At 37.1% G+C, this 72,089-nt stretch overlaps 1 pseudogene; it reads right to left on the reverse strand.

Annotated features, from left to right (window-relative positions):
- Positions 1–27,426: 27,426 nt before the first annotated feature.
- On the reverse strand, positions 27,427–54,082 carry LOC140502367 (perilipin-3-like; annotated as a pseudogene).
- Positions 54,083–72,089: the final 18,007 nt, after the last annotated feature.

A 72,089-nucleotide genomic window follows, 5' to 3' on the forward strand; every position in this document is an offset into this window, starting at 1 on the left:
AAAGATGGGAGAACAGTGAAGAGCTAAACCTGAGGGAAAAAAAAATGAGAAAGAAAGAGGGAACCAAAGCTGAAAGTCAGATCTTTTCAGAAATTCATTTCCCTGGACAACAGTTAAAGACAGTTACTTGGCACATCAGGATGTTGCCTGGCAATAACTAACTGAAGATCAAAGGTAAGTGGAAAAGGTGAAAAGCCAGAAGACATAAGAAAACGAAAAGTGTAAAAAGTAGATAGGTGGTATAGTGGACAGATAAAGCTTTGAACTTGGAGCCAGGAAGACCTCAGTTCAAATCCATCCTCAGACACTTACTAGCAAGGTGACCCTAGGCAAGTCACTTTAACCTGGTTGCCTCAATTGCCACATCTGTAAAATCAGGCAAAGAAGGAAATGGCAAACTACTCCAGTATCTTTGCCGGAAAACCCCAAATGAGGTCAGACAGAGTTGGACACAACTGAACAACAAAATGAGCTAGAGGATTGCTACCCTAGTCTGTAGATTTTTAATATGAATGAAGTGTTTCTTGAATGAGTGAAAGAAATGCTTCAAGAAGAAAACAAGCAATCAAAGAATCCAAAGAAGTAGAGAGGAGTCCAAGTCTGCACTAGGAGGTTGGTGAGTAAAAGATAAGGAAAGGAAGACACAGGATAACAGGGATATTGGAGCTAAGGAAGGGGTTCAGGGTTCTTTCCATAGAAGGTGAAACTGAACTTCAGAAGAAGAAATATGATCCATATTCCATGGGATTATTATGAACATCCATAGATAATCCAAGAAGAGGAAACAACCGTTTACGGGCACAGGAAAAAAGAGTCAAGTCTCGGTAGTTATCAATTTCTTCCTTATTTGGTACAGAGGCAGCCATGGAGATTTGGTCTGTTTCTAGTATATGATCTTAATTGTGTTTTTAGACTATTTCTGCATACTAAGGCAAATGGCACTTAACATGATTAGAAGAAATTCCCCCCCAAAAAGGCTTTGAAAATACAAAATGCCGCATAAGTCTCAGAAATCAGATCCTCTAAAATGTTTTTTTGTTTGTTTGAAACTATTTTGTTTGTTTTTAACTATTGTTATGAACTATTTTAGAAGCAATTTTAAAAGGCAAACAAAATAAAGGAAGACAAGCTGACACAAAGAACTCTGATAATAAACAGGGAAAAGGGTAGTAAAGTATGCACAGATAGATAGAGAGAGAGATAGATATGCATAGATACATTTACATATATATGTTGCATACATATTACTCCTTGGTGTTTTTAGAATTGCTCCTGGTTTCAATTTCAAATGAAAGTGTTTAGGAATAAACTAATGATGGACAACAGAATTTGTTGCCTCCTTGGAACTTGGCTTCCAGAGGGTTAACCTTTCTTTACTCAAATGACAGAAAGGGAAAAACTACCAGCCAGGACATGTAATGGTAAGAGAATGGGAGAAGGTGAGGAGACAAGGTTGGAGGCCAGGGGAAAGAAGGCATCTCTTCTAGCTATATAAACAATTTATGAACGAAACCCTTAATACACCGTGTGGTTAGTCGGTGCACTAATGCTCACTTGATTGAATTCTGTTTAAAATGCTAAGTTAAAGGGTGCAGGTGTCTTGAGCAGGTGTGCAGCATTTTGCTAATAAAGAGAAGACATAAAATCAGAGGCAGGGTTAATTTAGCTATGTTATAGAAATTGCACAGACCTGTAGTGAGCCGATGAAATATTGCTTTAGGAAGGTCTCCTCTTCAAGGCCAGTCCTTCTGCATACCCACCCCCAACCCAAAGCTCCAATGTACTGCGATGAGTTGTGGCAGGTGACTTTTCCCCTTAAAGACTGCAAATGAAAGATGATAACAATCTTCACTCCCCTATTAGAATGTGACAGTGCTTATACAGCCAGATCTGAAAGGGCTGTGTTATAAAACCTTACAAAAGGCATGTGAAATCTAAAGGATGCCATACTGTAGTCTTTGAAACACTTGAGGGCACACAGTTGGAGTCTCTTTGTTGTCATGAACAATTGCTGTTAATTTTTTAGTTTGTTAAAGGAAAAGAGGCCACAAGGAGCTTGACAAGAGGTTAAGCTCTGCTGTGCAAGTTCAGACCAATGAACCTTTTACCATTCCATTGTCAAGGACAGTTGAGTCAGTTGTCTTTGATAGGGGACACTGGCATGCTGCAAAGAAATGTGAAGAAATCAGATGTATTTTCCACTCTAGAGCCAACACAGGTTTGAATAGGATGTCACTCTTACTTTTTTACACTAAATATTTTAGTTTAGCTGACTACCCGTATGGTGTTTATTCACATATCATCACAAGAGCAACAGCAAGGTACATTTATATGCCATCCATCATCTAGAGGAGTCATTTCTGTGTGCTATGTAAAAAGAACGTAAGAAAAGATAGCCTTTTTATCACACTCACCATGTTCTTAGTAGAGATGCAAATAAATGTTACATTTACTCAACAAATACTGAGCATGTATTCTATAAAAAACATGGGCATATCTATTCTCAAGAGTCAAGAGAGGGCTGCCCCCAGTGCAAAGCTCTTCTCTGCACTTGGGCCTGCCAGTGTGCAAAGGAGCAGGAAGCAGTCAGTTTTATCGAAAACTAAGGCTAACTAGCTTGTTTTTTGCCTGCTTTTGTGGCATAAAGAGGCAGTAGTAGAAATACTGTTGGACCTGGAGTCAGAGGAACCAAATCCCAATACAGTCACTTGTTATTTATATGACCTTAGACAAGTCAGTCAATTTCTCTGATATTCATTTTTCTAATTTGTAAAATGAGAGGGTTGGACTAGACTACCTCTTAGGTTTCTTTCAGCTCTAGATCTGTGATCAGTTGTCAGTTTGAAATAAGTAGCCCTATATGGACTATGGTAAAAGATGGAAAAATCTCCCACTTTTCCAGGTGCTACAGTATTAGAGAGCTAGAGCTACAGGAGACCTTAGAGGTCAGGTAAGTCAAACTTTCATTATTCATATGAAGAAATTAAAGCCTAGCAAGATTATTTTTGACCAAGGTCAACCAGGTAGAAAATGGCAGGGCTGAGGTTAGAGGTCAGTCCTGTGATGCCAAGTTAAATATGCTTTCCACTATTACTATGCTGTCCCACATCTAAGAAGGAAAAGAAGGAAGATAAAAAAATCAGTTTGCCAGACAAACACCAGAGCTCACAGACTCCCCTATCACTGATTTCCCAATCAATAACATAGCAAATATTTAAATATCAAAATCATGATGAAAATTCAGAAATCTCAGTGGTAACAAAAACAGAAATACTTGCATCTTAAAATGGACATGACAAAAAACTTGCATGTGTGTCCCTGAGCCTTATGTTAACTTTGCTGTGCCCTCACCAGTTCCCTAGAATTTCTCTGCTAATTTATAGGTGAGTTGCCATCTGTCTTGAACGACAGTTCTTTCAGGTGCCTGCCAATGAGAAAAAACAATTTTAGGTAGGCAATGGGAACTAGTCTTCTTTGTCTATTTGCAAATAGCCACGTTAAATTAAAATAAGAGGCATTTTCATGTTTGGGAAGGGGATTGTCTCTCTATTTTCAGATAGGCATGTTTCCACAAACTGGTCCTCCTACATATGGAGAGTCGAATTTGAATTTTGCTCATTAGAACTTTCGTCTGGCATCTAGGAATGTATTTTTGGATTTTCTTTTTAGGAAGTTTTAAAATGTACATACTGAACCATATGTTTTTCATGTACAGGCTGCTCCTTACATGCTACTTGTAAGACAATTGCAGTCCACTTTGAAACTCTTACAAGACTATGACAACTAGAACTTATTTTCTCTAAGAATCTATAAGTTCATCAATGTGATTACTCCTTCCAAGGATGCAGATTACAACCCTCTTTTTATACTTTATACCACGTACCTTAATATAGATTTATGAGTTACTATTGCAAATAATAACAATAAAATAGAACCTAAAGCAAATTTTCTGGTAATAACCCTCCATGAATTTAGCTAGACTGGTCTTCATGAGAATAACATACAACTCATATGGTTCAAAGTAAAGACTTTTCCAACTTTCTGGCATCTGTCAAAGCCTACACTTTGCTACCATATTCTTTGAAAACTAGGGTTACTTTTGGTCAATTAATATAAAATTGGAGATACTTTTTTAAATCAATTCTCAGAACCTCTTAAACTTCTCAAAAATAGGAATTATGATACAAGTGTACAAGATACAAAGTAACTTCAGCTGTTTTCATGGTCAAAGACACAAAGGATCCTACTAAGGAAACAGTGTGATGGTGTAACAGAAGAGAAGGCTAATCCCTACTCCTTAATGTGTTCGCTCAGCATCTCCTTCCCCACCAACAACCATGATCTGGTTAGATAACACAAGCCAACTTACAAGTTTGCAATAGAACTCAACAATGTACCCTTTCCCCTGTCCCAGGAAAAACACAAAAGACAGAAGCTTTCTTTCAGACAACAGCATCACATATTCTGCCCTGAATAGAATTCATCTAGATGACTGAGGAATGGAGGGCTCTGTGGAAGATTACCAGAGTGTGTGGCATTCTACTGAGGAAAGAGTCCAAAATCCAGTGGCATATAGTACTGTTACACCAGAAGTTGTCTGAGGCAGATATTGAAGTCAGTGAAAAGTGAATTTACCACCATGGATAGAGATTGAAACATCTTTGAATTGTAACCCCAGGGGAAACTTAACTTTAAAAGGGAAGGAGTCAGAAAGTGAGCAATAAAGAAATGAAAGGAAAAAAGTCTGATGTTACCCAAGATTATCAGGAAGAAAAAATAAAAACTCAGGTAAAGGCCTTGAACATAAGTAGGTAAACAAGTAGGGAAGATTATTATTAATAGAATGAATCCAGATATCTGTGAATGTGAATCAATACTTCATGATGCAGAGGACCTGTAGATTCATAAGAGAGCATGTAATTTAAAAAATAATATTGTTTTTAAATAGTTTAAAAGTGAAATAAGAGTTGTGAAAACAGAATTCATGACAAACACAGAAGAAATAATTCAAAGCATAGAAAAATTTGAATACACAAAGACAAATATTTTTAGAGGGGGAAAAGTCAACATAATTGATTGATACAGTGAGAAAGTCTAAAAATACGTTCAGTGTAAAGCACTTGTAGATCTTTTACCTCCATGAAGGGGTAGGGTGAATGTGTTTTCTTATATCATTTGAATCCCACCTGATCTTCATAATTAAGTTATATTTACTTTTATCTTGGTGTGTCATTCTTTTCCATTTAAAATATGAAAGTTATTGGGTATAATGTTTTCTGGTTTCTGCTTACTTTCCTTTGCATCACTTGATATAGACTTTTCCATGCTTCTCAGTATTCATCAAACATTTCTTACAGTAGTATTCCTTTGCTTTCATGGACCACAATTTGTTCAGTCATTTCCCAATAATGGGCATCATCTTTGTTTCCAGCTCTTAGCTATAACAAAAAAAGTGTATTGAAATAAATATTTTTGAGTATATATAAAAAATATTTTCTTACCAATAGCTCCTTTTGCTTCAAAATGTATAGATATTTTACTCGTTTTACATATTTTCAAAATCATTCTGCCATTTTGTAGCTCCATCAACAATGTATTAGTGCTATATTAGTTCCTACAATCCTTCCAACATTGACTGCTGCCATTTTTTGTCATTTTTGCCAATTTGCATAGTGCAAAGTGAAATCTCAGAATTATTTTGATTTGCATATCTCTCATTAATGGTTTGGAGCACTTTTTCATGTGGTTGCAAACATTTTGCAGGTTTTCTTTTGAGAATTGTTTGCTCATGTCCTTTGACCATTGTCTACTGGGGAATGACCATAAGAGACAGACATAGATATAGACATTCTATATTTATAAATAGATATTATTGTTTATATATCTCAGATACTAAACTTTTTTTAGAGAAATTTGATAGTTTTTGCAACAACTACTTCTCTTCTTATCCTAGATGCATTAATACTGTCTCTACAGAAGTATTTAAGTTTTCAATAATCAATATTATTTATTTTATCTTTTGTAATTGTATCTCTCTTGTTTGATTAAGATTACATCTCTTCCCCATAACTATGGGAGGTACATGGTCTATTTCTTTTCTAATTTTTAATAGTATTATACTATTTTATAGTATAGTATATACTACATAGTTTAGTATTATGGACTTTTTATATTAAGGTCACATAACCATTTAGAAGGTATTGTGGAATTTGATGTAAGGTATTGGTCTAAGCCTAATTTTTTCCTTCCTTGCTGCTTTCCAGTTTTCCTAGATCATTTTTTTAATCAAGTAGGGAGTCTTTCACTAAATAACTCCTGTTTTCCACTTTATCAAACATGGAGGTATTGAATTCTATTGTTGTTTTAATTTCTTTAGTTTGTTCCATTGATCTGTGTGTGTGCGTGTATGTATATACGTATATATGTACATATATATATATATCAATACTGATGGTTTTGATGACTACTGTTTTGTAATATAATTTTGAGGTTTAGAAATATTATTCCCCTTTTGTCCTACTTCTTTTCATTATTTTCCTTGCTATTCTAGATCTATTATTTTTCCAAATGTATTTTGTTATTATTTTATCAAGCTCTGTAAAGTATCCTCTTGGTAATTTGATTGATATAACATTAATTTTGGCAGTTTTATTATATTGGCAGAACATAACCATGAGCACTGAATATGCCCCTAGCTATTTAGATTGTTCTTTAACTCTTTAAGGAGCATTTCATAATTAAATCTATACAAGTCTTCAGTTTACTTTGAGAGGTGGATCTGTAGATATTTTATGAATTTTGTAGTAATTTGTAATAAGATTCCCTTTCTATTATTGCTTTGATTTTTGTAGGATTTATTTTGTAGATTGTAACTTTGTTGAAACTATTGATTGTCTCAATTAATATCTTAACTGATTCCCTGGGGTTTTCCAAGTAAGCCATCATATCACCAGCAAACAGGGATAGTTTTATCTCCTCATAACCTATTTTTATTTCTTTAGTTCCTTTCTCTTATCTTATTATTATTACCTCACCAAGGACAAGTGAACATTTCCGGCACTAAATACCCTAGACCTCATCCAGTGTATGTTCTTCATCTCCCTTACTCTTTAGAAGCATGAATCTGATAATGTTTTTCTTGGGGGCTGGATCTCAAAAGAGTCAACATCTTCCCATACTGTGCAATTCATAGCTCATTAGCCTAGATCTCTGCCTCAACTGACTTTTGGATGATCAGGACTGACCCCAGCAGGATATACTCTTTTCCTCAGGCTTGGTGGTATACTGCATAGCTCTCCACATGTACAATGTCCTGTCATGGTGCCCTGTCCCATTCTCTCTGCTCCTTAGTTCTTTGGCTTGGCACCAACAGTTCGGAGCTTGCCTTTCCTGAGACTGGCAGAGGCTGCTTTCCCAGGCACTGGTATTGGTGCTTCTGGGTTTCATTCCCCCAACAGATATTTGTTCTTGCATGGCCATGAACAAACTATCTGTTGGGGTCCAAGGAAAATTCTACATCTTGGAGCTAGGGCTGCTATGCCAGTGGAAAGAGAAAGAGGGACAGGTCATATTTACCTATTCCTGAACATTCTCTCCTCCCAAATACAGCATAAGCTCCTTAAAGGCAGAAACTAACTTTTTTATTTGTATTCTCAACATCTAATACTTCCACTGGCACATAATGGGAACATAATAATGATGATTGATGGACTGATTAATTAACAACAAGCAAAATCATAGAGGAAACCCTCCATATTCATAACAAATGAACTGGTATATTTAGTTCTGTGTGTATATTATGGGCAAAGAAAAATTAAAACTTTCTGAAGATTCAGTCACTAGGAAACCACCAAGTAAATTGTTGCTGTAGGAAGCCCAAGAAAATAGTGTTGTACGATAGAACAGGTAATGATTTTAGAGATAGAGGACCTAAATTCAAATTCTACCTCTCGTACTTCTGGAGAGATCTTGGACAAGTCACTTAAAATGCATAGTTTTCTCATTTGTCAAATGAAAAGGTTGGATTAGATGACCTGTAAGGTTCCTTCTAGTTCTGAATTAATGATCCTCTGAACCTCAGGCAGTCAAGTGGTCATAGCTCACATGCTGGGAGAAGCTGGTCCCTTGATCTTATAGATCATCGAGTGTTTATATGTTGTCATAAATCACGCCTACTATGAATATTTCTAATCGAACCATGTTGGATCTTTATAGATAACACCTTTTTCTTTGTAAAAAAACAAAAAGAACTAGACTGGTTTCAATAATAATGACTTTGTCTTTGCCTTGATGTGGTACTCAGAATAGAAATTAATTTTGCCCATACTATCCACATCCAGAGAAAGAACTATGGAATCTGAATGAAGATCAAAGCATACTATTTTCTGTATTTTTTTCCTTCCCATGATTTTTCCCTTTTGTTCTGATTCTTCCTTTACAACATGACTAATATAGAAATATGTCTTATAGGATTGTACATGTATAGCCCATATCAGATTACTTGCCATTTTGGCGAGGGGTAAGGAAAGAAAGGGAGAAAAAAAAATTGGAACTGAAAATCTTGTCAAAGTGAAGGTTGTAAACTATCTTTACATGTAACTGGAAAAAATAAAATACTATTAAATGGGAGAAAATTTTTGCCTGGACATCCTGACATTCCTGTCACTCACCCTATTTACATATTGGTAAATAATTTGCATTCTGGTAGGGCCAGAAGGGGCCATAATTCCCCTTCTTTCACAAGGGCTGCCTATGCTACCTTCAACATAATACAGTTTCATACTTATCGTGCAATAGAAGGTCAAATAAATCTGTCTTGTTTTTCAGGAAACATTTGTCTTTTTAAAAGTAGACCTTTCAATCTGTTAAACTCAAGGTGCATTCTTTAAAAAAAAATACACATATGTACATGTGCACACCCTAATCTCTAACTCTAGAATAGCTACAGACTATCTCAAAAGGCTATTTTTCTTTTTTTATTTTTAATATCCTGACAACACACCTGAAAATGAAACCTCCCTTTAGGGCTTCATGGTATAAAGTATTTATCAACTTTAATTCAACCTATTCTAAGACAAAATATAATTAAAGTGACAGCCTGAAATTGTGGATGGAGTCAGGATTCAAGTGCTCCCTCTTGGTAATCATTGACTGTGAGATCCTTGGTAAATGATTAACTTCTGTGGGCCTCAGTTTCTTCATCTATTCACCGGCTATTATGCCTATCTCAGTTTATAGTGAAGGTCAAATGAGATGTTATGTAAAAAGCACTTTGAAAAGATAACATTAAAGGTAGCTGGATGGTGCAGTAGATAGTGCACTGGGCCTGGAGCATGGAAGACGAGTTCAAATCTAATCTCAGATATTTACCAGATGAATAATTTCGAGTAAGTCATTTAAGCTCTATATACCTCAGTTTCCTCAACTGTAAAATGGAGATAATAATAGTATCTGCCTTTCAGGGTTGTTATGAGGATCAAATGAGATGCTTGTAAAACCCTTAGCATAGCAGCTGGCATGTTGTAGGGGCTCTATCAATGTTAGCTATTACTGTTGCTATTAATAAAGTTATGATAATCTTGGTGAAAAAAGGAAAGGAGCTTTAATTTCCTCACCATGAAGAATTCTCTCTACTAATGAAGACTGCAACCTCATTTATGACTTAGATAAGTCCAAGGGAACTTTCTGAGATGCATGGAGGTTAAGTGACCTGCCCAGGGTCACATAGCTATTAAGTATCAGAAGTTGCATTTGAATTCAGGCCTTCCAGACTTCCATCATTTTGCCCACTATAATACACTGCCTTTACTTTTATCACATAAAAGAAAATATTAATTTCCCTCTTCCAAGCTGGGTAACATGTTTACCTTCAAAATCCTAAAGGATGGATTTTTGTTTTTTACATTCTAGTGGATCCCGACAGAACGCATCGCTGGCAGCTATATTAACAAATATTACAGACTAATTGGGAATGCTTTGAGTATGAACTGAGTAATAATACTGAAATAGAAATCAGGATTTGTGAGTATTTTTAGATACAAAGGATATTAAGTGCTCCAGACCAGTATTCCGATTAGAGCTTTAACAAAGAAACACTGACAATGAGAGCTGCTCTCACTCTGTTAACTGTATTCTCATTAATGGTGCATCGGTAGGATACCTGTTCAAAAGACCCGGCAGGCACCATACAGGCATCCCCATAGGGGAAGTGAACAAGAAACCAGGAGTCCCTAATCAGGCAAGTTTCCTCTGACTGAGCCAGAGAGAAGCAGCTGCACTGAGCTCCTCTCAGCTGGATATCAGCCTCCGCCACATCACTGAAAACCTACAGTAGGCTTTTCAGATCCAAAGCTGTAATAAATAAAATAGAGGGGCCCAGTGATTATTTAGAAATGCCAATTCTTACAATTCCAAAAGCTGCAGCCAGTGATCAGGAAAGTGCCAAGAGATGCAGAAAAAAGAAGGGGCAAAAGTTTAGTGCTCTCTTACAAGCTGACATATCTTGTGAGAGAACATAAGGGAGTAGATGGAGAGTGTATGTCAGCAGTGCTGCTTTTCATGAGCAAGTGCTGGGAAAGTTTCTGTCGCTGATGAGCGAAAAGTCAATGAAAAGGGAGAGTTAGAGCAGGCCTGCCACATTCCCACTAACTACTGGACCCATTGAGACCAGAGGATGCTCAGCACAGGTGTAGGTCTTTCTTTGAAGGACTGGCAACATATTTTTGTTTCAAAATCTAGTAGGGTCACCCAGAACAGTCATTCCTGGATTCATCATGGTTTTCCTCCTCAAGGAAGAAAAATTCAATAATTTTTGATGAAAGCATCAAAGGTCAGAAAGCAGCTTTGTTGATATGTTGGATGTGTTTATCCAAAGAACAGTAAAGTAAGAGTCTGAGATGATCCTGTTGAGGGGTTTCTGTTCCCTATATATTTTTTTTCATCTTACCACCTGTTTACTTGGACTTCCCATTTGTTCAAGTCAATTCACTCTTTGGCAAAGCTGTATTTCCATACTTCTAACATAACTGTTTACTCACATTAGCAAATAGAATTAGAGACATAGGCCTTTTCTACAGGGCACACAGAATCATAGAGCTAGAATTGGAAAGAGGCTAAAAGGTCATCTAGTCCAACTTTTTCATTTTACAGATAAGGAAACTGAGGCAGGGGAGGTTCTGTGACTTGCCCGGGTTCGCAGATGATAATGAGGGTCAGAGGAGAAATTTGAACCAGGGCTCTTTCCACTGTACCATATAGTCTAGGAATGCTTACTTTAACTCAGTTATAAAAGCACAACCCTACTGGACTTCTGATGCTTTTATAGCTCTGCAGTCCCCAGCATGTTGATTTTACTCTTCTATATATTTAATTTTCTTTTCTTTTAAATGTATCATGTTTCTCTGAGCAGTCATTTGCTTTTCAAATTATGGTTGCCTAGCTCAGGCTTGTGTACCAGGTGCCATGTAAAAGCATGTTAAAAGTAGATAAAAGCAATTTATCCTGCCCTCTAATTAGAGATGTCTCGTCTTTACCACTGACAATAGCAGTATGCAGCTGTGGCAGCGGAAAGATAATAGTCCTGGAGCATGGAGAAATTAAAGATAGGTTATCATATGCTGGCTGCTGCAGACTGTCACCTCTCCATTGGCTTAGCTCAGAAAGAACAGAAACTTTTTTTCACTTACCCTCAGTTGAGTATATTTCTTTTGTTTTTAAAGATAATGGGTGAGTTTTATCTTAAACCAAAAGAAATAACCAGGAAAAAAAAAACATAATGTGTCCCTAAAGGAGTCATCCCCAGAGATGGATTTTTGCCAAGCCTATTGTGCTAACTCTTAGGGACCTCTTGCTGGGCACACAGCATGGCATGGCATTAGGTAGTAGAAGGTCTGCCAGAAAAGAAGGCATACTCTTTGTCTTTGAGGGGTTTATCATCTAACAGGGAAACCAGAGAGAAACCAGAGATAACTAGAAAAAAATTGAGCAGTGGATTACGAAGGGATACAGTAGAAAGACTTCATAAGACTGGGAATCAGATAACCTGGGTTTAAGTTCTAGTTTTGTCTAAAACTAGTTATATAACCATGCTTTCAGTCATTTCAGTCGTGCCTGACTCTCCATGACCCCATTTTGGGTTTTCTTGTCAAAGATACTGGAATGGTCTTCCATTTCCTTCTCCAGCTCATGTTATAGATGAAGAAACTGAGGCAAACAGGGTTAAGTGACTTGCCCAGGATCACATAGCTAGTGTCTGAGGTGGGATTTACACTCAGGACAAAGTTTCTCTGACTCCAGACCCTACACTCTGTGCACTACGGCACCACCTAGCTCTTCCTATGTGTGACTATAAGCAAGTTGATTAACATCTCCGGATGCCTAGTTCCCTCATCTGGAAAATAAGAGAGACAACATCAGACAGTAAAAAGGGTCTGAGCGCAAATCTTGGGTCGAACACTTAATCATGTTCTTTCAGGTCTATCCCTCATGTAGTTCTCCATTTCCTTGGCTATAAATTGAGGTGGGGGAAGAGGAGGGGAGAATGAAGGGGTAGATAAATTAAATCTGTTCTCTTGTGAGGGTATTACCTTAAATGTCCTTTAAGGTCTTCATTTTCATTATTCCATGAGTAATATGCATATATATTTACATATACATATATATACATATGGATATGAAAAGCAGTGTAAGGGAATCATGGCCCTTGGTGGCTATTAGTAGAAAAGGCTTGTGGGAAATATATTTTAAGACTCTCAAAGAAGTGATAGAATAGAAAGGAAGATATAAAATAATATTCTCAATCAAGACAAAAAACATGGACAAAGGCAAGTGAGAATGGGCAAGATAATATGGAAGAATGTCAACTCTTTATAGAGGTTCTATGATCTTCCAAGCAATTCCATCATCTATTAATAGCTCTGCTTGGCTTCAGCTTCATAGAACACCATGCTAATCCCGCCCCCCCCCCCCCCCCCCTCCACACACACACACTCTGGAACCACTTGGTGTCCACTGTCAAACGCTTTCAACCTCCTTTTATGGACTTTCTTTCCTCATCAGGGCAGCTGGATGGTACAGTGAATAGAGAGCCAGGCCTGGAGTCAGGAAGACTCTTGTCCATGAGTTTAAAGCTGGCCTTAGTCCCTTCCTAGCTGCATGGCCCTGGGCAAGTCACTTAATCATTTTTGTCTCAGTTTCTTCATCTGTAAAATGCACTGGAGAAGGAAATGACAAACTGCTGTAAGAAAACTTTGCCAAGAAAACCCCAAATGGGGTCACAAATAGTCTGACATGACTGAAAATGAGTGAATAACAATTCCTCATTAGAGCTCCTTGAGGGCGGGGACTGCCTCTGTTTCTTATTTGTATCCCTGGCATAACATCTGGCACATAGTAGGCACTAATAAATATTTATTGAATTGAAAATGAAAATGGGGACCTCTAAACCATACATAAGGATCTCAGTGGGCAGTATATTAACTGAGAAAACCACACATATTTGTGTATTTTTTGCTAATATATCAACACATTAAAAACAAATAAAACTGCTTTTTAATCTGTTTGGGCCTCACCTGCAAGTCAACCCACAAGCCCCCTGTTTGACACCTGTGGTGTAGAAACTGATGGCTAGTTTGACTGGAATGAAGAAGTTAATCTATGGAGGTTCTTGACAGCTGGTCTGAAGAGGTCAGCAGTTGGGAGCCACTGAAGATTCTTTAGCTGCAAAAACTCAACAACAAAAATGACATCTAAGAAAAAGTTTCCAGGCACCTGCATTCAATATGGGCTGTAGTAGAGACAAAACAAAGGCAGGTAAGCTATAGGAGAGGTCCAAGAAAAGACTGTAAAATGATCATGGGCTTTCTTATCAGATGCCAAATCAGATTAATACTGATCTTGTCACTGAGGCTAAACTACACTTATTTTTATGAAAAGCCAAAGTGGAGTTCATAGGACACGGTAAAGAAAGCATCCATAGGATTTATAATCTGCAGGGTAATAATCATTAGAATTTATCTGATACTTACTATGTACCAGACACTGTGGTAAGTGCTTTACAAATGTTATCTTATGCAATCCTCACAGAAATCTTTGTAGCTAGATACTCAATATCCTCATATTTTTAATAGTTAAGGAAACTGAGGCAAAGTTAAGTGACTTGTCCAGAGTCACACAACTGGTAAGCATGTAAAGTAGAATGTGAATTCAGATCTTCTGGATTCCAGGTCTAGGAGTCTATCTGTTGCTCCACTTAGCCACTTAACAATAACTTTAATATTAAGGTTGTAGGCCTCAGGGACTGAAAAATTACAATGACTGATAATTAAGTAAGGAATGTTGAATTTTTTAGGGTGACAAATTACTTTTGATATATTATAGCTAGACCATTAAGTAGGTAGGTAAACCAAGTGAGGAGGTAAGGTTAGATTTAGGAATCATTTGAATATGGATCTTATTGGCTTCAATAATTCATCTCATTAGGAGTCCCAAAGAACCATATCTAATGAGTAGTGATTTAGTTCTATTTGAGTTTGAGACTAGACATCATATGGTCCTTAATAAGAGACCCTTGTTCCATGTAACCTCTTCCAATTTGCAACAATTTTAAAGTTTCTATTTTCCTTAAATAACAAACAACAGAGGGATAAACTTTTCATTTTAGCTATATCATCCTTATTTAAAAGTATAGTAGTGATTATAAAAATGTATTTATTATAAACTAATTTCAGTTAATCATTTTCCTGTATATATACTTAAGTACATAAAAACATATATATAAATGCATATAATACATACTATTACATGCATTGTATGCATAATATTAAATAAATAATATAATGTTAATATATGATACATATATATCACATACATTATATTTGTGATGTTACAAATATATTTATATTACAAGTATTATTTATATTACCTATGTTATATTTAATAATACATGTTTATACCTATATCATATTAAATATGATGTATATGGTTCTTTACACATTTTCTCCCCCATTAGAATATAAGCCCCTTGAGGGCAGTGCCTGCTTTTGCTTCTCTCTGTCTCCCCAGGATTTAGCACAGTTTCTGTCACATAGTAAGTGGTTAATAAATGCTTGTTGATTTCAACTGAATTCTATTGAAATGTATTTTTAAAAGTTCATATTAGCCAACTTCATTATTCACCTTTTCTATTTAAAGTGATACGATTTATTAGTGGATTTAAGATGACACAAGCATGACATTAAATATATATTATCCATACCTATAAAAATAGAATAAAAAAACATAAAATTCATAGACCTTAAAACAGACACACACACATACACACACACACACACACACGTATTTAGATGGTATTTTGAAATAATGAAATTAGATGAACAATAAAAGGACTGAGTGTAGAATCAGATGCAGTGTGACATCTTGGTAAGCCCATATTCTTTGAAGTCAAAGAATGTCAGTTCCAGTTCTGGTTTTGATTTTTATTGCTTGTATCTTACTACCTTTGCACTTTCTACCTGCTTTGTACTTACTACCAGTAAGGGGACCAGCTCTAGTTATTTTGATCTGTATCTGGCCACTGGACCCAGATTGTTATGGAGGAGAAAGTGAGACTGGTAATTTTTCACAGCCCTGCCTCACTTAAATCCAGCTTACTTGCAAGTTGTGGCATCATGCTCCTGATGTCATGGTCGTGTTCAAGAACGAAGCACTAGCAGCAACAATTAATGAATACTGCTTTGACTGGGTCTCAGCCCCCTAGGATTCAAAGCCTGTAAACACAGAGACTATCTATTAACCTTCCCTCCCCTTATTGGATTGGCACAATTAGGGGTTAAGTTCCTTACTTCCCCACCCTTCATTATTCACCCCTTATTGGGCAATTTAGAAAATATCCTCACTTTACTGGTCCTACAGATAACAGAAGAATCTCTCATTAGTATCATACTGGCTGTTCAACAAAAGCATAGAAACCCCATCCTCCATCCACTGTGCTGCCTACAGTGGGTGTAGAGGTCTGATATTAGCAGCTGTTCTCCTCCTCCCCTTCTGGATAGCAATAAAATTTGCTAAAAGCTATGTCTGTGCGGGCTGCCACTCTTCATCTGAACTCCATTGAGTTCTTGAAGTACACTGTCAGACTTTGGGCAAGTTTTTTTGACCACTCTGGACCTCAGTTTCCTCTTCAGTTATATAGGGGATGCATTGGATTATCCCAAGACTCCATTGCTGTTGTTGTGTTTGTCCTTTGTTCTCAAAAAGGACCATGACATCAAGATGATGACATGACTTGCAGCTGACTTTGATTTGAGTGAGAGAGGGCTGTGCAAGGTCACCAACCTCACTTCTCCTGAGCCATCCAAGAGTCCATAATAAATAGACAAAATATTATATGACACATTCATAGTTACAAAATATTTTGCAAATATTTTCCTGTTTGAACCTCACAACAACTTTGTTGGATAGGTGCTGTGGTTATCCATACTTTATAGAAAAGGAAGCAGAAGGTAAGTGACTCACTTAGGCTCTCACACCTAGTGAGCATCAGAAGGAAAATTCTACCACACACCTTTCAGATTCCAAATTCAGCCATCTATCCACGGTGCCACACAGGGGTCTCTTCTAACTCAAAAGCCTGTGCTCCTAGCAGATGAGGATCTACAAGCAAACCCTGGAACAATTCTATATTAAGAATGTTAGAAGAGTAGAAACTCGTCAATAAAGGAAGGGCAACTAGGTAACACAGTGGATAGGCTGTTAGACTTGGAGTCAGGAAGATTCATCTTCATGAGTTTAAATCCAGCCTCAGACACTTATTAGCTGTGTGACACTGGGCAAGTCACTTAAATCCTCTCTGCCTCAGTTTCCTCATCTGTAAAATGAGGAAGAAAAGGCAAAGCATTCCAATATCTTTGCCAAGAAACACCCTAAAGGGGTCACAAAGAGTCAGACATGATTGAAAATGATTGAATAACAAGAAAATGAAAAGATGAGAGAGAGAGAAACTATTGTATTGAAAATTCACTGCAGACAGTTCTAGTCATGTTCCAGGCACAAAATGTCTTCTGACAATCATTGGAAACTTGGAGCTATTATTTTGTCAGTCACTGAAGTGACATATTCCATATGATCGAAATAAATTAAAGCCCTAGACTTAGAGTGTATAAGTACATTAGCGTCTCTAGCTAATATTCATATATATGAGGCCTAAAGCAGAAACATATGAATCTAAATCACGGACACTTTTTGCTGCTAGATCCAACACGAGCAGTTCTCTCAGTCAGAAATCTCACTTAAGCTCATACAGCTCTAAAAATATCAGTAGTTATATTATGGCCCATATTCAGAAATCTGCTTACTTGCCAGATAGTCCAGTCTAGGTTCTCATTATGCTAACTCTTCGAGGCCTGTGTAATCAACACTATCCTAGAAAACTATTTTCATTTTCTAATCACATCCATAACCGCAACTACTATTTGAAGCAGGGAAATTATCCTTTGTTCCCTTCTTAAGATGTTTGCAGATGTCTTGTCATTTTTCTATCCCTAAACTGGGATACTTTCTTACTTTTAAGGCTAATTTGAAATGTGTTTGCCTCAAGAAATCTTCTCTAAGACTCAAATAAGTCCATTTACTTGGCTAAATAGCAAAATTATTTCTCCTTGTTTTGTGTATAGATATGTTATATGTTTCATGAAAATTTTACATGTGCACATAGCAAATTCCCATTTATTCAGACTAGTAGGGAAATACGCAAGTTTCTCTCCCCCCAAAAATTGAAACTTCTGTTTAACTAGCTAATGATTATTCAAATATCCCTTACTGATTTTCCACTCCAAATGGTCACATGGATTATTTGTGCTCAACCTATGGTAGAGCCTTCCAAACTTGTATTGGTCTGATCAGCCACCATCAAAACTCTGTGCCTTCATTCCAACATAGTAATATCATTTTGCTTCTCTCTAAAATGAAAGACAGCAACCAAATGATTTTCAAATATTTGAACTATACCAAAATATAATCAATAAAACTACAATGAACTATAAGAATTAATGATAGAGCTCTATCACTTTACAGCTAACATGGACTTGGGAGGCTGTTTGGATCCTTGTGGATAGACATTACTGACTGTGTAGATATAGATAGATAGATAGACAGATAGATAAATAGACAGACACACATATACACACACATGTATGTATATGTATGCTGAACTTCATAGTTTCATAGATTTAGAATTGGAAGGAACCTCAGACATTATATAGAACAATCCTCTTTTTAAAATTTTTTTCAATCTTTTTTTTTTTAACAGGTGGAGAAACTGAGGTCAAGAAAGCATTAGTGATATTCCAAAGCTCACACAAGAAGTGAAATTCTGGAAGCTAGAATCCAAGTCTACTGACCTATGGTACATTCAGGAAATTGACATTTTTATTCTTTCCCAGTATCAACTTGTTTATTTCTCATACACGTGGAAAAATACAGAAGGCAAATTCCCATTACTTATACTTTCTGGTTATTGGCAGGCATACATTTGCTAAACATACACAGATATGTGTTTTTTATCACATAAACGAACAACTCTGTGAGTTATATAGCCTATAATGCTTCTTTCACTTCAGTCTCATCTCAATATAACATCTTAAATGGTATCTGTTTGAATATGTTATAATCTGAAGACAATCAAGTGCTATTCAGATGTGAGATATTAGTATCAGTGAATTCAGTTAAACATTGCTGAAGATTGTTGGCTACAGGACTGTGATCTATGGAACACTACAGTCTCCGAAGAAATGAAAATTAATATTAACCAAAGAGCAATGGAAAAGCTCATGATGGGTGTGAGCAGGCTGCAATGAATTAGAAACAGAGAATAGTAAAGGAAGCATGTAGTCAAGGATGTCTTCAAAGAAACATGTAATTTAAAAGGAGATAAGCTGGTCAGATTGTGAGAATAAAGAACTCTGGTCAGCTTGTGTGCAGCATTGGTATCCCTGCAACATCAAGAAAAAGAAAATGTCCTAGTGGTTGGATGGAACCCCCCTGATGAATTTAAAGTAGGTCAAGGAGAGTTGTCCAGGATGAGGAAGCATGGACCAGCTAAAATCTGCATTGTTGAATATACCCCAGATCACAGATTCATGTTAATATTTTAGTATTTTGAAACTATTTGAAAGTTTTTATTTACTATATGTCTTTTTCATGTTGAACAATAACATATGTCCATAGTCTCCAACATCTGATTCCTCATTCAGGATCACACAGAGTACTTATACTCTCTCTTCCATAAAAAAGACTTTCAAATATTTACAGAAAGTTATAGTATCCAAACACAGTCTCATCATTTTGGCTTTGGGTCTCCTTGGCATCCTGATATCTGTGCTTTGAAATGTTCTAGTTGTTTGTCAATATCCCTTTTCCCTCTACCTCCCTCCCTCCCTCCCTCTCTCTCTCTCTCTCTCTCTCTCTCTCTCTCTCTCTCTTTCATCAATTTCCTACATTATCCTACTTGCCGCCTTCTGAACATTCTCTCCCTTAATAAGATCCTTCTTAAACTGTCACCCACAATTAATTATAAAATTCCAGATGTGGCCTGAGTAAGCCAGAGCATAGATGGACCTCCACCACAATGCCTCTAAAGCCCAGATAATATTTGGATTGATGAGATTAAATTCTCTTTAACTTCCTTCATGTGTTTGACGGTCATCATGAGGGACAAACAGATTTACTTGGAGTTTCACTTAGTAAGACTGGAGGGGACATTTGTTCTAGATTCTGCAGCTGCACCCAAATTGCTGCTCCCCTTATACTTATGTTGTAAATAAGGTGCTTGATCCTGATTCTTAGATTTAAAAGTGGCTGCTTGTATGTTATTTTTATTTCTGAATCTAAGTCGGAGATAATAAGATAATAAAACTTCATCATCTTACTGTACTATTTCATCTTTTTCCCATAGTGTAATCATAATAACCACTTTTAGACACCTGGTTCTCAAATCCTAAAAGTGGTCTGGTTTTATTGCACATAGAAATTTAAGTTTCATGGCTATCCTAATTTTAGAAACATTAATATTAAGTAATATTTGGTAATATCAACTTGTAGTTATTCTCTCTAGAAGCTTACTTTTGAAATCCTATCCATCTTTCAAAAGCCACTTCAAATTCAGCTCTTCTAAGAAACTTTCCCTAATCCTCATAATACAAAATTATTTTTTTCTCTCTCTGGCCTTGTGGAATATGGCCAAGTGACATAACCTCTCAGAGCCTCACTTTTATGAAATATACTTCTATTTATTTCAGTAAATATTTCTGAATTGGATGTAAAAAAATAACATTCATTTTTTAAAATTTTGAGTTTCATATTCTCTTCCTCTTTCTCATGCTTCCTCTACCCCCTGAGAAGGCAAGCAATATGAATTCAATTACACCCATGAAGTCAGGCAGATAATTTTCATATTAGCCATATTGCAAAAGAAAACACAGACCTAAACCCCAAGAAAAATAGACTTTTAAAAATATGCTTTTCTCTGCCCTCAGAGTTTATCAGTTCTCTCCCTAAAGGTAGATTTTTTTTTTTGTTTTATCATGGATTCTTTAGAATTGTCTTGAATCATTGTTTTCATCAGAGTAACTAAGTTTTTCACATTTGATCCTCCTTGCGCTATTGCTGTTACAGTGTGCAATGTTTTTCTCGTTCTGTTCTGTTCACTTTGTATTAGTTTATATACCTCTTCTAAGGTTTTTCTAAAAAAATCCTGCTTATTATTTCTTATACAATAGTATTCATCACAATCATATACTGCAATTTGTTCACCCCTTTCTCAGTTGATTAACATCTCCTTGAGTACCTATTCTTTTCTATCTACCACAAAAAGACCTGCTATGGACAGTTTTATACATATAGGTCCTTTTCCCTTTTCCTTGATGTCTTTGGGATATAGACCTAGTAATAAGGGTGTACACAGTTTACATCCCTTGAGCATAGTTCCAAATTGTTCTCCAGAATGATTGGACTAGTTCACAACTGTACCAATAGTGCAATAGTGACCCAATTTTTTCACATCCCCTCTAGCACTGTCATTTTCCTTTTCTGTCATGTAAGCCAGTGTGATAATAGATGTAAGATGGTACTGCAGAGTTGTTTTAATTTGCATCTCTCTAATCAATAGGGATTTAGAGCATTTTTTCACGTCTGTTGAGAGCTTTGATTTCTTCTTCTGTTCATATCCTTTACCATTTGTTGTTGGAAAAATGGGAGAGTCTTGGTTTTCGGGGTTACAAAGTGGAGATAATAATATTTGTTCTGCTTGCTTCAAAAGTTTATTTTAGAGAAAGGATTTTTAATTCTTAAGTAACTTGCTACAGTGGAAAGAACAGTAGACTTGGAGTCAAGAATCTTGCATTAATCCCACCTCTGACACTTTTCACCTTTTTTTTTGGCAAATATACTGTTCTGGACTCAGTTTTCTCTTCTGTAAAATGAGGAAATTTGTACAAAATTACCCTTAATCTCCCTTTCTCCTCTAAATCTATATTCTTATGGTTTTATTATCCCATTTTTTCTAAAATTCTTATCTCAGGAAAAGATCATGTCATTTCTCTTCTAACAGCTTCTTCAAGTTATGTTCACTGTAACGAAGATGTGACTTGTAGCTTTTTGTAACTAAGATGTGAAATTCCTAAACAAAATCCATCTTGGTGGAGACGTGTGGTCTGTTTTCCATTTCCATGATGAACAGTACATCATTCCCACCTCACCCCTGTCTTTGGCTTTGTCCTGAAATGTTGGTAGGGCCCTGATAGCAGTTGGAGAATGCCACCAATGATGTGACATGCCAGAGCTAACATAGTGGTACAAGCCATAGCATCTTCTGTGCGACATGAAGGCAATGTGCCACACCAAGCTATGGCAGCCCATTTTGGATGAATAACTTGTATTCCATTCTGTTCTCTCACACATGGTGTTGCAAAACATTGGGAAACAATGATCAGCAAGTGACACTAAGTCCAGAAGTTCAGACTTTCTGATGAGTGACAAGTAAATGTTCATGTTTACTTCCAAACTGATTGATTGGTGAAAGCAGCTGTTTCATTTTTTAACATGCCAGGGTGTTGACTTGGAGAGACCTAATTCTATGCTTTATAAATAATACCTTCACATCTCTGCTAGATAGCTTCAGCCTTAGGTGAGGAGCTGGGAGAAATGTCATGAACTTTCTCATCCCCTTTCCTGATACAGATGATTCCTATTGTCTGTTCTTTGTTTCCAATGCCATTTACAAACTTGGGAGGCAAAATACAGGAAAGAACAGATATTCAATGTGTTTTTGAAATCCAGATTATTTAACAAACATTTATTAAGCATCTACTATGGGTGAGACAAAATTACAGAGATAAAACATATTTTCTGCCCTCAAGGGCCTTATATTCTAGTCATCTGAGATAGGTGGTGACAGGTTTGAGGGAGAAGAGAGGTAGGGTAAAACATCGACCTCTATAAAGACAATGGTTTGGGAGTTTGCTTGTTTTTTTATTTAGACGTATGACTTCATTAGTGTATATAATTGGTGAATTCCTGGTATAGAAACTACTTTTGTTCATTCAGATCAGTAACTTACATGTAACATATGGTCTTAGAGTGTCCGAGAGCACAAAGAGGTTAAATAGCAAGAACTATCACTTGTATAGAGTTTTATGGTTTGCAAAGCACTTTACACATATGTTATTTTACTCGATGCTACACTTAAAACAGGATTATCCTTACTTCATGGCGGGGGTGCTATCTACTACCTCCATACTGTTTATCCAACCTAATCTTCCCTGTGCTCTAATATCCCATTCAAAGTATATACTCAATTTCTAAAATGACCTATCAGGTGCCCCAGGTTTTCCCTTCCTTGATACTGAATTAATGTATGAATGTAAATATGCTTAAAGAAAACTTTTATTTTCTTTAATTTCTCTATTCAAAGGATGTCATTATAACATCTACCAAAATAGATCTCAGAAATGTAGGCAATTTGTTGGAATCAAATCATTGGAACTCCTTTGAAGAAAATATAGAAGATATATATTTTGTTTTACTTGGTATACATGTATGTATGTACGCATGCATGAATGTGTGTATGAATGAATGAATGAAAAGGAAGCAGTTGTAATGTTTGGTTATGATTATTGATGGTTTTAATATTGTTGAGCTTACAAAAAATCATTTGGTGTTTTTGGACTTTTGAGGTTTTTTGCTTGATCTAAATGACTGTGATTTCAAGACCTGAAGTCAATTTTTTTTTCTATTTGGTAGCTTTAGTCTTGAGTTAGATGTTAGAAGGGAATCAGAGAAGGGCTAATGAGAGAGAATTGCATTAATATGTGGAGAATTATACAATTTCACTCTGTAATTTTAGATTTACATCCTATGGTTCTAGGCTTTTAAAACTGCTTCCTGACTTTACTAAAATAATTTAACATGAGGCAGAGTGGGATTACAAAGCATATTGCAGGACCACAGCAAGGCTTGAGATTAATGGACTCATGCTGATCTTTGTGGCAGCCACACAATTGTTCCACTTCCCCAGGAGCACGGCATCTTCATTGTTTAAATAATAGAGAGAGGTCACTGATACGGCTATACTTCTAATGTTATGTTGCCTAATAGAGGTATTTGGGGGTTTCATATTTTTCCCTTTTTGTTTGCTGAGTAAATTAATGCTTGTAAAAGGTTAAGGTTCTCCTGACAGTCCTAGAAATACAAGTCCCAGATTTTTATACAGCTCAAGCTTTGGCTATTTCTAGAACCTTTTAATCCTGAAGTTTTAATAGGAATGTCATCTATTTGAAATAGTTTGTTGAAATGGGACTTAAATGCTTGTGTACTTTCCTCCCAACCCTGAATGGGTATATTAATGGAGAAAAAAGCAAGGGAATAAGACATATCAGGTTAGAAATATAGGGTGTATAGTATTGGAAAGGGTTGGTGCTGATGTACTCAAGGTTTCTAAGTGCTGAAGGACGAAAGACTTGGAATTTGGCAACCTAGAGGATAAGTCTGGGAATTAGTGGTATCTTAAATTTGGGGCTTCCAAGTACAAATTTTAGAAAGAAACTAGTCTGCCCATGTTGATTGCAGAATGAGTAATTTTCAAGCATTGGGGAAATCACAGAAATTGATCATTTCATTGGGAAGAAACACAAAGGCCATATAGTCCAATCATTGAAGTCAGTTCTCCACCCAACATAACTGATGTGTAGTCATTCAGTCTCTGCCAGAGTACTTCCAATAAGGGACAACTTAATACTTACCAAGGCAGCCAATTCTACTCTCAAATAGCTCTAATGACTAGTGAGCTTTTCCTGCTCTCAAGCCTCAAATTGTTTTTTGAAGCTTTTAGCCATTGCTCTGTGTTTTGTCCCAACTAATCCTTTTAATAAATTATGACTCTTCAGATACTTGAGGAGAACCATCATGATAACTCCGAATCTTCTCTTTCTCTGTCTAACCATCCCCAGTTCCCTCTACTGACTCTTGGTTAAGTTGGAGAGCCTTGTGAGAAGGGTGATAGTCATCTACGCAAGGAAAATGTAACCTTTATACTGTTATCCAATATCATGTATTACCACTCAACCTACCAGGTCATAAAATATATTTTATTGATCACTTCGTCATAGCAGTGCAAGATCTGGTCACTGGCTATTTTTGTAATAGATTATGTGTTAGTTATAAACTGACTGAAATATAATGAGGTTAAATTTAATAAAGAAAGAATATAGTAGAGAGTGGTTGTTGAGTGTTTGAGGAGAGAGAGAGACTAGAAAAGAGACAGAGAGAGAATAAGATATTAGGAGAAAAAAGCATAGTGAGGAAGGATAACATAGTGAAAATCCTAAGAGCAGATTCCATGTTTAGAGTGAGTGGGAAAAAATGATTTCTACATATGAACCCAAAATGAGTAGGTAAGCTGACTTATGAGTTCAGGGAAGAATGATTTATAGGGTAAGGCAAAGAAAAACATCCCTAGACTGTGTAGTTGGCCAGAGAACTCTGTTTCTAAGACTGAAACTCTCACGGTGACAAAAGCACTTTGGTTATGACCAAGCCCTGGCAGAGTCATATAGCTGATTGGCAAGGTTCTGAGCTTCAAGCACCCATTGTAAAGGAGAAGTCACTAGATAGAATCTGGATGAGGATGAGCAACAAGCAGTTCAAGGATTCACTATCTCTAATGGAAGTCATTTTTCCTTCTACCAATCATTTTTTTAAGGTTGGAGAAAACCTGAGGAAATAGGTTGTAAGGGTCTCTATGTCTTATAAATCTTCTATGTCGGTACTTCAAGAGAAGTAAAAATCAATAGTCAAATTTCAGTACAGGCTCCACTCTTCACATCCCATGTGGTTAGTGACTAGTTAGCATAAGCAGAAATTCTAGTGTTGGTCCTTGAGAGGACAGAATGGAATCTGGACCATCTTGTAGCTTATGTGTGGTTTGGAGCTGACTGGAGGGGAAAAGGTCTCAGCAGGGCCTAAGCTAAGGTCTCCAATCCTCTGGGTACTGTTTATTTAAGGGTGAGAGGAAAGGCATCTGAATAAGGATGTTCAGAGCTTGTTCTCAATTCTGATTGCGTGGGCTCAGAGTCACAGGGTGAGGTTTCAGGGTGAGCCAGAAGCAGGTGCATCCTACCTTGGTAACTTGCTGGAAAGGTTATAGGCCTGGGCCCCACAGCTAATTCTCAAGGAGCAATAGCAGCACTTGGGAGACTTCCGTAAGTAAGTCATGGCAATTAATGCATCTATTTGATTAGTATAGTTCTGAACCTTCAGTGGTTTTCATACAGGGAAAGTTCTCAAAGAGAAGTCAATAATAAAAATGGCTGGGTTTCGTATTATGCTTTAAGGTTTGCAAAGCATTTTATATTTTTAGTCATTTCCAGTCATGCCTGACTCTTTATGACTCCATTTGGAGTATTTTTGGCAGAGATACTGAGGTGGTTTGCCATTTCCTTCTCCAACTCATTTTATATATGAAGAAACTTGGGCAAATGGGGTTAAGTGACTTGCTCAAGGTCATATAGCTTCGTAAGTGTCTGAGGTCAGATTTGAACTTAGGAAGATTACTCTTGCTGACTTTAGGCCCTGGGCTCTGCACTGTGCTACCTATCTTCCCTAAACTTTTACATGCATTCTTTTCATCTTAAGAGGAACCATGATATAGAGCAGTGATGTTAAGCTCAAATAGAAAGTGGGAAACTAATCCATTCATATGAAGAAGAACAAGAAGGGGGAGAAATTTATACAGGGTATCCCAAAAGTCTTAGTAGAGTTTTAAACTGATAACTAAAAACTGTACTAAGAATTTTGGGACACCCTGCATACAATCAATCAAACATTAAGTGCTTACCATGTGCCAGGCTGGCATATAGAATGTTATAACTATGAAGAGCTTTCCCAAATGACATTTTATTTAATCATATTTAATGATTTAATTTTTATTTAATATTTAATATTTAATCAAAGAACCCTTTGAACTCAGTTGTGGAGATATTAGTACCCTCACTTTACAGATCAGAAAATTAGGTTTCAGGGATGTGATGTTACTTGTCTAAACTCACAAGACAATTGGGTAAAATCAAATCTTCTGAGTCCAATGTCATTGTCTCTTCCCTCCCTTTCTTCATCATTAATAGAATTATGTTTTCACTGGTAACAGAAACTCAGTATATTGACATATGATGAAAATGAAGATGAGTTAGAGAAAAACAGTATGTAAGAAAAGAGGGGTGAATGGTCTAGAAGGTATGTCAGACTCAAATAGGAATTAAACCATACCTAAGAATTCCTGTGGGCTGCATACTGACTTGGAAAACCACATATTAATATTATCTAATCTAATTATATAATCTAATTTATATCATGAAATGCTTCCCTTTTACTTTTTTATCTGGTTTGGGACCACTCAAGAGTGTTGTGGCCAGGTATTTGATCTCTGGTCTAAAAGGCAGCAAGATACAATGACTATAATAACCAAAAACTCCTGTCAGAACTCAGAATGTTATTGAGGTGAGAAAATTCATGCCTGGAAAAGTCATGTGGTTTGCCCCAGGTAACACAACTGCCAGAACCAGATTTTGAACCTAGGTTTCCTGGCTCCTGGTCCAGAGTTCTTTCCCCTAGTAACATCTCTATCTTGCCTCCCCATCGAGTCCAAAATACTGTAAACCTGCTAAAGTTCATTCCAATTTTATATACTTTTATATACTTCCATCTTTTTTAATTCCAGAAAGTCTAAATCAAGCATTATATTGTGGCTCAAAACCCATTTTCATATATTTTCCTTGGGAGGCAGTTCCTTGAGAAAAACAGAGGTTTTTGTTTTTTTAATTTTCAATGCAACTTTATTATCATAATTTCAAAAGCATTCAGAGTATAGTGGTGAACTATAAACTAACACAACACTTCTTTGCCAGCTCCCATATCACAATTCAAGATGTTATTTTCTTTAGGGAGGGTTATTCCCTCTGAGAAGGGATATTCAAAAGGAGAAAGTGGTCCTATAACCCAACCAGAAGGAATACTATTTTCTAAGAAACAGGATAATTTTTCTATACTTCCCTGGGCTTGGGTCAGCTTTAACTGGCTCTGAGTCAGATGGTGCTTATCTAGATCTTGAAAACCACCACTCATGGAAAAGGTAGAATGAAGCTCCTGCATGTCATAACAAGCCTGTTGGAGGTTGTCTTGGAGGCTGCTTGAGAGACCTTAGACTTTAGGCATGAGGTCCATGAAGGCCTACTGTAATTTCAGGGCAATGCTACAGGACATGTCCAGAGTCAGGACTTCAAGGTGCTGTGTATCACCATCCACATTTTCAGACTGGTTCTTACTCCACTTGCTCCACATCTCAAGTAGGGCCTTATGGTAATTCTGCCTTTCTTCAGAATCTTGCTTGCATTGATAAGTCAATTCAATTACTTCATAGAGCTGGTACAAGAGTTTTCTGATGTTGTTCTTGACACCTCTGATATTTTCCACAGTATTCTTATGTGCCTGGAGGTTGCTTGGCAGACAACCTAGTGATGTGCCTTTGTCTCTTGAAGAGTTTTCTTTAAAGCAATCTTCATCTTCCTCTGAAGATTCTTGGATATCAACCATGTCCAGTGAAATTGGGAGGTATTTGTCCATATAAAGTTTTAATTCTTCTAGTGTTTGTTTCTCCTCTTGGATTTCAGACAAGATTTTCTCTTCACGAGACACAAATCTTGTGATAACACTATTGACACTTGTGCTATCTTGCTTGTGTGAGTCACCACTACTGGCATGGATTAATGAATCTGTTTCTTGCGATGGTTGAACCTCCATCTCTTTAGATGAATGTAGTTCCTTTATTCAGTTTTCCCGAGAAGTGGGCAGTCCCCTCACCAGTAAAAGCTGGAGTCAGGAGGACAAGGAATTATTTTCTTCAGTGAGCTCTTGGATCTCCTTTTCCATCTGGCCAATTCTGCTTTTTAGGGCATTCTTTTTCTTCATTGACCTTTTAGATCTCTTTTGTCATTTGGGTTAGTCTATTTTTTACAGTGTTATTTTCTTCTGCATTTTTTTGGATTTCCTTTAGCAAGCAGTTTAGTCATTTTTCATAATTTTCTTGCATCACTCTCATTTTTCTTCCCAGTTTTTGCTCTACTTACTTGATTTTCAAAATCCTTTTTGAGATCTTCCATGGCCTGAGACCATTTTATATTTTGCTTGGAGGCTTTGGATGGAGGAGCTTTGACTTTGTTGTCTTCTGCTTGCATGCTTTGGTCTTCCTTGTCAGCAAAGTAAGATTCTATAGTCTGATTCTTTTTCTGGTTTTTGCTCATTTCCCCAGCCATTTACTTGACTTTTGAGCTCTTTGTCAATATAGATCTCTGCTTGGGGGTGAGGGGATGTACTATCAGCCATTTGATTCCACCACAATCTGTGGGCCTAGAGGTCCAGAAACAGTTTCTGTCTCTACCCCTGCTGCTGCTGTGACTACTGCAGGCTCCTTTACCCCCTTTCCCCTCTGCTGCCCTGGGGCTGGGGCCAGACCCCTCCACTCTCCCACAGGCTTTTTCTACTGACCTTCCAATTTGTTCTTGGTGTTTTGGGGTCCTGAAGTCTGGAAACTGCCACAGGTGTGAGAAATTCAGCCTCCCCAAGGCCTACTGAGGTCCTCTTTATGCCAGCATGGCCCATATTGGAGTACACCCTGCCCCCCACGTGGCATGATAGACACTTCCTTGTGACCTTCCAGGCTGCTTTGGCTGGAGATTTGTTTCACTCTGTCCTTCTGTGGGTTCTGCAGCTCCAGGACTTGTTTAGAGTCATTTTTTACATGTATTTGACTGGACTTGGGGGCAGAGCTCTAGAAAGTGAGGGTTGTTACTTGGCCATCTTGGCTCCACCCCCAAGAAATATTTTTAATACACAAATTGATCCTGTCATTAGCTAAAGGCAACAACAAAAAGCACAACCAACAATAATAACACAATAAAGCCTCCCACAATCTGTCTCCAGTCTACCTCTCCAGTATTATCTCAGTCAGTAAGTTTTAAGTGGCTACTTCATGCTGAGTACTGTGCTATGTCCTGAGGATACAAGTACTTTTTTCTTTCCCTTCAAGGTCCAACTCGGATGCTACTTACTCCATAAAGTCTAGATAATTGCTTGGGTCACTCAGAGATAAAATGAATTAATTGCCCAGTATAAACTGGTCAGTATGTATCCAAGCAAGACTTGAACCAAGTATTCCTGACATTAAACCAGACCTCTATCAACTATACTGTGCTGTCTTTGATATATAGTATGAGCTTAATAAATATTTGTTAAATTGAACGATTAACTTAGTATTGCAGAATATCATTCCAACCACCTTTTGAACCACCAACAAGGGTATTTTATTTGGGAAGTAGGGGAGCTCTCTGCTGACTGGGCAGTTTACCCAGCATTCCTCAATCTTCCCAGATATAATAACCCCAAGGCTGAGGCCAAAAGATAGGTAACATAATAAGTCTAGAATAGAACCAAGGTTTTCTAGCCTTTAGACCTCTTACTATCTTTTTTTAAAAAAACCCCACAATATTCATTTGAAGACTTTGGATTAAATTTAGAATATCTAATAGGATGTAAAAAAAAAAGAAAGATACCACTGTATTCCAAGGCTGGTTGCCAGAAGTACTGACAATATTTCCAGGCAGTTCAGCCTATCTGTATAATAGCTATGGAAATAGGCTAATGGGGATAGTACAAAAACAGACTGCCCAGGCAGATGCAGTCTTTCTAAGCAAAGGCCAGTGGGCGAGATGGTACACAGCTGTTTTCAATTCTCTAAAGCCTATGTGTGGTCTTTATAGGACAAAGAAATATATTTCACTATTATTTATTTTTTGAAATTTTCATATGTGGTTTTGGCAAATCACATCACTAACTTCATTGTGCCCCAGTGTAAGAACAGTGGGTCAGGAAACAATTTTGAGAGCTCTGTAAAATCAGTAATGGGATCTCAGGAAATTTAGGAGAGTTTCCTAACCTGTTGACTTCTAATCACTTGATGCTTCACATGCTGAGGAAGATGTGCCAGAAAAAAAAACAAAAAACCTCTGTTTTTCTCAAGGAACTGCCTCCCAAGGAAAATATATGAAAATGGGTTTTGAGCCACAATATAATGCTTGATTTAGACTTTCTGGAATTAAAAAAGATGGAAGTATATAAAAGTATATAAAATTGGAATGAACTTTAGCAGGTTTACAGTATTTTGGACTCGATGGGGAGGCAAGATAGAGATGTTACTAGGGGAAAGAACTCTGGACCAGGAGCCAGGAAACCTAGGTTCAAAATCTGGTTCTGGCAGTTGTGTTACCTGGGGCAAACCACATGACTTTTCCAGGCATGAATTTTCTCACCTCAATAACATTCTGAGTTCTGACAGGAGTTTTTGGTTATTATAGTCATTGTATCTTGCTGCCTTTTAGACCAGAGATCAAATACCTGGCCACTGGCCACGTTGTCACAACACTCTTGAGTGGTCCCAAACCAGATAAAAAAGTAAAAGGGAAGCATTTCATGATATAAATTAGATTATATAATTAGATTAGATAATATTAATATGTGGTTTTCCAAGTCAGTATGCAGCCCACAGGAATTCTTAGGTATGGTTTAATTCCTATTTGAGTCTGACATACCTTCTAGACCATTCACCCCTCTTTTCTCACATACTGTTTTTCTCTAACTCATCTTCATTTTCATCATATGTCAATATACTGAGTTTCTGTTACCAGTGAAAACATAATTCTATTAATGATGAAGAAAGGGAGGGAAGAGACAATGACATTGGACTCAGAAGATTTGATTTTACCCAATTGTCTTGTGAGTTTAGACAAGTAACATCACATCCCTGAAACCTAATTTTCTGATCTGTAAAGTGAGGGTACTAATATCTCCACAACTGAGTTCAAAGGGTTCTTTGATTAAATATTAAATATTAAATAAAAATTAAATCATTAAATATGATTAAATAAAATGTCATTTGGGAAAGCTCTTGATTTTCAAAATTCTTTTTGAGCTCTTCAATGGCCTGAGCCCATTGGGTGGGCTGGGACACAGAATCCTTGATTTCTCTGTCTTTGTCTGATGGTAAGCATTGTTCTTCCTCATCAGAAAGGAAGGGAGGAAATGTCTGTTCTTCAAGAAAGTAGCCATCAATAGTTTTATTTCTTTTCCCTTTTCTGGGCATTCTCCCCAGCCAGTGACTTGACCTCTGAATATTCTCCTCACACCCACCTCGCCTCCTGGTCCTCCCAGCCAGCGTTTGGGGACTGGGATTCAAATGCTGCTTCCCGCCTTAGGGCTTTTGGCGGGGGCAGGGCTGCTATTCAGTGTGAGAATTAAGTTCAGATGGTCAGGTCGGGGCAGGGCCACCTCTCAGGCTCAGTTCCCTCAGGGGGTTTATGTACAGACCTTCCACAATGGATCCAGGCTCCCGCCCACTTGGGGAGCCCCTGTCTGCAACTGCCTCTCAGCTTCTATCTCGGGGGGGGGGCCCCGAGCCATGGGGGCACCCCACTCCCCTCTCCACCCGCCAAAGAGACTCTCTCACCAACCCCCGTCACCTGTGGGTGGAGGGGCTTGTGCCGCCACTGGAGATCCCATCCCCGTAGCCCGCTTGGATCTTTTCCTCACGGTGTCGTGGCCACTGCAGGGCTTCACTCAGCTCCCAGTCCCAGCGCCCAGTCTGCAGCGCGAAGGACCCCCCGCGAGAGGTTTGCAGGTCTCTCCGGAACAGAAATCTCCCTCGCTCCAATACTCCGTGGCCTCTGGGTGCAGAATTCTCCGTGAGTTGGTCCCCTTTAGCCGTTCTGTGGGTTGTGGGTTAGGAGCTATGTGTATGTGCGTCTTTCTACTCTGCCATCTTGGCTCGGCCTCTGAGGTAAATACTTTTCGGGAGGAATAGGGTCAAAAGAGAGAAAAGAGTAAATGGGGGGGGGCAGAATAGGATGGAGGAAAATACAATTAGTATTCCACAACATGACTTTTATGGAAGTCTTTTGCATAACTACGCATGTGTAACATTTGTCGAATTACTTGCCTTCTCAATGGAGATGGGTGGGATGGAAGAAGGGAGAAAAGTTGGAACTCAAAGTTTTAAAAATGAATGTTAAATATTATTTTTACATGCAACTGGAAAATAAGATATACAGGCGATGAGGTATGGAAATCAATCTTATCTTTCAAGAAAATAGAGGGGATGGGGATAAGAGAAGGGAGGAGTGTGATAGAAGAGAGGGCAGATTGGAGGAAGGGGTAATCAGAATGCACATTGTCTTGGAGTAGGTGGAAGTGAGAAATGGGGAGAAAATTTGGAACTCAAAATCTTATGGAAATGAATGTTGAAAACTAAAAATAAATAAATATATTGGAATTAAAAAAAAAAAAAGAATATTTCTTGACCAGCCATCAGTGGGAAGAATATATAGGAGAGTATCTAGATTCAAAGAAGGAAAACAAGATATAACTCTAAAAATAGTCTAGGGGAGAAATTATGTAGGTCTGGACTTGGGTGGTTGAAATAGGAGTGTGTGGCTATAACAGAGAAAGTCTGTCTATTTCATAATTTTCTAATTTGAAAAGCAGATTTTTTTAACATGTAGATACTCTCTCCACAGGGAAGGGAAATTATCTTTAAACTTTTTGATTTCTTACAAAAAAAAAGGAATATCTATTAAAATAGCATCTAAATTTTTCAGTCTGATTACCCCCTCATATTCCAATTGCTTTTTAACTTCCTGGCTTTTGTTTTGGTAAACCAATGTTTGAATTAGTAACCATTAAATTGAAGAAATCATTTGCAAACTAGATTTTTTATCTTATTAAAAGCTTTTATTTATCATTTTCTTTTCTATCATGCTATGTGAAGTGGTGACCTATGACAGTATGCAGCAAAGCTTATAATGAGATAAAAGTCATATGAAATAGATTCCTAAGACCCTGTTTCTCACATCTGCATTAAATATATCCAGTGAGAGTGAAGTTATAATCTAGAGAATATTCTCAATTACTGGTGTGGAAGTGTGCCTTCCCTAGGATCTTCTGACTTCTTCCATTTTATTCCTCTTAGAGGGATCTGAAAGGATGTAAAAATGTCACTTTAAGAAAATAATACAAAACCTCGTATCCATTCCTTTGTCAAGTCAGAAAGAAAACCAATGAGCAGAAAAATAATTTAGGCCAGCCATGGATATTTCTCTGTGTGAACTTTCCTGAAGATGGAAAGTGGATGGAAAGGTTAAGGAGAAGAGTTGCATCATTACTGTAATTTGTAAACTGATGTGATCACCTCGTGTTTAATATTTTATGGATTAGAAGGTGAATGCTAGAAGGAGAAATGTCACTGGGAGATAAGGGAAATCATATGCTAAGAATGTGTATAAATGTTGCTGAGAATTAACTTGAGTGTTTCTTCATTAATTGATAGAACGGTGTAACATGGAGATGAACTAATGAAGGTATCCTAGCAACCACATTTTCATCCCAACTGTGGCCTGTACTATGGCAATGACTGCCAGCCACATTTTATTAATTCAAGAGGGTGAGTGAAGATAATTTTAATTAATAAAACTGAGCAGAAAATAAATTTCTAATGTAGAATTTTGATCAGCTCTCTCAGAACCAGAATTCCCTTAATTTACGAAAGGTATTGTACATAAATAAATTCATTTTTCTGAGGAGGAGTATGTCCCAGTCCTGGGTATCAGTGGGGAATTTTCTTTTTATTTGTTGAGCATGTCTACAATCTAGAAAAGAACAGTAAAAGTTTGAAAAGGACAGACTATTTTCCTATCTACATTTATCAGGTGGACACCAAAATAATCAAGGGCTTTTATAGCTGAACATCATCCATTTCTACTTTTGAGCCATTTTACTCATTCTAATTCATGGAGATAACAAAAAAAGCTGCCTGTGCATATCTTTGTTGTGATATTCTATAATTAATTTATTTGTTTTAAAATTATCTTTTGTGAGCCTCCTTCCTCCCACACAGTAAATTTTATTCAGGTGCTATTTTTGCTTCAGTGAATTCAGATTGTCAGCAAACATTTATCAAGCACCTACTGTGCGCCAATTAAATAAAAATGTAAAACTGAACTCTTTCTAAAATATCTATCATCCTACATCTTTTTGTCCTCCTTTAAGTCTCTTTTGCTTTAATATTTTAGGTCAAGGTCTTTACCAGGAGTTCTAAGGGAGGTCTGAGAGTAAGACAAATCCAAATTGAAAAGAAAAATAGCAGTAGATATCATGAGCTTGGATTTCCAAAAATTAATATTGTCCTAGGACTCTTTAGCAAATAATAGAGGGATGAAACTATACACATGATGTAAAATATTCTTCATATTGAATTTTTTTGGCTTTATTGGTGTACAAAAGGGGACCAAAATTCACTTCTGGTCTTTAGTGAGGTACACTACGTGAGTAATAAACTGATTAGATTTTGAAATTCTTTAATTATAGTCATGAAACTCCTTATAAGTGGAAGATGCTATAAAAAGAAAGGGATGTTGAAGCTGCATTCCTTGAGAATCTGTACTGTCTCAGGTTATTGGTCCCTCAGGGAAGATTTCAATTACTATCGACTAAGGCTAAGCAGACCCCCCTCCTTTATCTCTTTCTGTGTCCTGAAAATGAATTATTACTTAATTTCATCCTTCCATCAGGAGAAAAGTCTGATATTATTTGTCTTATAATTGTCCCGATTCCTAGATCAGAGAAACAGAAGATCATAGATTTAGAGTTCAAAAAGACCATAGAGAGCTTTTAAATCTGACTCCATTTTACGGATAAGGAAACTGAGTCCCAGAGAAACGAAAGAAATTCCCCAAGATCCCACAATGAGTATTAGTGGCACTCAATGCATAAAAGCCCCCCACCCCTTTCTACTCTCTCTCTCTCTCTCTCTCTCTGTCTCTCTCTCTCTCTCTCCTTACTTTTGAAATTAGAAGAGTAATTCAGAAAAACCCTGTTTTCTTCAGTTATGGGACTTTAGTTTCCATTGACTTATATATCTTCAGAATATGTACAGTGATGAAGAAGGTGACAGGAATGAACACTTTATTAAGCACAAACTAGGTTCCAGGTACTATGCTAAGACTTTACATCTGTTTTCTCATTTAAGCCTCACAACAACCCTGCAAGGTAGGTACTGTTATTATCCAAGTTTTACAATGGAAGAAATCGAAGCAAGTAGTATTTAAGTAACTTGCTCAAGGTCACACAGGTAGTAAGTTTCTTAGAGTGGACTTGAACACAGATCTTCCTGAATCTAGGAATAGTGCTCTTTTCCATTGTATCACTGTAATGGTAATTTACATGGGGAGATCTTTCCCATTCATTTATAGGCCCATGTGACCTGCCTGGGTCACATGGAGCCTGTAGTTGGAGGAGTTTGCTGAAAGGGTGGAGCAAGAAGGGTAGAACAGGAAGAGGCAGAGTTAAAGCAGAGCTGAGAGGAAGTGAGTCAAAGAGCCATCACAGTTAGGAAGGATGCAGACAAGCAGGCAGCTGGCTAGTGTGAATGAAAGAGCTTGTTTGTGATTTTATTTAAGGGAGCTTGCTTGTGATTTGTCTAATGGAGCTGGTTTGTGGGAAGCCCAGCAGTAGGAAGACTTAGGAATGGTGTTGTCCTCTGCATTGTTATTGTATACAGATTTTTGTTACTATGGTGGATTTGGCTTTCTGGTGTCTGAATAAATGTTTTGGTTCTGTCTTCTCTGTGGAGAGTCTGTGGTATTTCACAATTCAGAATTGCACTGGGATATTCATGGCTATTGTAGGCACTATGAATATCTTATTGGTGCTACAACTACTTAATTGTAACTATATCTAATTCAGTCCAAGCATTTATTAAATGCCTGCTGTGTTTGTAAAGTATTAATTGTACTCAGTAGTGGGAGAAGATACAAAATTTAGATAAGACACAGTCCCATTTCTTATTGAAATTAGAATCTATTAGGGAAATAAGACATATACAGATAACTATGACACATGGTAAATACATTGCAGAGATATGGAATAAGATATTATGAAAATTCTAATGGGGGTCCATTACCAATGAGGAACATCAGAAAAGGTTTCATGTAAGAGCTGCCATTGTAGTTGGACTTTAAGGAATGGGTAACAATTCAATAGGCAAAGGGGTGGAGGGGTGGAAGGGACATTTCACACATGGAACAGTGTGAACAAAAAAAATGAGGAAAAACAATGAAGGATGTGTTCAGGAGATAGAGAGTGAGTTCAGTTTGACTAGAACACAATTATTTGGTGAGAATATGAAATAAGACTGCAAGGCTAATGTGATAATTAGCTTTTGGGGACCTTTGAATGCCAGACAAAGGGTTTTAAGCATTACCAGTGAATGTAAGTCATTAAAAATTTTTGAATAAGAAAATGAGCTCACCAGACTGACATGATAAGATTATAATATTCAATTATATAGAAAATATAGGACATATTTCAGGATCAGATTATAATAGTAGTTGTATTAGATATATATAAAATATAGAAAATATTTCAGGTAGTAGACTTCTAACTCTAAGGTGGCTTCTGAGGGCTTTCTACAGATCTCAGGCTGTATGAGTCCATGATTTGGAATCATCTTCATCTTATCATCAGTCTTTTTTGTCTGTCATATTTAGTTATCAAAACTTTTGATTATTTTTCTTCCTTCAAACTATTCATGTTTATCCTTTCCTTTCCATTTCCCATGTTATAATCTTGGTCCTTGTCCTTCAACATCTGATTACTGCCAATTTCTAAACTCTCTTCCCTCTTGTTTTACATATAGTGAACATTAATTTTCCTTAAACATACAATCCAAGAGCACTGGAAGCGACTTTAATGGTCATCCAGTTCAACATGATGCTTCATGTACAAATTCCCCCTTTAATGAATTCTCTTATGAGGTCACTCCCATGATCAAAACTCTTCAAAAATTAAAATCCAAATAAATTCAAAGGTTCATGGATTTAGAAGTAGAATAGTCTCTCATTTTAGTAGTACAAAAGCAGTCATAAAGGATCGAATAATTTGTTCAATGTGGTATGGGTATTGGGCAATGGAATTAGTATTTGAGCACCAATCAATCTGGGGCAGCTAGGTGGTGCAGTAGAGAGAGCAACAGTGCAGGAGTCAGGAGGACTTGAGTTCAAATCTTACCTCAGACACTTGACACTCACTGGCAAGTCATTTAACCCCAACTGCTTCATCCTGGGTCATCTCCAGTCATCCTGATGAAGATCTGGTCACTGGATTCAGATGGCTCTGGAGGAGAAGTGAGGCTGGTGACCTGCATAACCCTCTCTGACTTAAAACAAAGTCAAGTGCATGTCATGTCATTATTTCTCTGATGGCATGATCTTCCTTGGCAATGAAGGACAAACACACACCAATCAATCTATTCATCAATAAACATTTATTGAGATTCTACTCTGTGCCAGGCACTGGAATACAAAGACAAAAATGAAATGGTTCCTGTCCTCAAAGAAATTACATTCTACCTATAAAGACAACATACCTACAGAGGTATGTATAGAACAAAAGGAAAATAGATACAATAGAAAATAGTTGATATGTGTGTATATGCATGTGTGTAAATTAGGGGAAATTAGGAAAGTTTTCATTTAGGTGGTATCAGTTTTTAGAAAATCAAGGGATTTTAAGTGGTGGGGGATGGGTGGGGATGAGGTAAAGAATTCATTCTAGGCATGAGGTTTGACTTATGCAAAGTTAGGAAATAGAGAGGTGCATATTGAAAGAGATTAAGGGGGCAATTTGACTGGACTTATGTGCACTTGAAATACAGGTGGTTTTGCTATTTTTAGGATCCTTTGGTAATCTAGCCCCATCTTACTAACCCAGATTCATTTTGTACTATTTTTATTTTATCTTCAGTTCATGTCAGGTTATCTTCTAACCCATCACATATCAGGAATATAATGTGGATAATATCATATGCTACTGAAGAACATCAAATTTAGTCCCTGTTGTAGTGAAATGAAAATGTACTGCCAAATAGGTCTATAAAAATGTCCTAGGTATCTGGGCAGGGTGACCGTCACTATTCACTGAGCCAAGAACCCAGCAAAATCTTTACTGTGAAGTCCTTCATGCTGATTGAATAACTAAAAACAGAGAGAACCACAGACCCAGAGAATCACTAGAAGCAAGAATTTGAAAAATCTTGCCCTGGGTTGGGGACTTGAAACTTTTTATTCTTATTTTATCTTTCCTTTGATTTATGTCAAAACATTTTCCTCTCTTTTTGATGCCTTTTTATCAGTGAAAATACATTCTAACTCCTGACCCCTTCCCAGAGAGATACTATGGATTAACTATCCTCAAAGTTGCCTATCTCTATGAGGGTAAAAGAATAAGCAGGGATTGCCTTTAGAGTCTAAATGATATTAGGCAATATCTTGTGAAATTAATTTTCAATATTATCCACATTTCAAAAATGTATGCTGGCATAAATTGGAAAATGTTCAGTGGTTTCCGTAGCCATGCTTTTTTCTAGGCTCTTTAAACGGGAAAAGTATAAAGTAAGAGTCATGACTTTAGGCAAATTAGAACTGATATGCCTGTATTCCAATGCTTCTTACCATTTTTATCTCCTCAACATCTTCTCTCCCTTCTCTCAACTCACATAGCTTTCATCTTACTTCACATCCTCCTCATCTCTTGCCTAAAGTCTTATGATAGCCTCCTAATGGTCTCCTTGTTTCACATCTCTCCATTTCAGTCTCTTCTGCATCTTACTGCCAAAGTGATTTTCCTTAAGGAGAGATTTGACCATTTTACTTCCTTATTTAATGGAATTCAGTACTTTCTTATGGTCACTAGAATAAAATATAAACTGCTCTGTTTAGTTAAAAAAAAAACCTTCATTCACTATAGGCATCCAGAGGATGGTTTTACATATATACATATTTGGGTCTAATGGTACCTGTCTCTAGGGCAGGGGGTAGGGGTGGGGAAGGAAAGACAAAGAAAGGAAAAAAATTGTCATGACAATTTTATTATATATTTAAAAACAGTAAGCTGAACATAATAGATTTACAGTTTCATGTAAAATCATCTTTTCAAAAATTATACTATGTTATGGAAATACTTGTTTTATTCCATAAATTAAAAATAAAATAAATTTAAAAAAAAATTTTAATCTTTCACAACTTTTCACCCAACCTATCTTTTCAGCCTCATTGGACCTTACTCCCTTTCCCATACCTTGCAATCCAGCCAAACTGACCTCGTCTCTGTTCCTCACATGAGTCATTTCATCTCCCATCTCCATGACTTTAAACTGGTCATCCCCCATGTCTGGATTTCACTCCCTCCTAACTTCTACCTCAGAGGATCCCTCTCTTCCTTCAAGATGCAGCTTAAGCTTCTAGGTGATGTCTTTCTGTTATACTCAACTACTTTGTATTTATTTGTATTTATTCTTTTTACATTATTCTGAACATTCACACATATGCTAATTATGTATGTGCACACATAATACATACACATTGGTTGTTCCAAAATTCATAGTAATTTGAAACTTTATTGGGTTATTGTCTCTGTCTCTAGAATGTAAACTCTTTTTGAGTAGGGATTTTTTTTCATTTGTCTTTGTATCCACATTGCCTAGGACAATACCTGGAACAGAGCAGGGCCTGTTGATTAGCTGACTGCTTGATTCAGCCGATTTGTGACCTCATTGATGTGGGTATTCATTGAACCAAGGCAGTTGGTAACCCATCACATTTTCTCATCCTGTGAGACTCTTGCCACATCCTCCCATAAATCCTTCATATAGGTCCATCCTGCTATGTTTGAGGGTTGCATATATTATCTCTTAACCTCACTATGTGAATAGCCCACCTTCTTCTTCCTATGATAATGACAAAAGTAGCATCCAAAGAACAGTATGGCTTTCATGCCACTTTTTAATGAAGAATTCATCATTGGGAATATTCTATAACCTATTTATGCCCACCATTCCTCTCTCTGTTGCCTGCTGCATGACTCACAATTTAAGTTGCTTAGTCTATGGACTGCAATATCCCATAATTTGTAAGCATGTAATTTGTGTTCAATTGAAAAATACTGATTGTTTAAAAAGTGGGGTTTTAGTTAAGAAGGAACTTTGAGTTCATTGAAAACTTCTTACCACTTTCCTAATTCAATTCTGTCTATTCCTGGATTCATTTGATCCAAATCATTGTCTATCTGCAGTACCTATACACAATAAATCAGCTCTCCCTCACCCAAAAAAAACAAAGTCAAAAACGAATGTTGAGAATTTTTATTGCATATAATCAGGAAATAAGAACTACAGGGATAGGGGTATGGAAATTCATCTTGCACTGCAAGAAAAGAGAGAGGATGGGGATAGGACAGGGGTGGGATGTGATGGAGAGGAGGGTACATTGAGGGAAGGAGTAATCAGAATGCAAGATATTAGGAAGTGGGGACAGGGGGTGATGGGGAGAAAAACTGGTCATGTTACAAAGTGAGGTAAAAGCAATTAGTATTAAAACAATAGACTGAATTAAGTACTGAGAATAAATCAATGACATCTTTAGTTTGGAGAAAAGAATTTCAGTCTAACTTTCCAAGAGGAAGGTAACCTTGAATAAAATTTGGCATTGATGGAAAAGTCAAGGTTTTAATGGTAAATTAGATTTTATTATTGTCATTTAATCAGGAACTAGAACATGTATAGAAAGGCAAGTAAGCCACTTAAGACTTGCCTCAAAAGATGTTCCTTAGCCAAAGTGAAACTATAATCATATTTGAAACCTGATTATAGGAACTTGCCATTTTTAGATGCTGTGGGACTATTAAGTGAATGTTCTTCTGAGTCTAACTCCAGGTATGGGAAGCAAGAAAGGCGATCTGAGTCTCCATTACATGATGCCAGTAAGCTGATGAGATGCTGGTATGAACTGCATAGGTGATCTCAAGGGAAGGGTGGGAGAGTGGCTGTCAGCCAGGGCTGAGGTGGGATTCTCCTGACTCAATTTCCCCACTGATACCTGGCAGACTTTAAGCCTGACTGAATGCAAGTGGTCAATCTACTTCTGCCTGGAATTGACATGAAGTTGGGGAGATATTGTTTCCCTGCAATGTCCCTACTCTTGGTGGCAATTTCCTATAGTCAAAAGGTTTGTAAGCTTAATGCCAGATTCATTAAATTATAGATTATTGGTAGGGAACATCTGAGGTTAAGTCTAAAATTAAGGTATTAGGCATAAGACTTTAGACCAACAACAATAAGTTAGGGTCCTTTAATTCTTAGTAACACTGTGGAGACAATTAGGTCAAGAGCTTGTGAAGTTAGCAACGTAAATATTATCTGTGTCTCAGTTGGTTTATGTTTAAAAAAAAATTCTTTTGTGGTCCATATTGTAAGTGCTTTAAAAAGATGTATCACCTGACCAAAAGTTTGAATTGCTTTATCTGTTATAAAATGTGTTAAAAAAAAAAAACAAACAAACAAAGTCAAGTGCAAGTCATGTCATTATTTCTCTGATGGCATGGTCTTCTTGGACAATGAAGGAGGAACACACACACACAATAAATACAGATAAAGAAATAACTACAGATATGGATGTAGATGAGGATGCAGATATGGATATAGATACAGGATACATTGGTAAACCAACTCTGTGGGTCATCTATCCAAATATATATAATGGTCTAAACATTAGATGTTTTTAATGCATGTGTTTTTTTCTTGCAATAAACGATTAGTCCAAGCACTTGATTGCGGATCTCATTTAGGAGAGTCTAAAATCTCCTAGGAGTTGATGCAAACAGCATAATGTCACCACAAAAAGGGCCCCATGGATGACCTCATCATATTTAATGAATTTCTCTTCCATCTGAACTCTAATGACAGAGAATGCTCATGGTCAAGTTTAGTGATATTTACATGTCTATATTTGCATGATGATGAAAGGAGCACAATTAATTCATATTTTCTCATTTAAATTTTTTTTCAAATTGGACATTTAAAAATAACATATTTCCTTTTTGCTCCTGACCCTCCCAGTGTGATTTATCTATTTATTTTCTTTTCTGTTAAAAGGGCTATCCCTCTGACTACCTTTTAAAGAGGTCTATTCAGTGAATGGGCATTACCTCACTTTTAGTGAATACCTGAAAAGACCATAGCCTAAAAGGCCAAGGTCTCCCATTGCATCCTGGGCCATGTCCAGTCATCTTGATGAATATCTGGTCACTGGATCCAGATGGCTCAGGAGGAAAAAGTAAGGCTGATGACCTTGCACAGCCCTCCTTCACTCAAAACAAAGTCAAGTGAAAGTCATGTCATCATTTCTTTGATGTCATCATCCTCTTTGAAAATGAAGGACAAACACAACAATTTCCTTTTTGTCTAATAATTTTTTCTACCTTGGATTTCTAAATAGATAATGTTTCAATATTGTGAGATAGCTTGTTCTTACAGTATTAATGACTATGAGTATATCTTGCAAGTGACCTTTTTCTTCCAAGAATACCAACCCAATTTAAAAGGTAAGATGTACTCTGGAGTTTTGGGTAAAACTTTGAACTTTATAATATTTATGGAAAGTTTGTTCTCAATTTTCAAACCTTTATTACTGCAGTATAATTAACTCTTTATTTAAGGCCAGGGGCAACATGAGTAAGTAGATATAATTCACAGATAATCTAAAAGCTAATTTCAATGAATAGGTTTGACCTTCTCTCTTTCCATTTACAAAAGGTGTTTTTAAGTAACATTCTATTTCGACTTCAACTTCCTTCCCCATCTACTCTAAACTAGAATTGTTAATGAACAGTGAAATGGAACAGAAAGCATTGAAATAATAAATATTGATTAATACCTACTATGCACAAAGCAAAGAAAAAAAGAGAACTAAAGGGCCTGTCTAGTACATTAACTTAATAATCTACTATAGCAGTCTTTAGATTTCAGGGGAGGAAGTAGCAGTCATGATTTTTTTTGACATATATCATCAATTCAATTTTCCAAAATATCTACATGCTAATATTCCCAAAGTGCAAGACTTGGCTTTTTTCTTAATTAATAATAACAAAATTGGCTATTTAGAGATCTGACAGAAAATAGTCCCTCAAATTTAAAACAAATGTGTCCACCACTTTGAATAATCCTGCCTCTGTGACTCATCAAGACAATGAAGGGGTTGGCTATGCAAGCCAAAGCCATTGAGGAATATTATTGCCCTGGGAACTTTAAAGTTTGAAAATGAAAATGTTCCCATACCCCACTCCATGAAAGAGGTCTCTGTAACATTTCTGATTTCTCAGGGCAATTAGGATGATTTTAGGAGAAATATTAGAAACAGCAGCTTTTTCCTTCCGTATTTTCCCTTCATTATTCTTTTTTTTCCTTTCATTTCACAAGCTAATCAGAAAAGAGTAAGTCTGGAACCCTTCACAACAGAGCTTTGTGTGATAAGACTACCTCCAGTGGGGCAGGTCCTGGTTTCTGCTACTAGGGAGTCTTAGGGGATAGGATGCTATCATTATCATCACAAATAGGACCCCCTCTTAGTGAAAGGACATAACATTTTTCTAGCAGTGTGCAATTTTATAAAGATTCTTATTATCCTTTACTTGCTTAGACTAAATAGTGTCTGCATTGATTGGATAGTGGTATATTGCCATTTCATTGGTGAAGAAATCAAAATCAGCTAAAAGTATATATTTTCTAACCTTGACTTCACACTTTTAATCTATCTTAATAATGAGATTTTTGTTTATTTATTTGCTTTTAATTGCTAGGTTAAATCTCATCTTTGGACCTAATACACTGAATATTGTTATTATGATGTAGATTCATACCTTCATTGAGCTATAAACACTTTTTCTAAAATCATAATGAACAATCTAAAGTTATCATTATGACAAAGGACAGTGATCTAGAAAATTAAAACATTATGGCAGATGTCAGAAGGTCTGTTATTGGAATATGTGGTAGCATCCAAATGAAATGCAAATTTTATGCCCAGCAAAGCTATCCCCTCTCTAGTGTTTAGATCATTATAAAGATCTCCTAAAACTTTAAGGCAAATAATTAAAATGGCATTTTCTATAGGAAGGGAAATAATTACACCCCCCCCCAGTAAGGGTGCTGATTAGGAATGTAGTTTTTCTCATCTAGAAGAAAGGATTGAAGCATGATAGGATATGAAAGTTCCACAGGGGAAAGTCTCAGGAGATGAGAGCTTCCTGAGGGGACAGATATAGGGAGGCAAGAACCAGCAACCAGTAAAGGCCACTGCTACGCTAAAAGAAATATAATTATGAGGGCTGGAGACTTACTTGTCTGGCTCACCAGCCTGCTTAAAGAATAATCTGCCAGGACAAAATTTTGCTCTTCCCCTGTCACTGCTATCATGACCTGGTGAATTTATCTCCTCTCCATTTCTACTTCTAATCTGCTTCATCACTACTTGGTAAAATGGTCTCATTTACCCTTAAATCTTGTTTATTTTCTGTCTATACTTTTAAAATAGGTTTTGTCTACAAATAAAAATAAGATGATTTTCACTACATCCTGAACAAGATTTTACTATAAAGGAGGTATCCTAGTAATTGAGAAAGCACAAAGGGGAATCCATGAACCCATAGACATATTTAATCAGGAACTTATTTTAAGTGTTCAAAGAACTGATTCAAAGTGAAGTGAGAAAAACCAAGAGAACATTGTGCATAGTGATAGCAATATTGTATGATGAATAACTATGTCAACGACACAGCTATTCTCAGCAATACAATGATGCAAGACAATCCCAAAGGACCGATGACGAAAAGAACTGATGCTGTCTGAATACAGACTGAAGGATAGCACTTCTCTCTCCCCTTTCCTTTTCTTCCTTTTCCTTCCTTCCTTTCCTTTCTTTTTGTTGAGCATTATTGCACACAATGACTCATATGGAAATGCTGTACATGATTGTGTGCACATAACCTATATCAGATTGTTTACCATCTCAGAGAGAGGGGAGAGGAGGGAGGAAGGGGGGGATAGAATTTGGGACTAAAAACTAAAATAAAAAATGTTAAAATTGTTTTACATGTAATTGAAAGAAAAAAATTTATTTTTTTAAATTGTCTTACCCTCAGGGAACTCATATTCCAATGGGGGATGAGGGCTAGGGAGAAAATATGCAAACAGCTATGTACTTATAAGATATAAACAGGGCAAAGTGAACTAATGTTGCTTTAATATTTTGCTTTAGTATTAAAGCAAATCCAGAAAGAATTCTTGTTGAAGGTTAGATTTTAGCTGGGACTTTAAAGAACTCAGGGTGGAGATGAGGAGAGAGATTATTTTGGGCATGGAGGTAGTCAGTGAATATGTCCACTGTCTGGACATGGAGGATCTTGCATGAGGCACAGCAAGTCCAGTGTAAATGGATCACAGCGTATACGGAAGGGAATAAAATATAAGAAGACTGGAAAGGTAGGAAGGGACCAGGTTTTGAAGGACTGTAAAAAACCAAACAGAAAATTTTATATTTGATCTTGGAGGTGATAGGGAACTATTGGAGTTTACTGAATAGGGAGTGACATGGTCAAACTCGCACTTTAGGAAAATGACTTTGATAGCTGAGTGGGGGGATGGATTGGAATGGAGATAGACTTTGTAAAAGCAAGATCAACCTGAGGCTGTCACAATAATGCAAGAATAAAGAGATGGATGAGACCCTAACTCAGAACAGTGGTAGTGTCAAAAAGAGAGAAGGTTCTATATTCAAGTGATATTGTGGAACAGACTTGAGAGGATTTACCAAAGATTGGACATGGGAGGTAAGAGAGACTAAGCAGTCAAAATTGATGGCTACATTGTGAACCTAAGTGGTTGGAAGGATGGTGATGTACCTGGAAAGTTAGGAAGAGGTAAGTTAGAGTGGGAAGAACTAGCATGGTTTTGAACTGTCAAACATATTGGTAAATATTTAACAATTGGCTCTCTGAGTGTAATGGCAAGTAAAATAGAATCTTTTGCTGTTTTTGTTTTAGTATAATCAAGAAGTATGCCTTATTTGAATATGATTAAGCAGGATCTTTCCCACCCATTCTCTAGCCAGGGAAGATTTGTAAGAAGGTTTGCTAATGAGGCACTGGTTCTCTAGGGATGTGATAGCCTCTGGCTCTAAAAAGCATATAAAGACTCTGAGGTGTGGGTTTTATTTTGGGGGTTACTGACTAGAAGTGTTTGTTTGGCCAAATGAGAACTCTAGGAAGCCATAAAGGAGACCCCCAAAATTGAGAACTCAGATGTCATGCTTCCCTCTCTGGTAACTATGGTCAAGCAGTTAGGGTCCAACTGTCTGTTGAATTCAGAGAGAGGAAGCCCTGTCTGTTGACTTTTAATTTCTCTGTACTTTCTTTGAGGTTCAGGGTGTTGACTCCTTGAGATGGGTAAATGAATGTGCTTGACTAAAGAATTGATACATGTGTTTGATTAAAGTGATTGTTAACCCCTCAAAAGTTGCCTTTCCTTTTATGAATACAGATCTAAGAACCTGTGACAGCAGGCCCTGCCCTGTGTATGTTGGGGTGCTTATTGATACACTGGAAGAAAAAGAAGCACACCCAGCATATTTTTAAATTAATTCTGCATCATCAACATTTTCTCCATCTCGTTCTTAAGTTTGAACAATCAACAAAACAATAAATAAGATTGATTTATATTTGCTGATTTCTGAGATGTAAATGTCCATACTTAAAACTTAACAGTTGAATGCCTTCAGAGCTAGATCCAGCATACCACTGTGCCTATGTGACATCCAAGTCAATAGATAGTTGGAGGTGGAAGAATGGGGGCCACTTTTGGATAGGTCTAATATTTATAAATTCTGTTTGCTTTTGTTTTTTCTTTTACCAAGCCTAAATTTGTCCCTTGGCTGTTTCCATTACTTCCTTCTAGTCCTATTCTTTGCAACTACATATAACAAGCTTAACCACTCTACCGTGTGACAGTTCTTCAGATTCTTGAAGACAACTATTTTGTCAGTCATAAGTCTTCTCTCCTTCTGGTTAAACATCCCCATCCTTTGAAAAATATTCTTACTGAATGGCCTCCAAGCTCTTTTTGCATGCTCTTCAGCTTATTTGTGTCTTTTCTAAAATGTGGTGCAGAGAATGGAACATGAAACTACAGATATGGCCTGACCAAGTCATTGTCATCTCTTTATTCCTAGAAATTACATCTCTCTTAATGGATCCTAAAAGTGCATCAATTTAGGGGGATGCCATATCATACTATTGACACATATTGAATTTGAAATCAACCTCTGGCTATTTTTGAGAGAAACTAGTATCTAACCCTGCCTTCTTCCTATAGTATTTATAAAGTAGATTTTTTTTTAAACTCAGAGGTAAAACTTTAGCATGATGAAATTTCAGAAAGCTAAATGTAGTTTGGACAAGTGTCATATCATCTCAAATGAGATAATATTTGTAAAGCTTTTAGCATAGTATGCACTTAATTACTGTTATTTCCCTCCCTTCCTTTTCCCCTCCTTTCCCCTTCTCTCCCTTCCTCTCTCCTTCCCTCTCCTCCTTTTCCCCTCCTTCCCCTTCTCTCCCTTCCTCTCTCCTTCCCTCTCCTCCTTTTCCCCTCCTTCCCCCTTCTCTCCCTTCCTCTCTCCTTCCCTCTCCTCCTTTTCCCCTCCTTTCCCCTTCTCTCCCTTCCTCTCTCCTTCCCTCTCCTCCTTTTCCCCTCCTTTCCCCTTCTCTCCCTTCCTCTCTCCTTCCCTCTCCTCCCTTTCCCCTCCTTCCCCCTTCTCTCCCTTCCTCTCTCCTTCCCTCTCCTCCTTTTCCCCTCCTTCCCCCTTCTCTCCCTTCCTCTCTCCTTCCCTCTCCTCCTTTTCCCCTCCTTCCCCCTTCTCTCCCTTCCTCTCTCCTTCCCTCTCCTCCTTTTCCCCTCCTTTCCCCTTCTCTCCCTTCCTCTCTCCTTCCCTCTCCTCCTTTTCCCCTCCTTTCCCCTTCTCTCCCTTCCTCTCTCCTTCCCTCTCCTCCTTTTCCCCTCCTTTCCCCTTCTCTCCCTTCCTCTCTCCTTCCCTCTCCTCCCTTTCCCCTCCTTCCCCCTTCTCTCCCTTCCTCTCTCCTTCCCTCTCCTCCTTTTCCCCTCCTTCCCCCTTCTCTCCCTTCCTCTCTCCTTCCCTCTCCTCCTTTTCCCCTCCTTCCCCCTTCTCTCCCTTCCTCTCTCCTTCCCTCTCCTCCTTTTCCCCTCCTTTCCCCTTCTCTCCCTTCCTCTCTCCTTCCCTCTCCTCCTTTTCCCCTCCTTCCCCCCTTCTCTCCCTTCCTCTCTCCTTCCCTCTCCTCCTTTTCCCCTCCTTTCCCCTTCTCTCCCTTCCTCTCTCCTTCCCTCTCCTCCCTTTCCCTTACCTTTCCTTCTCACATCCTGATTCTGTCATCCAACGCATTCTGTGTCCCTCCCGGCTTTGTATCACCAGCAAGTTTGATAAGCATACGATATGTGTCTTTGTCTAAATACTGCCCTCCAGCTTCCAAGCTGATGTCAAACCACTAATGACAACTCTTTGAGTCCAGCCATTAAACTATTTCTGAATCTAATTTTTTCAATTTTGTTCAAATCTTTTCATCTTTTCTCTGAAAATAATATGAGAGACTAATGGGATAACAATCCCTTACATGTACATGGTGCTTTATAGTTTAAATAAAATACATCCACATATATTATCTCATGTTATCTGACATAATAATCTCAAGATAAATTCCTTTAGTTTAGATCTAGCTATGAGACTCAGTCAGAGAATCATTTACTCTGGGTTCTAAACCATGATTTAATGTACTAAGGGACATTGCTGAATCTCTCTGAATCAGTTTCTTCTTTTAAATATGTTGGCTAGGGGGAGAAGCCAAGATGGCGGAGTAGAAAGATACATATATGCTAGCTCTGAAGCCACAGCCCATAAAATACCTGTAAAAAAGAACTCCCAACAAATTCTGGAGCAGTGAAAGCCACAGAACAATGTAGTGGAGGAGATTTCTGTTCCAGAGAGACCTGAAAACAGACACCAAAGATCTGTCATGCACCAGACTCAGAGCAGAGCCCAGCCCTGCCTTGGCCAGGGGCACCTACAGGAGCAGATCTGAGCAGGCTTCAGGGACAGAATCTCCAGCAGCAGCACAGGTCACCCCACCCACAGGCATCAGGGGTGAGTGAGTCTTTTTGGCTCACCAGGAGGGGAGCAGGGTGTCTCCATGGCTTGGGCCCCCTAGGGAGACAGCCGTGGAAGTAGTAGCTGACAAGGGCTCCCCAAGCAGGCAGGAGCCCAGATTCATTGTTGAAGGTCTCCACATAAACCCCCTGAGGGAACTGAGCCCCATGTGGTGGCCCTGCCCCGACCTGAGCAACTGAACTTAATCTCACACTGAATGGCAGCCCTGCCTCCACTGAAAGCCCTGAGGCTGGGAAACAGCATTTGAATCTCAGACCCCAAGCATTAGCTGGGCAGATCTGGAGGCATGGTGGGTGTGGAGAGGACACTCAGAAGTCAAGTCACTGGCTGGGAAAATACCCAGAAAAGGGAAAAAAAAATAAGACCATAGAAGGTTTCTTTCTTGGTGAACAGATATCTCCTCCCTTCCTTTCAAATGAGGAAGAACAATGCTTACCATCAGGGAAAGACACAGAAGTCAAGGCTTCTGTATCCCAAACATCCAGAATAAATATTCAATGGGCTCAGGCCATGGAAGAGCTCAAAAAGGATTTTGAAAATCAAGTTAGAGAGGTGGAGAAAAAACTGGGAAGAGAAATGAGAGAGATGCAAAAAAAGCCTGAAAAGCAGGTCAACATCTTGGTAAAGGAGAACCAAAAAAATGCTGAAGAAAATAACACCTTGAAAAATAGGCTAACTCAATTGGCAAAAGAGGTTCAAAAAGCCAATGAGAAGAATGCTTTCAAAAGCAGAATTAGCCAAATGGAAAAGGAGGTTCAAAAGCTCACTGAAGAAAATAGTTCTTTCAAAATTAGAATGGAACAGATGGAGGCTAATGACTTTGTGAGAAACCAAGAAATTACAAAACAAAACCAAAAGAATGAAAAAATGAAAGATAATGGGAAATATCTCATTGGAAAAATAACTGACCTGGAAAACAGATCCAGGAAAGACAATTTAAAAATTATGGGACTACCTGAAAGCCATGATCAGAAAAAGAGACTACACATCATCTTTCATGAAATTGTCAAGGAAAACTGCCCTGAGATTCTAGAACCAGAGGGCAAAATAAGTATTCAAGGAATCCACCAATCACCGCCTGAAAGAGATTCAAAAAGAGAAACTCCTAGGAACATTGTGGCCAAATTCCAGAGTTGCCAGGTCAAGGAGAAAATATTGCAAGCAGCTAGAAAGAAACAATTCAAGTATTGTGGAAATACAATCAGGATAACACAAGATCTAGCAGCTTCTACATTAAGGGATCGAAGGGCGTGGAATATCATATTCCAGAAGTCAAAGGAACTAGGACTAAAACCAAGAATCACCTACCCAACAAAACTGACTATAATACTTCAGGGGAAAAAATGGTCTTTCAATGAAACAGAGGACTTTCAAGCATTCTTGATGAAAAGACCAGAGCTGAAAAGAAAATTTGACTTTCAAACACAAGAATGAAGAGAAGCGTGAAAAGGTAAACAGCAAAGAGAAGTCATAAGGGACTTACTAAAGTTGAACTGTTTACATTCCTACATGGAAAGACAACATCTGTAACTTTTGAAACTTTCAGTATCTGGGTAGTTGGTGGGATTACACACACACACACACACACACACACACACACACACACACATGCACACATGCACACGCACACACACACAGAAACAAAGAGCACAGAGTGAATTGAATAGGATGGGATCATATCTTAAAAAAATGAAATTAAGGGGTGAGAGAGAAATATATTGGAAGAAGAAAGGGAGAAATGGAATGGGGCAAATTATCTCATAAAAGAGGCAAGTAAAAGACTTTTCAGTGGAGGGAAAAAGTGGGGAGGTGAGAAAAAAAACATGAAGCTTACTCTCATCACATTCAACTAAAGGAAGGAATAAAATGCACACTCATTTTGGTATGAAAACCTATCTTACAATACAGGAAAGTGGGAGAGAAGGGGATAAGCAGGGTGGGAGGGATGATGGAAGGGAGGGCAATGGGAGGAGGGAGCAATTTGAAGTCAACACTTGGGGAGGGACAGGATCAAAAGAGAGAACAGAAGCAATGGGGGGCAGGATAGGATGGAGGGAAATGTAGTTAGTCTTATACAACACAACTATTATGGAAGTCATTTGCAAAACTACACAGATATGGCCTATATTGAATTGCTCGCTTTCCCAAAGGGATTAGGTGGGGAGGGAAGGATGAAGAGAAGTTGGAACTCAAAGTTTTAGGAACAACTGTCGAGTACTGTTCTTGCTACTAGGAAATAGGAAATACAGGTAATGGGGTATAGAATGTTATCTGGCCCTACAGGACAAAAGAGAAGATGGGGACAAGGGAAGGGAGGGATGATAGAAGAGAGGGCAGATTGGTGATAGGGGCAATTAGAATGCTTGGTGTTTTGGGGTGGGGGAGGGGACAAAAGGGGAAAAAATTTGGAACCCAAAATTTTGTGAAAATGAATGCTAAAAGTTAAATAAATAAATTAAAAAAAATAAAAAAATAAATATGATGGCTGCCAGACACATGTGCTATAATTGACTTAGTGGTGTTCATGATATTGAATAATTAGGTTGCTCCATTAATCTTTCCTATAACTTCTTAGAATATATGTATATATGTCAAAATTATGTAACTTGGGCACTTACAGGAAGTATTTTACTATCTTAAGCATTTACAGTCTAATATTAATAAAGAAAATCAACTTAAAATTTATAAGTTGAATTCTTTGCAGCTATCCCTAATGAAATAGAAGTAAATAAAATATATTTTGCACAATTTCCACTGTTTAAAAGGTGCTTAGGAGTTTAGTGGAGTTCATATACATTCATTTTGTGTGTGTGAACAGCTAGCTCTCCTCTCCTGTTTAATTATTTCACTTGGAAGCATTTGTTGGCGTGATATAGTTATTCGCTGATCCCTCACTCAAGGGGCACTAGGGTTAAAATTAACATGATTTACCCCAGGGGTTCTAAATAAGGAGACCTCAAAGTACAAAATTCAATTTAAAAAAGGCAACTGTACTTTTCAACTGAAGATTTAGACTTGTACTTGAAATAATTGTTTTAAGACATATATTTAAATATATTTATAATAATACTCAGACAAATTATATATTAAGTTGTTGGAATTGATTTTGGTAGTAAGTAGAGGTAGGCAGGTGCTCCATGGATATTTAGCACTACAGAAAAAATCCCTAGATGTAAATAATTTGTGAATGACTAATTGATGCTAGTCACAATTTCTCATAAAAGGATCAATTGCTTCCCATGTTACCATGTCTACTATGGGAAGTCTATGGGCACAGAGCCTTCAAACACTGTCAATTTCAGATGAAATCTTGGGTAGTTTTCCTGAATTGATTTATTTCCTTCTCTTATTCTTTGTTTCATGGATTGGCTTGCTAGATAAGGGAGGGTAAAGGAAATATTTGAAAATGAAGCTGATATAAAAGAATTATCAATAAAATAATATTAATAAAAATATATTCTTTCTTATACATTGACAGATTGGTCTCATCAAGAAATGTGAATAGTCCCTTAGAGGGATAAGATGAACATCACAACTCATCCATGTTATCTTGTCCCATTTAACTCTTATGCATTTCCTTCCCAAAACTCCCAACCCAATATGCTAGAGTATAGTGGCACATGGACACCAATACAGCAGACTAGCTCCTGACCTCTTCCCTCATTCACATGATCACCATATTTTCTAGATATGAATCTCTTTGATGATATAATTTACATTTCACCTTGTTCATGATTCATCCTCAGTGCTATTTTATAGCCTATTTATTCCTTCTATGCATTTCTCTAGTATCTTTTAGTTCATCCAATATTTCAATTATGATAATACATGAGTCTGAACCATCTAAAAACTTCAAAGAAACCTTTATTATTAAAAAAAAGATATTTTGGGGGGCAGAGTCAAGATGGTGGAGTAGAAGATCAGACCTGTAGAAGTTCTCCCCATTAGCCCATAATGGGGCTGTAAAAAGTGACTCTAAACAAATTCTATAGCGGCAGAAGCCATGAAACAACAGAGTGAAAGAGACTTCCAGCCCAAGACAGCCTGGAAGGAAGACAGCAAAGGTCTATTGCACAGGACGTGGAGCAGAGTGCAACCCATGGTGCACAGCTCAGCGTTAGCTGTGCAGTACTGGCAGGAACAGGACTGAAACAGGCATCAAGGGGCAGAATCCCCAGTAACAGTTGCAGTTCCCAGATTGCTCAATCCACAAATGCCAAGGATAGCTTCAAAGGTCAGTGAGAAAGCTTTCTCACCTGGGTGAGAAGGCAATTCCATCTAGCTCCTCCAGCAGCATCAACTGCAGCTGCAGCATCCATTTTTGGAGTCCTCAGTCTAAAGACCCTGGGGGAATGATCTGAATCTCTGGCCTGAGTGGTGGTCCTGGGGTGAGGAGGAACACTGCAGCTGGAGCTGGCAGAGGCTCTGGAGAGAGAACCCTACTGGCACCTCCTGGGCAGAACAGAGTGCTTCTGGTTGCTCACAGATAAGAGCACAAGCCAGGAGAGGAGTAAACTCCTTTCCCTTGATTATGCCACCTTGAAGGAACTGACAATTTACAGGTTCCCAGAGTATACCCTCCTCTTGACAAAAGACTCAAAAGTCAAGTAACTGGCTGGGAAAATGATGAAAAAAGGGAAAAAATAAGACTTTAGAAGGTTACTTTCTTAGTGAACAGGTATTTTCTTCCATCCTTTGGGGATGAGGAAGAACAATGCATGCCATCAGAGGAAGACATCAAAATCAAGGCTTCTATATCCAAAACCTCCAAAAAAAAAATATGCCATAGTCTCAGGCCATAGAAGACCTCAAAAAGGATTTTGAAAATCAAGTAAGAGAGGTGGAGGAAAAATTGGGAAGAGAAATGAGAGTACTGCAAGAAAATCATGAAAAGCAAGTCAACAGCTTGCTAAAGGAGACCCCAAAAATGCTGAAGAAAATAACACCTTTAAAAATAGACCAACCCAAATGGCAAAAGAGGTCCAAAAAACCAATGAGGAGAATGATTTAAAAAGCAGAATTAGCCAAATGGAAAAGCAGGTTCAAAAGTTCATTGAAGAAAATAGTTTTTTAAAAATTAGAATGGAGCAGATGGAAGCTAATGACTTTATGAAAAACCAGGAAATTACAAAACAAAAGCAAAGGAATGAAAAAATAGAAGACAATGTGAAATATCTCACTGGAAAAACAACTGACCTGGAAAACAGATACAGGAGAGACAATTTAAAAGTTATGGGACTACCTGAAAGCTATGATCAGAAAAACAGACTACACATCATCTTTGATGAAATTATCAAGGAAAACTGTCCTGATATTCTAGAACCAGGGGGTAAAATAAATATTGAAAGAATCTACTGATCACCTCCTGAAAGAGATCCAAAAAGAAAAACTCCTAGGAATATTGTAGTCAAATTCCAGAGTTCCCAGGTCAAGGAGAAAATATTGCAAGCATCTAGAAAGAAACAATTCAAGTTTTGCATAAATAAAATCAGGATAACACAAGATCTAGCAATTTGTACATTAAGGGATCGCAGGGCTTGGAATACGATATGATAGAAGTCAAAGGAAGGAAGATTAAAACCAAGAATCACCTACCCAGCAAAGCTGAGTATAATATTTCAGGAGAAAAAATGGTTATTCAATGAAATAGAGGACTTTCAAGCATTCTTGATGAAAAGACCAGAGCTGAATGGAAAGTTTGACTTTCAAGCGCAAGAATCAAGAGAATCATGAAAAGGTAAATAGGAAAGAGAAATCATAAGGGACTTACTAAAGTTGAACTATTTTTATTCCCACATGGAAAGATAGTATCTGTAACTCTTGAAATTTTTCTCAGTATTTGGGTAGTTGGAGGGATTATACATACACATATATAGACATACACACGCACACACACACACACACACACACACACATATATATATATATATATATATATATATGGTACAGGGTGACTTGAATAGGAAGGGATGATATCTAAAAAAATAAAATTAAGGGGTGAGAGGAATATATTGGGAAGAGAAAGGGAGAAATGAAATTATCTCTCATAAAAGAGTTAAGAAAAAGCTTCTTCAATGGAGAGGAAAAGGAGGGAGATGAGAGGGAAAAAGTGAAGCTTACTCTCATCACATGTGGCTTAAGGAGGGAATAATATGCTCACTCAATTTGGTATGAAAACCTATCTTACATTACAGGAAAGTAGGGGAGAAGGAGATAAATGAGGTGGAGGATAATAGAAGGAAGGGCAAATGGTAGGAGGGAGTAATTGGAAGTAAACACTTTTGGGGAAGAACGAGGTCAAAAGAGAGAATCAAATAAATTGGAGGAAGGATAAGATGGAGAGAAATATAATCAGTCTTACACATCATGACTAGTATGGAAGTCTTTTGCAAAACTACACACATTTAGCCTATATTGAATTACTTGCCTTTTCAATGGGGATGGGTGGGGAGGTAGGAAGGGAGAGAAGTTGGAACTCAAAGTTTTAGGAGCAAATGTTAAGAACTGTTTTTTCATGCAACTGTGTAATAAGAAATACAAGTCAGGGGTATAGAAATCTATCTTGTCCTACAAGAAAAGAGAGAAGATGGGGATAAGGGAGGGAGAGATGTGATAGAAGGGAGGGCAGATTGGTGGAAGGGGTAATCAGAATGCATGGTGTATTGAGGTGAGGCGAGGGGAGAGATGGGGAGAAACTTTAGAACTCAAAATTGTGTGGAAATGAATACTGAAAACTAAAACTAAATAAATACACATAAAAAAGATGACTTAATTTCTGGTAAAATTAGGATCATTGAGAGAGGTTTGCAACTTTCCTATTACAAACTAGCCTACTTTCTTTTATATGTTTAATTCTGGGCCTAGTTTGTCTCCCATCTGTACTTTCTGTCCATGATATGTGTGCTGATGGATCAGCTCTATGGACTTACAATAGTCTGGAAAATAGCCATTCTTCATCCACTTGTTTTTCCTGTGTATATCTTGAGTTTGGAATATTGTGAGTGTATATGGATATAATTTAACAAGTTCTTCAGTGATATGGGTCTTGGTGCAATAAGCCCAACGTTATCTGAAGTAGAAGCAACAGGAGCATATTATGATCTATTGGTCAGTGTTAGATGAAACCTTAGAGTTGTTTGAATTTGTATTTTATTATTATTAGTGATTTGGAATAACATTTCACAATATTCTTAATGGTCTGCAATTTTTTTATAATAATTAGGATCCTTTTACTTCTTCCCAAGAGAATGATTCTCGGTCTTAAATGTTTGAGTTAGCTGTCTATATAACTATCTCCCATAAAGATTTCAAGCAATTTTAGTGAAGCTATATCCCCCTATTTTATGCCTCTTTTAATATTAAGAATCAGAGCATCTTCAAATAAAATCTTTATTATTATATTTTTCAAGGGGTCTTGTATGATCCTTAAATATTCATAGTAGTCACCTTTTTGCAGCATGGCCTTTAGGCTTCATTTTGTTCACCAAGTAAACTATTAATTGGTAATATTCTGTGTTTTAAATAGATTTACTTAGCATTTGACTACTTCAAGGATCTGCAAAGTTAGTGGTTTGAATATACCCATCACCAATGCAGATAGTGACTACTACTTTCCCACCCCCACCACTACCCCCACTCCTTCCATTTGGTAGATAGTTTTGTTTGCTAGTAAACAGAAGACTATTGCTCTGTCCCTGATTACTTTCAGATTTTTTTTTTTAGATGGAAAAATGTTGATAAGGATAGTCACTCTACTTCCACTGGATAAATTTAGGACAAGAAAAGAGTTTTTGTAAATGTCATCAAAGTTGGATTAATAGATTGTCAATATCTATATCATGGCTCCCCCAAAGTTTGTGGGTTTAAACAATTAAAAATGGTCTTCACAATTATCAATTTACTTCTAGCTTCATTAATAAACCAGAATTGTATTTATAAGTTATATTATTGTTCTTCTATATCAAAAATTGTTTTTAGAATTAGGAGTAATTGCTTCCTACTATGGCTTATGAATGCTTGTTGTGAAGATGTAAGCTCCTTGAAAGAAAAAAAAGCATTTCATTTTTATCTTTGTATCCTGGTATATCCCAGGGCCTATTAAGTAGGCAATTTGCAAGATATTTTTTGATTGCAGGATTGGATTTTAAAACATGTAACATCTCAACCTCTCAGAATTGGGCCTTAAAAAGACAAAAAGTATTATTTATACTGGGGAAAAGATGAGTTTCCAACAGACAAACCAAGAAAATTACCAAATGAACTCTTAAGCAATGAAATTAAAATATATGGCATGAAGATGTATTCATGTAGAGCCCTAAAGTGTTTTCACAGTGGTGGAAATTTGTAAAAATTTTTATGACACATTTCTTTACTAATTTACTTTTGGATTTCATCTTACCCTTATAAAATTGCCTAGGCTGCTTTAGGGGACAGACATTGCTGCTCTTAGTGGTCTCTAATAATCTACAGAGCCTTGGTCATGTTCTTTGATGCTGTCTTGAAGATTTGCCTGATTTCCTGATTAACTAAAAATAATTAGTGTCATTTCCCAGCTATGCTGTGTTCTCTGATTTTAAGTATGTAATTTGATGGAAGAAAGCCAAAGATGAAGAAACAAAAGACAGAAGGACTCTGTAGTCTGGAACCAGCTGCATCTTTCATGTTATTTGTCTTGAAGACACAGGCATAGGAAACCTCTACTCTCGTGTGGTTGGTGGAGCAGAGGTGACCTTCCTCTTACACTGTCCTGCAAAATCTTGCTCTTGAAAGCATATCAGTAAAGTAACCATTCAGTCAAATAGAATTTATTAAGTGTCTACTATGTGCCAGGCACTGCGATAGGAGTTAGGGCTATAAAGACACAAATGAAATGGACTTTGTTCCTAAAGACCTTTCATTCTATATGGAGAGACAATATATACACGCAAAAGCATGTTCAAAATAACTGTAAAAAAATACAGTTAGGGGAACAGAGTTGTGGGAGACATCAGTAGCTGGGGAGATCAGGAAAGGTTTCAGTCAGAAGATAGCATTTGTGCTGAAGTTTGAGGAAAACCTGAGTATCTACTAAATGGAAGTAAGAGGGGTGGTCATGGGGCTTACGAAGGCAGGAGTGAGGGTAAGGGGCACAGGAAAGAAAGATTGCATGTATATTGTTAGGTGTAAGGAACAGTGAGAAGACCAGTTTGTCTGTACTGAAGATTGCATGAATGGGAATAACGGATAATTAGAATAGAAAGGCATGTTGGAGTCAGATTGTGAAGACTTTTAAATGTCAGACTCAGAGGTTTGCTATGTGATTCTTTAGGCAAAGAAGGAAACACTTCAGGGAAGTAATATGGTCCGTCTTGTGGTTTAGGAAAATCACTTAGCTACTATGTGAAGGATGGATTGGAGGAGAGATAGCTGAGGCAAGGAGATCAATTAAATAGGACATATGAAGGAAGATGTTATCTACATCCAGAGAAAGAACTGACAAATAGAAATATGCATAGAATAATTTTACATACATATATATACATATATATACTTATATATATTACATATAATTATATACACACACACACATATATACATATGTTATACACATAGTTGTGTCTAATGGTGGCCATCTCTAGGATGGGGGTAGGGAAAATAGGGGAGAAAAGAAATTTATATGCTAACTTTATTATATATTTAAAAAGAATAGCAAGTTGTTATGTACATAATAGATTTGCAGTTTCATGTGCTGTCATATTTTTTTTATTATACTAAGTTATGGAAATGCTTGTTTTTTCCCCAAAATTAAAATTGAATAAAAGTGAGAAAAAATAGTTATAGTAATAGTCTAGACAAGAGATGATGACTAGGGCCTGAACTCAGATGGCATCTTTAGTATATAAAAGGAGAAAGGAATGTGAAGAACCTATTTGAACTGTACTCAATAGCGCTCAAAGGCAGCACAGGGTCTTAGAGTGTGAAGGGACCTCAGGGTGTGAAGCTTCAATTTCAACATCTATTTCCACTTCTATCCCAACTCATACCTGAATAGAAGTCCCTAACAAATACTCATAAAGCCTTTATTTGAGGACCTATACTAAATACAAAGCCACTACCTCCTAATGAACTCCACTTTTGGAAAGCTATAGAAAGTTTGTTTGCTTGTTTTCCTTTCATCAAACCTTAAATATAACCTTTACAATTTTAACCTTAACAGCACTTAGTTCTGTCCTCTGAGGTTAAACTGAACAATGTAATGCCTTTTTCATGAGATAGCCTTCGTACAATTGAAGACAATTTATCATTTCCCCCTAAGCCTTTTCTCCTTGCAGCTAAATATTCTGAATTCCTTTAACTGATCCTCATATGGCATGACCTCAATACACCTTTTCATCTTGGTTGCCTTCCTCTTTATTCTTTCTACCATCTCTCCAACTTACCTAAAATGTGACTCCTAGAACTGAGTATGCTATTTCAGAAGTGGAATGACAAAATCTCATTCTCAGATGATTACCTCCTTAATCCTGGTCACTGTGATTCTCTTAATGTAACATCTGATCATAATAACATTTTCGTCTACTGTATCACACTGTTGACTCTTCTTGAGTTCATAAAAACTTGAAAAAAACTCCAGTCCTTTGGAAATGAATTTATGTCTTGTACTTTTGAAGTTGGCTTTATGAACCAAAAATAAGACTTTACTTTTACTCTAATAAATTTCATCTTAAAATTTTGGCCCAATGTTCTAGGCTGCCAAGATCTTTTTGAGTCCTAACTCTGTCATCCAACATGTTAGTTATCTCTCCCAGCTTTGTATCATTTAAAAATTTGATAAATATATCATTTCTGCCTTTATCTTAATTAATTATTAAAAATATTTAATACCATAGGGCTGAGCACATAAGCTACTCCAACTGACCACTCCTTTCACTCTGTTTGGTTAATTAAGGATTTAGTCTTTGGTACTTACCATCCAAACAAGTCCCAGTGATTCCAATTATGCTATTACATATCCCACCTCTCTCCATGTTTTTCACAAGAATAACATGACAGGTTTGGTCAAATACTTTGCTAAAACTAGGCAAACTATCTCTCCAAGAGTACCCTCACCTAAATGTTCAGTAACTTCAAAAAAGGAAATAAAATTAGTCTGACTTCATATGTTTTTATCAAAGCCATGGTGGATCTTTATGGTAGCCGCTACCATTTTAAGGTATTAAATAACAGTCCCTCACAAGTCTCCAGTTTTCAGAGATTCTTTATTTTCCCTTTTTAAACAGATATTAATAGATTATTTTCCCTTCAAACAAACAAACTAATAAGCATTATATTAAATTTTAGATACTATGTTAGGTGCTTGGGATACCAAATGAAAAATAAAAGTCCTTGATCTCAGGGGACTTTTCTATTGAAGGAGAAAACATTTAAGAATATCCAAATTGTATACCAAATAAATGATCACTTATAGGACTAGGGAGAAAAGTCAGGATATGTCTCATGTAGAAGATAACATTTGAGTTGAGTTCAAATGCTGTCTCAGACATGTTAATATCTGTGTGACACTAGGCAAGTCACTTAACTTTGGTTTGCCTCAATTTTCTCAGTTGCAAAATGGGGATAATAAATAGCATCTTCCTTCCAGGGTTGTTATGAAGATCAAGGTAATATGTATAAAGCATTCAGCACAAGGTCGGGCACATAGTAGGTGCTATATAATTGCCTGGGGAACTAAGTTGCATAATGGATAGAGTGGTGGACCTGGAGTCTGGAGGTTGTTGCTGTTCAGTCTTTTCTCAGGTGTGTCTGACTCCCCTGAACTTTGTGAAGATGAGTCTTACTGACTGCAGGCCCAGTACTCTATCCATTAAGCCACTTAGTGGCTGGAGTCAGGACAACCTGAGTTCAAATCTGACCTCAGACACTCACTAGCTGTTTGTCTCTGTCTCCTCATCTATAAAATGAGCTGGAGAAATAGTAGACCACTCCAGTATCTTTGCCAAGAAAACCCCAAAAGGATCGCAAAGAGTCACAACTAATTGGCAAATATATATATGTATATATATAATAATATGTATGTATATGTAATATATATATGTATGCAGTTATATAATAAGCATATATGTGTGGGTATACTTTTTTCCTTCCCTGTCTTCACATCTTGACCATGTGGATACTCCCTCTATTCCCCCTTTCTGCTTCACTTTACCTGTCCTCTTTTGCTGGAAAAATCTTAAACTTCTTGAGGGTAGGAATTGATTTGAATCTCTGCCTGAGGCTAAGCTGCCTATCAAGTCCATTTGACTTGTAAACACTGCAAAGGTATCAGGTGTCTGTTTCTAACCTTTGAAGGGTGTCCAGTGGCTTTCAGAGACTGAACAAGGTCATGTGGTCTCCTTCAAAGATAAAGGAGCTCTTGGATCTCTTGTTATTTGCAGAGCAAACAGGATGCTTGTAGGTCTACAACAATGAGAAGGCACAACTTGGCCTCATGCAGGCTTGGGGAGCATGAAGCATCAAGGTTAAAATTGAAATTTTGTCAAAGGCTTTTGATAAGTATTTGTATCTCTGGTGCATAGCATAATGCCAGGCACATGGTAAGCCCTTAATGTATGACTTGCCTATCTGGATATCTGTTAGAGAGTCAAAAAGTATTTATTAATCACCTGCTATATGCCAAGCACTGTGCCAAGTCCTGGAGATAACAAAAAAAAGAAAAAAGTAAAAGATAGGCCCTACTCTGAAGAAGCTCACAATCCAATGAAAGAGTCATCATGAAAACCACCATCTATAATCAAGCTAGATACAGAACACAATGGAAATAATCAAAAGCCAGACATCAGAATTTGGAGAAAATCATGCCTTTCTGTCATGTAAGCAGAAAGGTCATCTCCTGGTCCTGATGGATTCAGAGTAAATTCCTCTCTATGTGCTACAAAGAGTGAGAGATATTCTTCCATAAACCATGAACAAAATTTGTTCATGATAAATGACTATGAAAAATGACAGAAATGTGTCTTTACTGTATTATGGTCCATTGTTCAAGTGATGCAGAAATTTGGAGTTTTAAATGGTTCAAGCAAGGCCCAGGCAGGGGATTTAGGTAAGGATACATTAGAAAAGGATTTTTTTCTGTTGTAGGAGAAAATCATATGTACAAGGTTACTCCAGACTTTGATATACCAATCAATTTTGCAGAAAGACAGTCATACTTTACTATACAATGGGCAGTGTACAATGGACAGTGTAAAAGCACATCTTTCTCCATAACTTTCAGATGAAGAAAGAGAAATAATGGAAAAGCAAGATGAGATCAGAGACTTTTTTTAAAGCAAGTAGAGCTACTGCTGATGACAATGCCCAATCAGCTCTAGGTTCCACCACCATCAGTGTCTGTTCCTGTATCCATAGCTACATCTTCGACACATCCTCTCTAACCTGAAACATGAAGGAGTTGTATTCTATATACTGTTTAAGAAGGCAAGGAATCATGTAGTACATTATGGGAAAAATTTGCATGCATGCAATGTTTTTGTTAAAGTTAGTTTTATGAAGATTTGCATACATTATTTTTTAAATGAGTCTATTTTTTATAGTAGATAGATTGCAGAACTTAGAGCCTGCAAAACTTGGGTTCAGATTCCTCTTCTGACATTTATTAGCTGTCCCTAAGTAAATTATTTAATTTTTATGATCTTCAAGCAACCTTCTGAAAGATATCTCCTAAGTTATAGAAGGATTGCAATCTATATTGGTGGAGGGAGTTCACACACTTAAAAGTTACTCATGTTGATCTTTTCAGTATTCCTGTGTTGCATAATATATAATTATATTACATATAATATACAATTACATAGTAACATAATATATACATATTTTATATACATATATACAACATATATATGTATGTACACATGTGTATATGTGTGTATATATATGTATATATATATATATCATACAGTTCTAGCATTAGAAGAATTAACCATTAACTATCTGAAAATTAGTCTAACAAGAACCATGCATTTCTCCCCAGGTTTCTCCCCTGAGGTTTCACAACAGCCAAGTTTTCACATAATTTGAATATCTATGTGACTACTTTGATGCTTGAGCCTTGTCCACAATGCCCACAGTAAGAAAGTAAGGCCAATCAGAGGTCTGCCATGACTCAGTTCTCCTCTCTTTCCAGAACTGTATTAATATCTTTTCAGTGAGCTGCTGTGTGGGCACTTTTGCAAAATCCATTTAGATGACTGTTAAATTCAGACTTAGGTACACACAGAAGATGAATCATGCTCTTTCTCAGTCACTTGGCTTTTCAAGATCTTTTTTGTTAAAGGCAAGATGCAAAAACTCTCTTGTGGTTCTTTCATCAATCATCAAACTCGTGGCTTTTAGAACATGTTGGTTTTGAGAGTCTTTTCACAAAGCACCTTGAAGCAGCTTGCCATGGAGCTGGTAAAAAAAAAAAAAGGCAGATGCCTGGGAAAGAAATTTTTCCTTTTAGTTAACATATCACAGGATGGGCCCTGTGCCCAAACTTAAAGCCTTCAGAACACTCATTGACATCAAAAGAAGTCTTCTTCCTTTTCCAAGGACTGCTGGATTGACCTTTAGATTTAAATAAAAAATCTGTCTCTTCCTCCTATTTCTCTCCCAGTTCTCTCCATCCTTCTCCCCATATCCCTCTGCCTCCCTATTTCTTTCACTCCCTCCCCCATCTCTCTCCCTGCCAGTTTTCTCTCTCTTCCCTCATCTCTTACTCTCCCTTTCCTTCTCTATCCCTTGACTTCTATCTCTTTCTCTCTTTTCAGTACCACCTCCTCCCATCCCTTTCTCTTTTTTCTTTGGCTCTACAGGAATTTGCCTTGTAAAAATCCAGTCATGTCTATTCGTGCCATTTACTTGTCTTTCTCGATACTCCCAGAAAGGTTAGATCTAATGGGTTGCTAAGAAAACACATAAAATCTTGACTTTCCTATCAGAAGTAAAGTTGAAGAAGACAGAGTCAGGACTGTCTTTCATCAGTGCAATATTTATGGCTAAGCAAATGAACATTTCAGTTCTGCAAATCCTAAATTTGTTGCCAGACAGTATCTGGAGATTGTTTTGTATGTTTTGATTAAATGCAGATTCCTTTAACTCTCTCCACCCCTCCACCCCCCAACCAAATCAGTCCTGCTTTCAGGCCTTGTTCTTTGTTTGTCCTAGTTCAGCTCTGTGATGAATGAGATGTCCAATTAATGACCCACATCACTGAGAGAGAGGATGTGCAAAGAGTCTCTTTGTTCCTAGCCATGTAGGTTCATTGAAATTAACTTTGTATTGCACTTCCATGGCAAAACCTAAAATCTGTTAAAAAAAAAATTCAGGAAGAATGCAAAATTAGTCAGACTTGGAATTTTTTACAAGGTGATAACTTTTTAGAATTTAAGGCAGGGTGAAGGGTTCCTTTACTTAAATGTTTAATTCTATTCCAAATGGAAGAAAATAAAATGGGAAAGTAACTTCTAGTAGTTGAATAAATGAAGACCAAATATACTATATTTCAATTGTATTCCTCAAGATGTGTTTTGAAACAAATAGAGCGCTGAACTTGGAGTCAGGAAGATGTGGGTTTGAAGTCTGTCTCAGACCCTTACTATGTAAATCCTGATCAATTCTCTTAATTTTGGGGCGTCTAAATTTCCCCATTTGTTAAACAGTAATAATAATAATAGCATCCACCTTACAGGGCTGTTGTGAGGGTCTCATGGCATAATATAAATAAAGAGATTTGTAAACCTCAAAGGACTATATAAATTTCAACTAGTAATAATTAAATATTGAACAAAGATTTATTGGCTGCCTATTGCAAGCAAAAAAATGTAATGCTAAGTATATGTAGCTCATGGGAAAGAAGCAAAAACAGATAATCAACATGTTAAAACCAACATTATAATAAATCATCCAATTTTCATATCAAGTTAATGCCAGCACAGGGAGAAGATTTTCTATTTTGGGTAACCAAAAAAAGAAACAAAAACAAAAACAAACAAACTAGGTGTGACTCCACCTGAGTGTGGAATAAGGTAATACTAACAAGTTTTTCTTTTCAAAGTCTTTGTAGCAAATGGGCAAGGAAATATTAAACTTTCAAGCTTGTTTAGATAGATAGATAGATAGATAGATAGATAGATAGATAGATAGATAGATAGATAGATAGATAGATGATAGGTAGGTAGGTAGATAGATAGAGACAGACAGACAGACAGACAGATAGATAGATAGATAGATAAAGGATGATAAAAAGATGATAGAGATAGAAGACAGAGGTGTATGTTATAATTATAGGAAGGTAAAAAGAAAGAAATAATGGATTATAAAGATATAAAGATATGATAGAGAGAAATTGGAAGTTTATACAGAAATATAGAGATAGATAATGAAGAGATGTATAGGTAGATGACACCTACATGGATAGATAGATTGAAATGATATGATATGATATGGTATGGTATGGTATGATATGATATGATAGAAAGATGATAGAGAAGACAGAAGGATGTAGATTGCAATTATAGAAGGGTATAGAGAAATAGAAATGATAGAGAAAAGTAGATTTTAGAGATAGATGATAGATAGATAGATAGATAGATAGATAGATAGATAGATAGATAGATAGATAGATAGATGATAGATGATAGATGGTAGAGAGAATTTGGAAGGTTTTACCGAGATATCAAGATAGATGGTAGAGAGAAGGACAGGTAGATGACAGATACATTGATAGGTAAATAAATGGATGAAAGATAGAAATCATATTTATTGTTTACAATGACAGGCACTGGGCTCAGCTCTTAAAGATGTAAATATGTCTTTGTCTCTGCCCTCAAGTAGCTTATATTATTTTAGAGAAGACAACACACAAAGGGGAACTGGAAATAGGGGGCCACTGTAAGTCAGTTGACTGACTACAGGGGTAGGGTGTAGCATTGCTGGTGTATTCAGTCTCAAGTGTTTATCTGGTGGCTGGCCTAGAGCACTATTACAGCAGCATCAACCTATGTCTATTGAACACATTTTATGTTAAAGAGATTCCAGGGGAAGCAGATTTTAGTTCCTTTACTTAAGTTGATTATAATCTAAAGGTGCCTGAATCAATTGATTGTAGGAGGAATGGTGTGGTGAAACAGGCAATGTACCCAGAATTAGAGGTCCTGCTTTTATTATATGGGGGAAATTGGCCAAGTGACTTTACTTTTCAGGTCTCATTTTTGTCAACTGTCAGATAGTGGGGTTGGATGAGATAGTAGCTAAGGTCCTTCCCAGCTCTAAATCTCCTGATCCTAGTTCCTTTCTAGCTCAAATATTCTGTGATGCAGCCCATCACAGAATCATCCAAGCCCGTTTTGCATTTAGGTGAGTGATTTCTACTCAGCTATGTCTAATGCATAACACTTAGAACATGGGTTTAAATATTGTTCACACACCTAAGTGGTTGAGTGGATAGAATGGTAGACCTGAGTTCAGAAAGAGTTGAGTTCAAATCCAATCTCAGACACTTACTAGATATGCATCCCTAGGTTAGTTACATAACTTCTGTCTGCCTCAGTTTCCTCCTCTGTAAAGTGAAGATAATAATAGAAGCTAATTCCTATGACTGTTATAAGGGAAAAACACCAAGATAATATTTGCAAACCTTGAAGTACTATATAGATGCTAGTTATTCCTACTACTATTCAAAATGCTTTTTCCCTGTGTGGGAACGTAGAAGGAAAAATGGGCACAACTCTAGTGTCTTATAAAAAGCAGGAATTCAGTGATTATCTATTTTAATTGAATCAAAAAAAATGTGTCTTTATCCACCAGAGATCTATTTACTGTGCAATTAATAAAGTCGAAAGGGAACTTTTCTGAAAGTTCTGCTTGGGAGCCAGAATTTAAGACATCCATTAAAGGAAGTTATTTCTAGCATACAATATCCGAGAATCATAGATTTAGATTTAGAAGGGGTTTTAGGAGGCATCTAGTCCAACTTCCTCATTTTACAGACAAAGAAACTGAGGTTCAAAGGGGTTAGGTAACCTGCCCAAGGTCACACAGGCAAGATGGAAGAGCCAACATTAACTCATCTTCTGACTGCAAATCCTGTGTTCTTAACATTGAAGTTGGCAGGATCAGAAATACTTAAACTAAATTCCTAGGTCACTTTTTACACAATGTCAGCACTAGGTCAAGGGAATGATAAGAACTATTAATACATTGCTTTAAGACGGAGAAGCTATTGCCTTTCAACAATCCAGTGATGGTTGAACTATTACTATCCTCATTTTGTAGATGAATAAACAGATTCAGAAAAGTTAGGTGTCTTGAAACTAGGAAAATTTGGGTCCATATTTTTTGACTCATTTTTCAAGCCAGTTCGCTACACCTCATTGCCTCTGTAACGTGGAGCAAAGCCCTTCTGGGTTATATGCCTCAGATTCCTCATTTGTAAATTAAAGGGGTTCAACTACATAATATCCAGGATCTCTTCCAGCTTTAAGTGCGATGATGCTATGGATACTCCCTGGCACATTTAAGCTTATGAAATAAATCAAGAAAGAACAGCTAATTAGTTGGGGCCTCAGTGCTTAATGAATACAGAATTATTTACAGGTTCTGAGGTCAAAGGTTTGCAACAAAGTCTTAAGCAATAAATTTATTAGATAGATACAGACCATGTTTAGTGGTGATTCACTGTTTTTCTCTAGGTATGAATAAACAAGTCTGCAGTTTGTGCCTCAACAACTTTATGTATTAGTTTTGAGGGATGGATTCATTTTGTAATTTGGATCAGATTATTGGTTCAGGACATTCCTGATATAGGAACTCCCTCTACCTTGTAGATCTTCACCTATTCTGAAAGTTACAGTTGTTTGGAGTTATCTGGGCACTGAGAAGAGAAATGATTTTGCCAGGATTACACAACCAGTAAGAGACAAAAGCAGAATTCAACAAGCATTTTCCTGACTTCAAGGTCAGCTAGGTACCCATGCTACTTCTCATTATTGCTTCAGAATGTATTTATTCTGGGTGTCTTTAATTTAAAAAAAAAAGTATTTTCCCCTAAATTTCATTATCTATAGACTCAGAAGAGTTGGATCTTGAGAGGATCTTAGAGATTATGTGGTCCAAAGGCTTCATTTTACAGATAAGGAAAATAAGGCCTTTCTTATTCTCCCTTAATACTAGAAACTCCCCTCTGATGATTCTCTCTAATTTCTCATGTATATGTGTTGTTTGTACCATAGTTGTCTACATGTTGTCTTCTTTGCTAGACTATGAGCTCCTGGTGGGTAAGAACTGTCTTTTGTCTTTTTTTGCATCCCTAGGATTTAGTACAGTACCCGGCACATAAGTAGATCCTTAATAGATGCCAGTTGACTGACTGACTGAGGTCAAGACAAATGAAATGATTTATCTGAGATAAGTTTAGGAAGTACACAGAAGAGTCAAGTTTGAACTCAGGTCCTTTGATTCCAAATCTCTTTTCACTATACCACGTCAAGCCTAATAAATGTATCTTTTTAAAGTTATTGGAAATAGAGGCAATGAATATTAGTCAGTAAGGAAGACTCATCTTTCTGAGTGCAAATCTGGCCTCAGACACTTATTAGCTGTGTTCTCCACACAAGTCACTTAACCCTATTTGCCTCAGTTCCTCATCCATAAAATGAGCTGGAGAAGGAAATGAGAAATCACTCCAGTACCTTTGCCAAGAAAACCCCAAATGGGGTCACAAAGAGTCAGACGTGACTGAAACAACTGAACAACAACAACAACAACAACAATGAAAAAACCAAGTATTTATTGATTTATTAGATTCCTAGCATTTTGCTAAGATCTAGATATTCTGGTTCTGAAAGCATGAGTCTGTGGAAGATAAATAACCCAATACTGTTCTAGTTTTGTTATTACTACTGAGATTGTTTATATAGTTCTAAGAATGTAAGCTGTTGTCATCATGATTATTGGGGAGGAGTAAGTTAGCAGTTCTGGACCTGTGATTTCATTCATTTAGGGAATGCTAAACTAGAAAATTCCTTCTACCAATGGTGATCAGTTACTATTCAGAAGCTTATAATCTTAGAAAGTTATCTGGGAGTGTTAGATGTTAGATGATTTGCCAAGGAAGTATATATCAAGGCAAGATTTAAAACCAGGCTGCTGGTTTTGGACTCAGAATATCCAGAGTTCAAATTTTGTCTCAGATCTCTTTCAGATGTGTGATTTTGGCAGTTTATTTAAACTCTCTTAATCTTACTTTTCTTATCTATAAATAGGGATCAATTTCAAATGAGATAAGATATATAAAGTGCTTTGCAAACATTAAAGCGCTATATTAATGGGAGTTATTTGTTTGTTTTAAAATCTGTGAGTCAGCTTCTGTTCACAGTACTGCTTTATCATTCATCCATTAAACATTTAACAATAATATTCTGGTAAAATCGATCTTTTTAGCAGAGGATGGTTGACCATTTGTCAGGTATATTTTAGTGAGAATTCCTTTTGGATATGGACTAGGCTGAATGACTGCTGAGGTCCATTCCAGTTCTCAAGTCCTGTGATTCTGTGTTTTTATGATTCTAGTATCCAGCATTGTGGGTTGTGAGGTTTGAGGTGATGAATTTCTACTAAGCAATTTACTCCCTCTCTGTTGCCTGATTATCTCTGTGACCCAACGGCAGGAATTTGTGAGTTGAGGTTAGAAATGCAGCCAGTGAAATAGAGTGTAACAAAGTGAATGTAACTGGCCCATATGGGAATCCAACCCTTGACTTTGTCCTCATTAGCACCACCTGAGCATGCTACCATGTCTATTGCAGGTTCTGGTTTCACAATACAACTTAGTCGAGGGACGCCTCCATAAACTTGTCTGTGTTGTTGTTTCAGTGAATTGTGGTTCTCCACAGTGCACTTAGAATCCCATCTTTCTTCTAAATAGAGAAGCAATCATCTGGTTGTGACTAATTTTCTACAAGATTTCCAGTTGAACAGCTGTGCCGTAGGGGGAGATGTTGAAAATGATTTGGGGCTCTCATACAGACCCGGTTTCAAGCTAGGTCACTGGAATTGTATGTTGAATAACTCACATTATGTATCTCTACTTTGGCCTTGCTTTGAAGGTAATACAACACAACAGCAACAACTAAAATCCACCAGTGCAAGCATATTGTGGAAATGAGTCTCTGGAATTTCTCAGTCTTTCCCCAAGCTAATAAATAATTCCCCAGGAAATTTTCCTCAGCTGGAAAAGGAAGGTATTAGAAGTCTCTTTGACCCTACAAGGATCCTACAAAGTCTCTGAAGCAGTGAATCATGGCTGAAGGGAGAGAGGTTGATTCTGGTCCTGTATTCAACTTGTTTTAACCTTGTACAAGCGAATAGAACACTTTACCTCATGTCAGAAAGACCTGCATTCAAATCCTGCCTAGCTATATCCTTACACAAGTCACCAACTTGCTTTAGTTATCTCACATGTAAAATGGGAATAAAAACAGCACCTACCTCATAGTTGTGAGGATCAAATGAGAAAATAGATTATATATGTGCATATATAATATGCAATGTGTGTATATATTTATATTAAAGAATTAGATGAATATTAAATATTATTCTCAGCTTTGAGAGGAATATGTAACAAAATGTATTGCTCTTTATATTTAGGGGTCTCAAATGTGTTTTTAGGAATATCATTATTAATATGACGGAAAGATTGTTAGATTTGGATTCAGAAGACTGTTTTAGCCCTGCCTCAGTCCCTGACTTATGAGCTATATGAATATTTAACCTGAGTCTCCATTTCCTCATTTCTGTGTGTATGTGTATGTGTATGTGTGTGTATGTATATGTATACACACACAGAGTTTTACATACATTATCTCTTTGGTCCTTATAACTACAAGGTGAGTCATGTAATTCCTAATCTGTCATCCTCTAAAATGGGTATACCTACCATGTTGGATCAAATGAGATAACGGTTATTAATGACTACCTAAATATGACCCATCACCTTAGAATGATCATGTTCAATGATGTCCAATAGACTTTACTGAAGCCTGTTATATCCTGGAGATAGCCAGAAGCATTTTTATTATTTATTTTAAATATTTTTATGAACCTACAATTCAGAATAAGGAGCTCCTGTGAGGAATTTCCTTACCAAAGCAGAGTACACCTTCTCTGCAACAAATGGTCTCAGAGAATTGAGAGTAGAGTCAAGGTGGTGAAGAAAAGCCAGGAAGTTGTCTGAGTTCTCCTCAGTTTCCCTCAGAAACAACATCAAATCAAGCCTCTAAATGGATTCAGGAGTAACACAACCTACAAAAA

The sequence above is a fragment of the Notamacropus eugenii genome, chromosome 4 (assembly GCF_028372415.1).
Source record: "Notamacropus eugenii isolate mMacEug1 chromosome 4, mMacEug1.pri_v2, whole genome shotgun sequence".
Lineage (NCBI taxonomy): Eukaryota > Metazoa > Chordata > Mammalia > Diprotodontia > Macropodidae > Notamacropus > Notamacropus eugenii.